This window comes from Zophobas morio, unplaced genomic scaffold, assembly GCF_036711695.1.
Source record: "Zophobas morio isolate AGI-343-1 ecotype UQ-CSIRO unplaced genomic scaffold, CSIRO_AGI_Zmor_V1 ptg000094l, whole genome shotgun sequence".
In the NCBI taxonomy this organism is placed as follows: domain Eukaryota; kingdom Metazoa; phylum Arthropoda; class Insecta; order Coleoptera; family Tenebrionidae; genus Zophobas; species Zophobas morio.
In genome coordinates, this window is record NW_026972199.1 from 120,722 (window position 1) to 186,820 (window position 66,099).

Genomic DNA, 66,099 nt, shown 5'->3' on the forward strand with positions numbered 1-66,099 from the left:
CATAAGGTTAATGACGATTAAGGGTGATAAAATGAATTGCAACTTGGTTTTTTTTAAAAATTTTAAGACAATTATTTAAAAAGGGACTAGGGATGTAGGGTTATCCTCTATGGTACTTATCACGTAAAAAAAATTTTTTTATTCACTTAACCACCAAACTTGTTCTTACCTGTTGATCCAGTATCAGGTTAATAAAGACATCATATCGGTGTCGAGAGTTGTCATCGTAGCTCACCAGTTAAGAGCATTGACGCTCATAATCAAGGTCATGGGCTCGATTCCCACCGACTAGACTCTCTTTTTCGGTCTTTGTTGTGTAATTAATTTAGCCCTCATAAATTCTAATAAACAATATCTTTATTTAAAGGAAAGAAATAAAAGGGGCTTCTGAAGGCCTTAAGAAGACGGTATCAACTATAAAAGAAAGAGATTGTAAATTTTAAGTTGTCTGCTAGTAGAGGGAACCCTACAATGTTAGGAACAAATAAGTTAGGCTGCCAACTGGTTGCTATATAATAATTTTTGTTTGAAGAAGACCCACGGAACTGTGAGCTGCACCGACAATAACTGAATCTGCGACATTTATCATGCTTTAGCTACGTTTACAAACACAGTTCCGGATGATGAGGGACGAGGACATTGCGTATAAATTTTCTGTTAGAGGGGCTCTGTGTTTGGACAGCCTTTGGACTTTAGGAGACGCTTAGTACAAGAATTAATAGCATTTCTGGGACATTTTTTTATCTCATTCAGCTAGTTGGTCAAACAATTATGAACTCCTAAGTTAAGCCCTACAGCACTAGCCCCCCCACCCCCCACCCCAACCGCTAGGTAGAGGTCACATATCTGGTTATGTGTCACGAATTAGGGTTGTGATAGGGGAATAATTTGTTTCAGAAATTATATTTGAGACTTCTGTTACCTACTTCATTTTTATATATCCTAGCTTCAGATTTATATAAGCCAGAAATACTTAAATATTTATGTTTAATAAAAAGTAGTTATTAATTACAATCGCTATAAGGGATTACAATAATAATTCGGCCATAGTTATCGCATTAAAGCGAATATTTTGATTAAATAAGTTTACTGAAACTTGAAATTTTTATTTGTCTGTGCAAAGAAGCCCACGTTTTAAGGGTTACATGCTTCTATTTAAATTTTAAGATCAAAGGTCTTGCAAAATGGAACTATTTTTCTACCCCCCTCATATCTTTAGTAAGGCTTTATTGGGAAGTTTAGCATACTAATAAGTTGCACAGGCCTCATACAATATCGTTAAAAATTTCGCCGAGTTCATATACCCCTATGTTTTTAGTCAGCAAGAGGAAGAACTTTTTCTGCCTCGTCTTCTAGTAATTTCATGGCTAATTTACTAAATTAAAATTAGTAAAATGAACGGAATAAAATAGCTGGGTGTAGTAATATATGTATATTAATTTTTTATTCTGATGCTCTCTTCAAGCTTTCTTTATTTATTTAGCGGGCATTTCCATTCATGCATGCCCAGTAACAGTTCTTAACTCGCTGAAATCTGTTAATTAAAAAAAACTCGTTTGAGCTCCTAATTATTATCAACTTGTTTAAGTGTAGCTCGTTCACTTCCTATTCTGCTCAGTAAGTTTTATATTAATTACCCGTTTTAATAACTCATATAACTGTTAACTAAAAAAAGCAACAATAACAAAATAAAATAATTTTATTATTAGGTCTACTTTAAACTTAAGAACAAGAGAAACCCTTGAACCATTTTTTTTTATTAAAAGTTACTGTAAACGACGAATTTTTATTGGGAAAATTATTAAAACTTTATAAGAACGCTCCTTGTGAGGTCCCAAACTTGCAAGGAAAAATAGGGTAACACTTCAGTGACTTTATAGTGTTGAAGCTAATATAAATATAGCCATTAGTAAATAAAAAATTTTTTATTTATGTTTATCCAGGTGTATTATCTATTTTTTTAATTTTGACTTTAGATACTTTCTTTTTATAGAATCATTTTATTACATTCAAATTCTTCCTACTTATTTTAGACAGTTTTCCATTATAGTTTTTATTTGTAACAAATCAATTCTAGTGGCTACCTGTAGCCGTTAAAGAAGTAACACCACGAATAGGAAATATTTTTCGTTTATCGTTTTTTTTTAACCACAACAGAAAGTCATAATATACCATGTTAAAGTGGAGGGAAGGGTAAAATGAAACACAAATTAGAAAAAGAAGAAAAAAGCCACAATCGTTGGCTCTCACTTATTTTCAGATATTTTACACATTTTAAAAAGAAGGATAAGTCAGAAAACGTTTTTTACCGAACAAATGAGGCTAAAACTTTAAGAATTCAAACGAAGTCAAGAAAAACTGAGCTGGAAGATTATGACTTTTGCACTATTGATGTTGATACTACGTTAAAACCTGCATGCTCATTTAGCTCTATAGTTTACGAGGAGAGTTCCAAAAAAAAAAGGTTATTAGATTCTTGGAAAAAAAACGACGACTCCCAGCTAATAAAAAATACATTATTAGAAATTATTCCTTCAAAAACTAAATGCATTGAAGCATCTAACACACTGAAAGACGTAAAAAACCCCCATAAAAGTGCTAGAAATAGTATATTTAGCACCATTAGCAGCCAAGAAAATTCTTACAATTTCTACAAGGAAATTAACAAAACGTTTAGATTAAAAAATACTTTAAATATTTCACAAACAGCTAAAGTTCAATTGGTTGTTCACAAAGAATCGCAAGAACTTTATGTCTTAAAACGTTTATTTTCAAGAAATTTTAATACGGAACTGGCTATATTCAAGGAAATTAAGTTCATGCAAGTATTAAAACATAAAAATGTTATAGAAATGCTTAAACTCGGGGTCTGCGATAATATTTTGCCCAGTAACCAGATTTTAAGGGAATATGTGATCCTTCAAGAGTACCTGGGTGGCGGTGACCTATACGAATCTATAAACCCAGAAAAAGGTTTAACCAATATGGTTAATGCAAAGAACTATATGTTGCAATTGTGCGACGGTTTAAGTTACTTGCACGATCTTAATATTGTTCATCGTGATATCAAACCTGAAAACATTGCTTTAACTAGCGATCTTTCATGTCTTAAAATCATTGACTTCGGTTTATCCGAATTTACAGTCCCCAAGAGATCACACAAAAGACAGGTGGGTACAGTGCCTTACATGGCCCCAGAGTTATGGTACGATCTCGAATCGGAGTTTACTGATACCGATTTAAAAGCAGTAGACGTATGGGCATTCGGTGTGGTTTTTTTTACAATATTGACTGGAAGATTCCCTTGGTCGCAGGCTAGTAGCGAAAGTGAGGAGTACGTAAGGTATACAAAAGGAAGTTTGCTTGACGATAAACCTTGGATTTGGCTATCTCCTCCCAAAAAATTTATATTACAAGCTATTTTTACAGAGATAGAAAAACGTCCAAATATTAAGGAAATAAAAAAAATAATTATTTTAAATTGGGTAGAGTAAATATTGAGAGGCATAAAAGCTCATTTTTAACGTAGCGATACCAAGCTATCTTTTAAGGCAACCTTTATTCTTCTTTATTTCTTGTCTTGAGAGGCGTTATAAGTTTGTTAATAATTTAATTTTGTAGTCTAAAGCTGCAATAAACTTTACCTTGCATATTATGTAAAAAATAAAATAAAAACAAAGTCAATATTTTTATTGTGCTTTATGATTAGCTGCAGTTTATATTAAACAAGGATAGTACTTCTTTGCTCCATTCACAAAGTGCTCTTTGCAAAGGTATATAAAAAAAGAAGACTAAATTATTTATTCTAGTCCGGAGCTGAGAGTTTTTCCGGTCTGAACCTTTTACCATGATCTAGATTACGCCTAAATATTTTAACTTAGCGACCAAATGCATTAGGAAGAAAGCTAATTTTTTTGTTTACCTGCTCTGCTTTCTGGGGGACCTGTTGAGTTCTAAAGGAGGGACTCCAAATTAGGGTGTATACTACTAATTTTTAAGAATTTATGTACACTTAATTCTCTCTTGGGTACACTATTTTCTTCTATTGTAAAGCCACATCTGTTGTAGTAACTTTAGGAGTAATCAATCCTGGAACAAACAGCTCCTCGTTAAATACATACTTGACACACTTTGGAAGTAACTCCGTAAATTAGAAAAAATAAATAAATAATTTTTTATTAATAAACCAAATTCCATTAAAAATACGTCTTTATTTTAAAAAGTATTTAAAAACAGTAGCGATTAATTCCATTTTTAACACCTGTGATGGAGTGTCTAAAGTAAAACCATCTTAAAAAATTAAAAAGTGCGTTTTATAATAGCTAATAGCAGATAATAAGTTAAGCATTTTTTAAGATTTCAAAGGTTTAAATATTTTTGCTGTGCTAGCTATATGCGTTTTAGCTAAATTGACACTGACGGTAAGCGCGTTTAATTAGAATTTAGAATTGAAAATTGCGAGTACATACCATGTGAAAACCAATAACATTATTTACAAACATTATATACGCGTTCGCGCAAGCACCGTATAAAACCATGTGAAATAACGTACTTGCTTGAGAGATTAAAATCTTTTGGATGTAGGGTAAGGTATTTTTGTAAAGAGTATTACTCCTACCTTCTTTTATTCTATATAATTAGGGCGCTATAGTTAAATCGTAAGAACTAATCGAAATGGAGTTTTAAAACATCGCTTGTATAACGCACCATTAACTCACTTTTGTTATTACGATATAGGCGGGTAAGGCAGTTCAATAAATCTGCTTAGGCTATACCTCTTTCCTTCCACATTAAATGGGCGCTATACTATATTTACTAATATTACCCGTTCTGAGGGCAAGAATTAACGTTTAAGAGATTTGGTAAATTAGTAAGTACAAAGCTGCTTAGTGATTATATATAAAATAAAATATATTTTATACTGCGTCTTTTATATTCCACGAAAGTTAAAAAAATTTATTTTTACAACTGCTTTAGAAGTTGAGTATATATTAAAATAAAAGCAACCCATTAAAAACAATTTTGATAGATAGAACAAAACTTGCTTATTGCAACAAACAGAGCTCACACTGGATGTTACCATACAAAAATTTTTGTCAAGTTTTTGTGTATACAAATGTCCTAAAACTATGCTCGCTTAAAATTCTGATTTCCTTTGTAATAATTAAACCTATAACTCCAAGTTTCCTCTACTTGTAAAGTTCTTTAGACCACTATTGTAGCTATTTCTTTGGTCATTGTCCCTAAGCTTTAACATTAACGCCATAAATATATATATATATATATTTTTTTTTTGAAATTATTTCATCCCTATTTCAAGTACTTTTAATCCCCACGTTTCGCCTAATTTGCAAATTGGTAAATTAATTTTCTAGGTTTACTCTATCAAGATAAGGTTTTTGTTTTCTGATGGTATATCATTTAACTTAAGACTAAAAAGGGCTATTGCAACGTGTTGATTGTGGCAAACAGGTTACACAAATTTTATGGTTAAAGAAACTGATGGAAATAACTTCTTGCAAAGTATTAAATACTTTGGAGTTTAAACCGTTATCTGTAAAATGTAGAAGTCAATAGAAATATTTTCTAACTAATAATTAGTTTTTCGTAAGTTTTGACATGAAAGTTTCTACAGCAAACAGAATATTTAATGCACTTAGTTATTTCCAATTGGCGCTAAATTAATGGAATTAGAGTTATGTCAAAAATTATTAGAAAGGCTCCAGCAAAAAGATAAATAGAAACAGAATAAAACTAGCGCTATAGAGATGTTTATTACTTTTATGCTTTTCGAAAGTTATAAAATCCCAAATTAATATTTTAGTGGGAATAATCCTGAACATTTTTAATTTTCCCGGATAATTCATTAATTTTAGATATAAAAGCGATGCAAACTTAAAACAAAGTCAACCAAGCAATATAGGTTGTATATAATTAAATCTATGGGGGAGAGGGATAAATGGGCTACCCATAATAGAATGAATATCGAAGTTGGGTTGGGTGGGGCTTAAACTTACATGAAGCTTAAGTTTGCGCATCTTCATTTACATACCTTTACAAAAGGTTAAACAGCATTCCCACTAATGTAGGTTGGTTTTGATTAAATTTAAAATTCTTTACATAAACATGTTTACTTCGTATCCGCTTAATAGGTATGTTAAGATCAATAATTATCTTATGTATATAATAATATTTAGTTGACATAGCTTCTAAAATATTAAAAATTGTGTTTTCTTTAAAAAATTAGTTACGACTTTTTTACGTGGTTTATCTTTAAATCATTATTTCTGTGTAGTTTCACTTTTGTTTAAGTGTATGTGTATTAGCGTTGGTGTAATTTTTTTTGCTAAATGGGCCGCGAATCCGTTGCCTATCCTGCTTGTTGAAGGCTCTTTCTCAAACTCCAAGAGTTGGAGCAGATTACTAAGATAGTTCATAAGGCACTCACACCGCTCCCACCGCTGCTAAAAACTTCCGCTTTACTAAACAATGCTTTAGCCGACCCGTCGTGCGGTGAAAGAAGCTCACCTTCCACGCAATACCTACAGATAATATTACATACCGTCTTATTCGCCCCTAGCGTTGCCACCTCCTCCGAGCGGTTATAGCCTTTCAACGAGTTACGCAACACGCTTACCTCAATGCATAAGGAATAAGATGCTGTTTCACCTAATTAATGATAGAACAAACTGAATGAAGTGTCTAAGGTTGGTGACAACTGTCGCGTCTCTTATAATAAGTCCGCTAGCCGAGTAAGAAATGAGAAGGATACACCACAATCACCACTACTCAACCACGGTATTGTTACCGAAAGCGATAAAGACTAAGTAAAATATTCTGTTGATCATCTTGCAGCCCAGTGTTCGCTGCCTACCTTGCTCTAAAGCTGTCTTTCACAGATGAGATGGTATCGATCGTCAAAGGGCTATCGAGACGAAAGGCTAACTTCTCTCACGGCGCCATAAACTGATGTTAAAACCAATGATAGGGGCGACTATGGACCATCTGTGCCTTTTAGACAACTAGGTGACGGTATTCCTTATTTTTTCTTCAGTCGGTAGTCGTGAGCTTATCAAGGACTCCACAAAATGGCATCTGAGCTTAATAAGTTCCCCCATAAGCTTTTTGTCAACAACGGGCAATATGGCTGAAGTATACATACCTATTTAATGGCGGTTGATAACGACAGTAAAAGTTTACCGAAATTTTTTCATTTTGGATAATAATAAGTATACTTAACGAACTAATAACATCTTCAAAAGTCGAGTGAAAACCCTACCCTTTAATTTCAGAAACCCTCCGGCGCTGTCTTTCTTGACGGTTTTGGGCTGAATTTTGCATGAAAGCCCGTTACGCAAGCTGCCCTCTCGTAACTTTCAGATCTGCACAAGTCCTCAGGGGTCTTCAGCGTGAGGTGGCGCTGCGCTGTCGTCGCCTCGTTCTCCTGCAGCGCGTGTTCTGCTACGCTTTCTTCTACCACCGACTGGTGTCGACATTAAAGTTGCACTGCTAACTCTGCAAAGAGCAAGACACTTTTTGTAACAGAGAAACGCGCTGCGCTGCCGAAGCTTTTGACCTTAAATATCATGATTAATTCGTAGTACTCTCGGGTGAAATGCTTGGTCCTTATATTATAAGCTTCCTGCCGCCCACACTTGATTTACGTGATGGCGGTCAAAAAAGAGACTCTCTAATGTGCGACATGAATAGACTCTTTTGTGGCGCAAAAATGCGAAGGTTGTAATTGTTGAACTTTCAACCTGCCTAGTACCAAGTTGGACTTCTAATAATCGCTCATTTCAGCGCATTTTTGCGCCATAATACACTACACTGTGAACTACAGATAGAACTTTTAAGACAGTTTAGAAGTGATCCTACCGCCCTTTACGAACGTATGACGGGACAGGCTAACCGTGCTAATCATCTTTAGGGAAAGAACTCACGAATTAGACAGTAGGGCACAATACCGCCCTCTGCGGGTAGCATCTTAGCTTAGTTGAATGAATTGTTTCAAATTTTTGACGTGAAAGACCCGTTTTCAGATATTAACTGGTACTCTAGGCAACTTAAAAGGAAAAGTTATTTTTTTCAAAAACCAAATAATTTTTTTATTTCCTGTTTGAGAGCTTGATTATTCGAAGTTGTTAACTTAGTAAATAAGCACCAACTTTTTAACATCCTCTATTCTCCTTCAGTTGCAAATATGATAATTTAATATTTAGCGTCAGCGCTTTTGATACTTTGACAAAGCAGTCTAGTGTAAGAAAATCTAAGAGTTTAGACCAGCATTCCTTATCAAGCTGCACTTCAGCATTTCGTACGCTTTTAACCCTATGGCCGGCAACTTTTGGACTTCTTCACACTGTAATCTTTGGCTGCTTGAACCAAGTGAACTAAGTTACTTGGAGAAGACAACCTTTCAAATCTTAACAAAGAAGGAACAGGAATTTTATAAAATTTTTATAGCCGACAGTTAAACAAATATTTTTATTAATACATTAGATTAGTTTTTAAATTTGCTCTTGTAGCGTTGTTTTTGCTTTTTCTCTTTCTCTCATAATTTTAAGTGACTTTTTCTCTTAATTAGTTGCTTTATTACTGGGAAAACGTCTAAATCTGCGCCAACAGATTATTGCTACTGCCACAGTTTACAGTAGGCGCTTTTACCTTAAGTATTTGAATTTCACAATTTTAGCATTAATTCTTAACGCCTTTTTATTATAATAGAAATAATCTTGATTCTTGCAGCCCTTTACTTTTAGTTCCCACAGCTTTATATTTAGCTTGCAAAATAGAGGAGTATGGAGTACTCTCTCTGCGAAATTTAGTTTCTGTTGTTCAAAATCTTGGTTTTCTTTAATATAACCAAATCATTAATTACAATACTATTAAAGAAAATTAAAGCCAGGACGGAATTTTCCTATCTATACTTAGACTATTGCATTCTTACCACTCAACACATTCTTGACTGTGAATTCTACCTTCTTGAAGAACTTAACTGTCATCTCATTGTTTACCATCCCTACCGACTACTCTGTTTCTATTGCGAAAGTCTTAAAGTGAAAGAAGTGATTGAGATTTCTTGGTTATTTCTTTCTATACCCAATTTTTTTATACTTTTATATTTTCACGTTTATTAATTAAGTTTAAGCTCTGTAGTTGTATGCTCTTTTTGAAAGAAACACCCACCACTTGTAATAGCTTTTAGGCATAAATTGTCAATTTTTTTGTTCACAAGTATAAGTTGTTACAAGAATTTAAAAAGCTGATCAGATTTTTAATAAACTTTAAAGGAAGTACTTAGTTTTTCCAGCTTTGTGTTTTCTAGTTTGTTTATAAAAGTTTGATTTAGGTTTCGATTACTCTGCGGTATAATATATTTATATCAATGTATTAAGACCTCTTTATTATTTTGCTACTCTTCTCTATTTTTAAATAGCCTTATCTCTTTACTAAATTTATACAGTACTTTATCCGTTTGTGAAGTATATCACTTTTTTCTATTAATTCTTTATTAAAACTTATATTATTTTAGTAATTATTTATTACTAGATTTCAATTTTTTTTAATTAATTTTTTTATAAGTTTTATAACTGAACTGCTCTTTTTTTACTTTTAAAATTAGTTAGTACGGGCGTGTAGCGTTAAACTATTTTATACTAACAATCTCAAATTTAAACTTATAACTTATTTAATTATAATAATTGTTTGTTATTTGAGGTACATAGTCAACGATACGTACCGTTCGGACATATTTTTAAATTACCCACCGCACATGATAGCCTTGACGGCAATTTACTTGTCTTGCATTCTTGTGGGCTCCATCGATAAAGAGGAAGTGAGAGAGAGATTTTCAGACCTGTCCATCGAGTTTGAAAAGGTTTTTTTACTAACTACTAACTTATTTTATTTAAACTATCTATTGTTTGGCTGCTGAGGTTTTAATAATTTCAAGGAAGTTACTTGAACTTTATGAGCTTTGGAATTCCTATGACAAAAAGAGAATTAAGGAAGTTATGTGTAAAGTTTTGAGACCGGTTGTAGAAGATATACAAGAAAAACAGTCTTGAAAGCCGTAAATGGCTATTTTGTACATTGTAAATAGAATTAAACTAGTTTATAGGAGCTTTACTGGTAAAAAGTTATAATAACCAGAAGAAGAATTATTGACCTTTTTTTTTTTTCTAAAACCCCTGTATTTAAAAAAATTAATTTTATGTTGATTTCATCGCTCGACTCTCATACTCGAGCTGATAATTATCTCCAAGGCTTGTAGTTTAATTTAAAATACTTTGCTTAAGTACAAAAGAGTGTTAGATAAAAGATGCGGTAAAATTTTACGTCTTTAGTAATATTAAAACTCCTGGATGCCTAGTAAAAAAAAATCAACTTATTTTAATCACACTGATAAAGCTTTAGTGCATACAAAATCTGTTAGCAAGTATTTATATCAAGCATATTATTATTATAATCCAATAGTTAACGACACTGTTTATATTTGCAAAAACTTGCATCCTCATATTGTAAGCTAATAAACAGACTGCTAAGCTTATAGAAAATTTAGTTATTCCCCTTTAAAATAGAAAGTCGCTACTGCAACAACTTTTCCCATTCACTAGCTTTTTCTTAATATAAAATTTGTTTAACAAAATTTGTAATAATATATACTTGCACAAATTATTTAAAAATTATCATAACTTATATGTGCTCTATATAAAAAAAAGCTCGTAGGGACAAGGTCTAAATTAACCAGCTAATTTAGCTGTAGTTATATTTTGTTTACACGTAGCGTGGTTCACTTTAAAAACTTTTACTATAAAGCTAAAACACTAATTTTTTTTTTAGTACTGGCATTATGACTGATCTTCTTAAGACCTTAAGCCGCTCAATCTGAATTCCACTCTTTTGCAGGGGTGGGACACTAGTGCCCACCAGAGTACGTCCTTTAGGAAGCTAAAATAACTGTCCCAAAAGACTGAAAAGCGGGAAATATCGGGCCCGAACTCCCGCCATTCGGCCTAGTGTGGTGGAAAACAGCCAAAAACCGCCACCGGCAAAGGTAGCCTTGGCACAAGATCCGAGGCCACTTGGAGACACCGACTAGTACCACTACCAACCAGGTCCCCCGACAATGAGCTCCTCACCCAGAAGGGAGGGACCCCCGTAAGTGCGTTCAATGTGAGTATAGTACATAACTAACGCATATGATTATTAAATTTTAAAGTTCTAAGTTTTAGAATTAAAACAAATTAAAGTAAGAGAACATAATCTAAGTTGACTCTTTTAAAAGGGAATCAAGCTTAATTAGCTCAACCTTACCCGCTCTTTTTATCGATTTTAGACGTTTCTTAACTCTACAGTAGTTGTACCTTTTATTTAGGCATTAGTAGCCCGCAGTAGGTCTCAGGTCCCTTGAGTTTTAATTTTTTACTTTTATATTAGATAAAAATATCGTAAAATTTTCAGCTCTTGTTGTTTATTGAGATATTAGGATACAGGTCACACTAAATTTTAACTTCTATCCAATTTGAAAATTTAGAAAACTAAAATATTTCCAGATCTGTGAAACCCCCCGCGACTACTGTAGGGTTAAATTGACAGATTTTTTCATATTGTGTTTACCCTCACTCGTAATCTCAATTAAATCTTAGTGGTCAATAGAAGATTTAAAACAAGAAGCTTTATTGAAGGTGGAACAGCGGTTTACACTTTCAGCTTGAGGACCAACCCCAAAAGACTATTTCTTATTAATTATTATTTTTATATTAATGATATTTCCTGGTGCTCGATAAGGTCGTTAAAGGCAAACACCGAATTTACGAGTTCTCAACAGGGTGATTGCTTATACCGTAGCTTTAAGTTTTTGTTAAAGCAATTTCTTATGTATAAACAGGATGTTTTTGACCCTTAAGAGGGGTTTATACACGTTTACAACAATCTTATCTACTTTCTTGTGAGTAACTGCCTTTAACTGGTTTTGGCAGTTTATAACTTGAGACCAATACCCACTCTAACTGCACACAGGAAAAACACCCCAGTCTGGGAAATCGTACTCCGCAACACTAGCATATGGTTAAGCTCTAGATGACCTTGGCCAGCGGTATTAATAATATTGTCGTTTACTATAAAAGGAATAAGAATAAAACCGGCCAATAAATATGTCCAGGGAACGGATTAATCTAAAGCAAACAAAAAAGAACGCGCTATTGAAGAGACGTTCCGTACTCTACATGTAAAGCATTTCTTTGGATAATTTCAGCCTATGGGATTGTCCGAATTTCAATTAAATTTTAGTAAAACGAGAAGTTGTGTGTTTATGCTTGGGTAGCTTTTCCAAATAAAAACACAATAGTTGGTTAAATGTTTGTTAGTCTTTAGAGGAAATATTGCTACTCTCCCTGGAACGAGCGCCCAATCGAGACTAACAAAAGTTGTATACATAAGTTATCCACAGAAGATGTGAGTCGTTCCTTAGCTCAGTGGTTAGAGCATTGGCGCGCGATCTCAAGGTCTCGGGTACGATTCCCGTCGGTGACAACTCACATTATTCTGATCTGCTAATTAAGTGTACAACTTCCCCATAAAAAAAAATTCTGATACATTATAAGCACGAAGCTCTAACCTCAACTGAGATTCTCAAGAACTCTAATATAACTAACTCCACCAAAAATGAAAAGTATGACTACATGGCAAGCACTACTGTTAAAGAAGACTCCTCAAATTAAACATGGTTATCCGACGTAAAACTAGTTCTCACGGAACAGGGAATTCACGACATTTTTTCAAAGATGTCCCCATTTGAGAGGATCCTATAACTAAGGGCAAGCTACTGAAAAAATCAGCTACCGGTATAAGGATAATAATGAATAGCCTCCATAAAAATATCAGATCAAGGATAAAAGCACTTGACATAACGAAAGAGGAATTGTTTATTCAGACGGTAAAGTTCGTGTTTGGAAAGAGATCTTAGCCACGCTTATGACCAAGACAAAAGAATTCTGCAACGCATCTAAAAATAAGAACGAAAGTATTCAAGTATACGCTAACAGACTATGGGTCACCTGGCTATAATGATGCAGGAACAGTGCGCTATCCAAGAGGCGATCCTTCACCTTCCATAATTTACGGATATACTAAAAATGATTGCCCCAATATATAGAACTGGTGAGGTTATACAAATATTACTCAATCTCCCTTGAACAATGTTATAACCGATAAGCAAGAAAAATAGACTAAGTATACGCGCTCAATTCACTATTACACGCTGAAAAATAGACACACTTTGCATGGCAAGCATCTAATCTCTGAACAAGAAAACCCTAGAAATGCATCAGCAAACAACAACGAGAAAAAGCACAGTTAACACTAACTCCTACGGGCGCAAGGGTGGTCATGATCCCCGACATTGCAAACACAAGGCATCACAATGCACATATTGCCTGAAATTAGGGCACATGGAAATAGCATGCAAAGGCTATAGATGCAATGAAGTTCACAATCACCAGTTATGCAAGTACCCAAATTCACAGTGCACCTATTATCGTAAACTGAAGAATCTTGGACGCCTGCAAAAACAAAAGATGGGAGAATAACTATAACCACACACGTGAAAGCATACTTCAAAACAAAAATAAAGAAAACCCTGGACACTGAAAACCTCCAATTCTCCATAGCAAATTAACATCAACATTCGAATTTACATGAGGTCAATCGTTCCCTCTACATGGTAGTCGACACCCCCGCCTACCCATATATCATTAAAGATAAAGAGTTATTAAGTGAAATTAAAAAATGAGTGTAATATAATAAATACAAATAAAAGAAATAATTTGCACAAGAAAGTCGGGAAGATTAATTACATTAGATAATGGAAAGGCGCTCTATGGCAAATCATTTAAACATAATCTCATCTCCTGCGCGAAACTAGACGAAAGCAGATATACGACCACTTTTAATAACCGAACGGTTACAATAATATTAACAAAAGGAGAAACTATTAGAGGACGATAAAAAATGACCTTTACATGATCGAAACACCAAACAATAATACTATCTACTCACTTAAGACAAAATTGAAACATGACGACGTAAAGAATAAGAGTGCGATTCCTCCTGAACACTACATATACGGTCATACAAATTACAGACAGCTGAAACACTTAATATCCAACATCAGACCATTTAATAATAAAGAACGAGAAATATGTGTTTCTACAAAGCTGGAAAAGAAGAAAGTAAACAAACTTAACGAGCCTCACAACCAAAGAGATCCGGATGAACTTCTATACATAGACGACATTACAAAGGGGCCCGACATCCAAATTAGAAGGGTTTGAAGAATCATAACAGATGTCAAATCTAAGAAAGTATTCATCGAATTTTACAAGAACCAAAGAGCAAATTAAGCATCAAATAATCATTTTACTCACTGCACACAACAGATAGATCTTGAACAGACATCTCAACAATAGGTAAAAGTCAGCACTTACTGAAAGAGTTCAGAGTCGATAACGGCATAGAGTTCATTAACAATGAACTACATTGATGCCTTAAACAATTTGGCGTCCTAATTTCCACCGCACCAAAAGACACTCCTCCATACAAGAAGCATCCTCAAACATGGAGGGCTGGGTCTTCAATACTGGGATGAAGCAATGACAAATGCAGTTTTCATAACAAACAGTCTTCCACACAACGGTGAAAATCTAACTCCTACCCAAATATTTGGAATCAAAGAGAGACATTAATTCCTCTAAACCCCTTCGATGCAAGATTTTGATCCATAACCCAGAATACAAAACCAAATCCCAAGACCGCTCCATTACAGGTGTTATGCCCTCCATACCTACCTATAGCACTGCAGGTGAATATGAATCCTAAACTAAAGACAGGAAAGATTATTTAATCAAGGAACATAGCATGCTTTGGACATATATATCCCCTAAAATACAGCAAAGACGATATTATGAAATAACAGGAAACAAAACTAGAAACGCACATAATGGCACTTGCGTTTATCATTTAAATCAGCCTACACCCTTAGTTAATGACCCTATTGTATAACCAGCAACGCAGCATATAAAACATTAAAAAGAAGGAGGCTATGAGACGGAAAACAATCTACGTCTTATTAAAAGCAAATCAGTCGCAGCAGATAACCTTCTTAACCCATGCACAAAAATCAACAGCAAACAACCACAATTGTTAATAGATACCTCATTACTTCATCGCATGCCATCTAAAAGGATAAGAGCGAAACAAGAACTAAATTCACAATCATCCAGAAAGTTTATAATAAAACTAAGGATATACAAATTAGAAGATTTTATAATAACAAGCCCGAAAACGGTTGATAAAGACACAAATCAAGTACACTTAACACATGACACTAAACAACTACAAAAGAAACAACACCAAATAGACTTGCAATATTAACTATGGCCAACAACATAACTACGAAGAGACAACAGTCCCTGAACAAGGAAACACCCAAAATACTGCCATTTATCACAGTTTACAAAACAATAAACGACCTAAGCAAAAGAGCAATTATTAGCCATCGGAGATATAAATCACAACAAAGACTTAGACATACTCTCAAAGAGGGCTAGCGAAGAATTACTCGCCACCGCACGTAACACATAAAATTAGAACATACAAGACCACAACGTGAACCTTCACAAACTTAAAATCAAACACTAGGTATCGAATATGCTAACCAAAATAGAGTTCACGGAGCAAGGAAACGAGTTAGAGTAGAAGAAGCTATCATAGTCGATGAACTCGAGATAATAGAAACTACTTCTCTGTTAACCTACAGTGAAGCCATGAAGGAGCCTGACTAAGAAGACTACAAACAGGCGGTCATTTCTAAACTTAACTCAATTACTAAACACGAAGGATTTAAAATTATCAGGCCGTGTGATCTAGCCGAAGGCGATAACGTACTATCTACTACATGAGAATTACACACAAAATATGACAAAAGATATAAAGGAAGACTTAATTCGAGGGGGTAATATATGCAAGAAAAGAGCGTGAACTATTACGAGACTTATTCTCCTGTTCTCGACAAGAGTACGCTCCAAACCTTAATAACCTTGACCCACCTAAAAAACTTAGGTACACACAGCTGATATTACCATTGCCTTCCTCCACGTCAAACTGGAGAAGCCCATACACATTCTAGTTCCCTAAGGCACGCTCCTAATAAGAGAAAACTGGGATCCGCAACAAAAAAGACTGCTCAACGAACATTATACAAAGAAAGAAAACTGCGTGGTAAGGGTAGATGTCGCAATTTATGGGCTTAAAGAATTAGCAAAACTATTTTACCACCATATTATCTCAAACTTAATAAAATATGGATATGAACAGTCTCCTCTAGACAAAAATGCCTTCTACTCTGAGACGGGAAAAAATTTTAGGAATTTATGTGGATGACTGTTATATCATTGGCAACGAAAGACACATCATGAATAAGCTAAGAAAAGACTATGAAGTAGTAACTACTTATTGCGTTGAAAAGATTTTAGGCGTTGGAACTGAACAGAAAAATGGGAGTATCTCCATCAATCAAAAAGATCTAACCTTAAAATTGTGCGAAACCTAGGGAGTCAATGCTGATAATAAAGATACCCCTGCACAATTCCATTAAACTGGAACCTCCTTCAACAAACTGCACAAATAAAGAATATGCTAGCCTAATTGGAAGCCTACGATACATAACAGATAACACACGTCCGGATATATCATTTTCAACTAGACGATTAGGCATGTTTCTATATATTAACGACGCATCAAATCTCAAATCAGCTCGACGTGCATTCGCCTACCTGTGCAACCCAAAGACAACCCTTAAGAAATAAGATACTATTCGAACTCTTCATGGGCTGATACCTACGATAAACGTACTACTATTATAACAGTTTCATGGAAATCTAATGCCCACAACTGCAAAACACACGTCGACGTGCGAATCTGAATACTTAGTCGTCACCTTAGTTCAGTGGTAAAGAGCATTGTCGCGCAATCTCAAGGCCTCGGGTCTGAATCCCGTCTGTGACAACTCACATTTTCCTGGTCTGGTGGTAAAAGTGTACAACTTCCCTACAAACAAAAATTCTTGATAGATACTGACAAAACAAAAGAAAAGGAAGAGAAGCCAGTAAGACTGACTATATTTTTCGGGAGTTTCTTACATATTTGCAGTTTTTTTTTAAATTTTTTTTTTCAAAATGAGGGTTGGAATATTCGAATTTTCCTTAATTTTTTGAGGGTTCAAAGCAGCAGCGCTGCTCTTTACTTAGAGTCTGAGCGGGCTGCGCTCGACTTACCAGGCATTCCGAAAAAATCAATGAATCAAAGTGAAAAAGACTGTTGCACGCCAAAATAAAATATGTCATTCTATCTTTTTCCCATTAGCCCTGTCATTGACCAGCATTAATATTAAGAAAGTTACAGTATATCTTGAGTTTATTATTTGAATTCTTGTAATCTTTTCCTAGATATATTTCGTCTTTCTTAGTAGTTGCAGGTCTAGTGTTGCTAACAGGCTTTTTATATTATATTGTTGAACTAGGGGAAAAAAATATATTTACACAGCAAAAATTACTACTTTTTTTAAAGGATGGGCGCCTCAATATTAAAATTCAAGGTTTGGATTTTATATATTACAAAATCTACGACCTAGTTAAATAAACTATATATTTAGGTAAATTAAATCAGTATAACTTTTTACTGTCGGAGGCTTCAATTTTGCTAATATGTGTATGTTTTGGTTCCAAAGAGGGTATAAAGCCTTTGGTAACAATTATTAAACTTTACCGGGTTAAGTTTTTTATATTGAAGTTTATATAGTATTTTTTGGAAATTTAGGTACATTACTTAAAGTTTAAAGAATTAACTCCAGGCTCCTTTCGTAATTAAATTATTAAATTTTGTGGCGAAAAAGGTAACTACTTTAAGAAAACTGTAGGCACTCTTTACTCTACTTTTCAAATATATTTTTAATTTTTATAATTTTTACACTGGCTCTTATTATTTAACATCTATTATTAGGGCACACAAGCGCCGTTATTCCTCCTGGCTATTTCTCATTATGAACTCAAGAGTTTAGATTCAGGCTATTTTTCTAATACCTTGCTATATCTTATATGTATGTAAGTATATTAATGGGCAATTATATTCATATAAAGGAGATGAATTAAAAAGGAATTGTTTACTTTAGGAAGCTTAAAAGTTTACTTGATCTTTACTTTAATATTTTTTTTGTAAAATCTTTCACAGATTTTTCTTGGAAGTTCTCGGGGAAACTCTTGGGTGCTGGTTAACCGCCTTAATCTAAGCACCAGTACTATTTTTGAACACTTTACTGAAGTTAACGTGGATGGTATAACCTTATAATAATTTTTTATTAAATAGCTTTTTCTTTAAAATAGAGTAAAATAATGACATAACTTAAGTATATGGCTTCTTTTTTTTATAGTAATAATACTCAACTTTTTAATTTTTGTAAAAATTTTAATTCATTTGGTCGCTTTTCTTATAAGTTTATTTAGAAAAACTTTGTCTATTAAATTTGCAGAAACAGCGAGCTTTACTATACCAAATCATTTTATATATGAGAAGAACGTTTTGAAAAATTTAAAACTGTACTCTAATGAAAAACTTTCCAGAGACGTTAGCTGGCTTCTTAATAAGCGCTGCAGGTAGATCTTCTGTCCAATGAGCACTGCTCACCGTTAAAAAGTACTTCTAAGCACGACTGTGCAGCCCAAACACTCGGTCAGCCCTTTCGATCACTTCAATCTGGTTGCCGTACCAGTGGCAGTTATCGCTGGCTCTCGCCCGGCTTATTTGCTGCGTTGCCTTTACCACCTAGTCCAGCTTCCATTAGACGTTCTGCTCTTCTCTTTGCGATTTAAGTTGTCTTTCACTTGATGTTTATAAAGAATATTATCCTTTCTAATGTTTTTGTTTTGGCGGACGGCTTCGATCATGAATCCTTACTCATATCGGTCATTTTTGGTAAGTCTAAAATTATTATTATTATTATTATTATTATTATTATTATTATTATTATTATTATTATTATTATTATTATTATTACTGTAAGGGGTTAAAGTTGTTTTTTTTTCCGAAAAGCTACTCTTCTTTTCGAGGGGAGCGCAACTTTATCGTAGCCGACAAAGTTGCTTATTACGAATTTTTACTGCTAGTTCCTTTCTTTTACATATCGCTTTCATTAAGATTGCAGTGCACTATCGACGTTCCTTTAATTATTTGTTCTCTAATAAAGCGGTCCACTCTTCAATAACACTGGAAGCGGTTTCAGTGGTTATCATGTAGATGCTCTATTCATAAATTTTTTTTTAATAAAAGGATTTAATAGTTGCTCTGACTTTTTGTCATATTTTTCACAACTTCTGCCTCTTCTTAAAGAAGTTTTACTATTTACAAGCTGATATACATAACTAGCTGATGGGTTTTGTTAGGATTCTCCTCTTTATTGCATATCTGCTTGGAACGATAACGCTTATGTACACACATCTTAAGACCCAGAAAAACTATACCGTACCAATTTTTTCCCCGGATTGGTATTACTGCGTTGATTAGAACGTCTTCTTCTCAACTCACATTTTACTGGTAGGGATGGCTGCTTACAAGGAGACTGTGGAACACTATAAAAAAAAGTTGGCCGCAGTGTTGCTGGGGCACGTCTTGGGATTTATGGCTTCGTTCCGTAATAAAGAAAGGCAACACCTATGCGGCCCCGCTTTTTGGTTTTAGTGTTAAAGTCTTTTGGTTGTACAAACCAGTAAAAAAAATTATTAAAAATGCAGGGGAAAATAGATTTCAAGATGACTAATATTTTTATGTTAATAGTTCTATATCATAATCACTTCTGTACAGACAAGGAGTGTATTATCCCCGACGTGCCACAGACTTTTCATTTCGGAAGGAAAGGTTTTCTTTACTTCTAAATAAGTTTGAGCGGGTTTTAAAGTAACATGCGGATAGGCTCTTCTTTTCCTCCTGTTTTCAAGTAAAAATCTGATAGTTTATCTCTTGTAGGGAAACATGTGCTTCAGGGGCAAATGTGGATAACGACTATTTCTACGCTATTTACTTCCGAACGCACGCGTTAAATACCCTTACCAACGTAAAATTAAGTAATATTCATCGTCCTGCTCGCTTTAAGTCCTTGTACCGATACCAATATTCACTGTTATGATTGATATTTGAAAAGGATCTGTACGAGCACGACTCCACGTTTCTCAAGAAGCGCCGTTCATATCAATCGAGCAGAATGCCCTTGCTTAATTGGCTATGACGAATATGTGCCGAACACGACACCTATTCCTTATTCTTCTTTCATAAACTTGACGTATTATCCTTCTTAAGGGCAAAAGTATGTAATATGGTACTCCCAAAGGTCAGATAAAGGAGCGATAGATACAGGATATTTGAAAGAACTACTGGAATGTTGGGGCATGTGGGACTTAGGTTATAATGATTTTAATCAATAGACTTCAAGTTTTTTAAAAAATTAGAGAAGTTCACATTGATTTTCATGAATTGCTATAGACAAAGAATTTATGAAAATGTAAAAGTAACAATTGTTTACAAAAAGTTTTTTCTAATGTCCGCGGCTTGCATCATGGGATCCTCACTTTTCACATTAAAGGCAACTTAATAATGGTCATCTTCCACTCATTTATATTATATAATATAGAGAGCAATGATAATGTACAGTAATGAAATTTTAAATATATGTCTTTATTTTTGTCCTAAAGGTCATTGGGGATCACACCTCCTATGCTAGAACGCACATGCCGTCCGGTGTCATTTCTGTTCGTCCTAAACCACGAGGACGGCCGTTTGATTCTAAGCTCTTAGAAAAGTTAAACGAGGACTCTTGTTAATAAAAAGATATCTATTTAATAAGGATGCAAGCGCTACATGCATTGATTACTTGAGAAAAAGTACAACAAACGGTCGCAAACAGTTCTCTTTAGTACCTTTCTAAGCTGAAATATTTGAAACGTATAATGAAGGTGTTAATAGTTTAGTCAATGCGATTTGGGTCACTTGCTTTTCGTCTCCAAGAAAATGTATTGTTTACGCGCCTCGCCCTACGCTCAAATCGTTCTACTTTGGTAGAACAAGCTAATAAGCGTTTCAAGTGTTTTTTAGTTTTGTTCTACTAAAGTAGAACTTTTACACGTTAATGAATAGAATTAATTTTCAGTGGATAAAACCATCTCCTTGGGGGCCCACGTGTGTATATAAACTGGTAAATAATACCATTCTTTAGAGTACTGATACAAAGACACTGTGTTTCAATGCCAACGTACTAGCACTCCTCAACACTCGCCTTGATTCTTCACTTTTCATGTTTCAAAGTTGGTAGACTAGAAAATTCTAGTAATAATTTAGAAAATAAATACTCACTTGTAGGCACAGAATTCTTCACTTAATTGTCCGGCACAACAACTAACACAGAATTGGTCTGACTCCCCCTCGAACGACAGCTTTAGTTTATATTTGTAATCCGTGCTGTTGCTTTATTCAATCAAATCTAGCAAAGTTAGGGTTACTTTATAGTTTGAATTTACATTCCTCAAAAAAAATTGGAGTTTTAAGTTACTGTCTATAGCTAATTTAAGAAGACTCACGAGAGCACTGTTTGAATTCTTTCACCTTTAAAAACGGAGATCTTTGATCTTAAAGAATGGCAGTTTTCAGAGCATTGCGAAACGTCTCTGAACAAGTTTAACCGTCACTTTGCCGAAATATTCGCAGACGTAGATCTCTCCTACTTTTTTTTCTTACAGTTTAAAGTCTCCCTGCGGCTGTTACTATTACGTTGAGGCATAACACACTAGTTTCCATGTGTAAAAAGTATTTTCTAAAACTACTCTTTACCAACCAATGTTGGCAGAAATTAAGTAGTAAATTATAACTAAAATCGAAAAGTAGTTGAACCTACGATAATAGGTGGTATTAATTAAAATAAAAGACGCTGCGTTTAACTAATACCAGTGAAATGAACATAATCCAATAATATATTGCAATAAACAATATATAAACAAAATATATTTTGTGAAAACAAAACATCTAAATTGGCTGGCTAACAAAGTCTAGCCCCTGCGGCCTGTTTCCCTTTCTCTGCGCCTTCTTTTTCGTTCTTGTTTTTAATAACCATACCACTCACTCTAATTTCATAGCATCCATAAAACAATAATTGTAAAAATCTTTAAATCTAATTTAGGTAATAATTTCGTTTTCATTACAAAACGTTGTTTAGCTCATTTGGTTTTTTCCTTACACTCTCTTCAGTTGGACTTGTCTCCTGGAGCCACGCAGGGACAAGACAGTCTTATACTGTTTAGCAGCTTGTATCGTTACTAATTTGATCCCGTAGGAGGATATTATGGGTACCTCCTTGGATACAAGCCTGATTACCACTTAGTCTAATACATTATGCTCTCCTACTAGAATCTAATTTTTTCTCTGAGAGTCGAAGGATGACTAGTCGATGCTTAAAATTATGGTTTAACCCACGGCTGTATATAAAATTGCTATTCATAACTTATAATTTCTAGCAGTCATACCATTTTTTCCCTGAAAGTCAGCTTTCTGTACATGCTCGGGTCATTAGTAAATATTAAATACTTAATTTTTTAGCTTAGAGTTTTCGAAATAGAGTCTAAAGTGAACAACGATGATATATATGCATTTATCTGAAAAAGTCAAACTGAAATTCATAAATCTCAAAACCTCAAAAAGCACAACCTTCTACGCAACCAAACACTTACTAAAGTGTTTATCCCTCTTTGGGGGCTGTTCGGTTAAGAGTTTGTTAGTTTCTTCTGTTTTCTATTTTCTCGCAGCTAAAACAATTGATGTTAATGAGATTTAGTAAGCCGTTAAAGTCGAGAATTGTAGTAAAAAAAAATTTACGTTGCTACACTGTTAGAGCAGATTCACAACCTCGCCCTATGATTATTTATACTAAAACAGGTTATCATTACTCGGCTTGCATTCTTTTAGCCGAAACTTACAACAGTATTTTATAAGATGAGGCCCCTTTGCTTGCCACTGCGTCATTTTTCCCAATTTTGAGCAGTTTTTGCAGAAAAGCCGAGATTATCGTATCATTAAGTAATATTTCTCTTGCGAACAGAATTCTTTCGTTATGGTCCCATCGTTTGAAGCCCGAGCAAAGAGTTGAAGTTGCTATTGTTATTTTTGATATTAAAGAATATCTCTAGCAACGATTATTTGTAAATTAGGATGATCTTGCTAAACTTGGTCAACTTGTTAGAACTCCATTTGCTAATATTATTAAGCTCCCAAACATAAGCGCTTCTATACCTCAACTTATTTCTTGTATCAAGGAATTACAAAAAAGGGGTTCTCTATTTTTTTATTTTAATAATAGTTGAACTTTGTATACATATTAAGATTGACCAACACTACCACCAGGATATTATATTCCTGATTATCCAAGCTCCCCTTCGGATGAAAAAGAAACTACCATTCAGAAAACATATTCTAGAGTTTTAGGAAGCGCCGTAAATCCAGTACTTCGTGAAGGTCAAATTATACTTATCTAATTCTGTTGAAATTTTAAATATCTTAAACTTTTACTCTGAATATATTTACATGTTTCTTTATTGGTTTGTGCCCATTTAAAGTTACTTTTTAACTCTATGTATCACTTTAATAATTTTGCTTGCAATGGAATATTTTTGCGCTAGTTTTTTTAAAATTTCGTGACTAACGTTTCTTTTTACTAAAGTAAAGTTCGCATAGTAATAGAAATTTTATTACTAAATATTTGCAATAATCTATTTCATTCTTTAAAGTAATTAACTGAAAACCTTTTAATTCGGCATTGACTATTATCTGAAAGTAAAAGATTGTTAAGTGTTTTATAAGATTTTTCAGTCAAAGTATTGAATATTTGAAGTCCAATTTATTTAAAAGATCCTAAGAAAACCTTTACTTTATGGTCTCGTGTTATTATTTACTTTTTATTTTGCTTTTGCTGTTTTACAAATCTTACAAGTTACAATATAACTTTTTTACTCTTTTTTACAAAATATATATATTTATGTTGTACGCTTCAAACTTTATATAAAATTCAAAGATAGCCTTAAAGTTATAAAAGTTCCGAAACGTTACATATTAATACAGGGAACTCTCTTCGCTGGGCAGCTGCTCCTGTTAAGCAGTATGCCATGAAGCATCCAACGCGTCTTGGCGATTGGTCGCCTGACTCCAAAACCCACGTAGCACATATGACAAGTGGCGATTTTTTCGAAAATGAGGTTTTTACAGTTTTTTATGATATGAAGACTTTAATCCTAAAATAATTTAAGGTTTCTTATAAAACTTTTGCTATTTAATATAATAAAAGCATTCAAGTTTTAATTAGTGGGGGCATTACTTAACAAGCTTTGAGATATTTGTTATTAATCTCTTGCGTAGTAAAAAGTAAACTATAGCACAAACAAAGAGCGAGGGCCAGTAAAACTATTGTTTTGCGTGAGGCAACATATTTTTTAAAACTTCTTTAAAGTACTTTCTGTATTTCAAATCGCATTTTTACTGGTACTTCTATAAGATTCTCGATTGTTTCTCCCACTTATTATTTTTCGCTCATTTTATATAATTTTTTAATTATGTGTATTTAGTAGTTGTCTTTTTTCTGTTGGGGGTGGGGGGGGGTGCCCATGAATAAGCTTAAAAATAGTAAAGAACTAAAAATTATGAATTATAATATATCAGGATCAATAAGAAGAGTTTTTTGTAGAAGACCAATCAGATTTTAATTTTTTAAACCGTTTACTTTATGCATTCTAACGACGGGTTAGTATTTTATTTGCGGTGCGGTTCTTTTGAGAGCCAATAGGGTCACTAAAAACACAATGAATGACCGCGCAAAAATAGCAGAAAACTTAACGAAGCGATATGAGAACGGATAATTTTTTTTTGTTACTAAATTAATTATATTAAAAGTTTTTTTTAAATAAATTATTCTATAAAATTAATTATATTACTTTTGTGCCAATTTTTATATTAGATTTTTAAATCAGAAGTATACTAGCACTTATCACGGCAATAATTTTCATAATAAATTTACTACTTTTAATGATTATCAATAGTGGATGTTTATTTCATTAAATATTTGAGTAGAACAATTGTAATGAAATTACCGAAAGACGATTCGCTTAACTATACAACCATATTTTTTTAATAAAAATAAATTTACATTTTATGCGTTTTTTTTGCTGCCTGGCGGTAACTATTGTTAATAAGTATAAAAAATATAATAATTTATATTATACACATTTTAGTATTTTAAAATTTATGAAGGGATTAGTACTAGTACTAAAAATTAAATTAATTTATTATTTACTAATCAGATTTCGCATATAATGCAATACGACGATTTTGCGCGAATTGAATTTCGAGAGGAGAATGGTAATAAAGTAAAAGTGATGAAGGACGGAATAAAACTTTTAAAAGGTAAAGAAAAAAAGTTTTTGAGTTAATATAAAAGCTTCTCAACAAAAAAATTATATAGAAGTAAAAAGTTATAACTAATATGCATTTTAAAGAGAAAGAAGTTTTATTCTAATAAGTATAAGTTAAGTTGAATATAATATAAAATAAATTTTTTTTCTAAAAATTACAATTATGATGACAATAGTAATTTGTTGAGTAAAACATTAAAGAAATAACTCTAGGAATAGAATTAGTTAAACGCAGTAGAGTTATTGAGCGGAATTAACTTAATAATATAAATCATAATAAAGATGCAATGTACGTTGTAAACATACTGAAAATAACGTAGAATGATCTATAATGCGTGAAGTGTACAAAAAGTAAATAAAACTTTATATACTTTTTAAAATTTTTAACTGTTTAAGAAAATGTAATATTACTTACAATGGCCCGCCAAATAACGGCAATTACAATAGTACTCTGCTTAAAACAAGTAAAAAAAATGAACAAATAGAAAAAAAAGAAAAAGTAAAGAAAAAAGAGAGCTTATATCTAATAGAGAAAAGTTTTATTCAATAAAATCATTACTATAAAACAAAAATGAAAGATTATGGCTTTATAGTTTCAATGATGTTGGGAGCCGTTTATTGTTAAGTTTTTTTTTAAAGTATTACATAATTGAAATTATGTAGTCGTTGAACTTTTTCACTTTTATTAATGGAAGACTCCTTGAAACTGTTGAAAAGTTTTTTAGCTTTGTAGTTTTCTCTGCTTTTTACTTTCCAGTATTCGTTTAGAGCAGACCAGTAGCTATAGAAAAAAAAAACTATTTTGTGCGTTTCTTTATTTTATATTTGTTACTTGTAGTATATTTACTTTATTACTTTTGTAATGCTTTTATAAAAAATCCTTGTGTATTTATATATCATTATTGTTGTTTTAGGGGAGGTTATTGATAGCACCTTTATGAGTCGAAGTAAACTTGAAAGTTTCTTGGACAAAACGCTGGAAGACGCAAGAAAAAATAATCTTCTTGTAGTCCACTTTTTTATATTTTTTATAACATTGAATAACGAGAAGTTTCTTTTTTTTTGTTCATTTTTTCTTATATATAATGCTCCTCTCTTTAAATTTTTATTGTGGAATAGGAGAGTTGTCCCCCTTTTATTCACTTTTTTATTTCGTTGAAACAGTTTTATTGGTTGGGAGTTAATGTTTTGTTTATAGTTTTTAATTGGTTGGTGTACTATACAAAAGGTTATTATTTATTATTATTTCTTTATTATTTCTCAATGTAAAATATACTTGCTGCTCTGAAAACTTTTAAGCGAATCGTACATTCTTATTAGCGCCCCCACTCTTCCTTTCGTAGTAACCCTCAAATTTAGGGCTGGTCCTTCTTAGTAAAAATAGAATTTTATAACCAATGAAAAGCGGGAGTCGGCAGTAGCAAGGAAGGCTCCCCGAGCCCGTCTGGCTACGACAATGCTTTTAACTTTTACTTTTTCTTGTATTGTGGCTGTATAAGTTTATAAGAGTTACAAGTATTACATTTCTGTGGCTACACTTTTTCCCTTATATTTAAGGTAATTGAAAGCACTTCTCAGTATACCTCAAGCACTTTTACGTATTTTTATTAATTGTTATAAAGTTTTCTGTGCATTTGAAAGCTACAATGATGAAAGTTTCCGACCCGAAAATTTTCGGCGCTGTCGTTCTTGCTTACTTTAAGCCGCTCTTTGCCAAGCACGCGGCTTTGTTTGACCAACTTGGCGTGGATATAACTAATGGGTTTGACGATGTCATTCAAAAGGCACCTGTTTGCTACGAAATTGGGCTATTTACTTTCTCATTACACGTTCCTCTCATATATAGATACAAGCATTGCCACTAGAGCAACGAGCAGAGATCGAACGAGACATCGAGGCGTGCTATGCCCGTGGCCCCCCCCTGGCTGTTGTACGAGAGAACAGGACTAACTTGCATGTGCCCAGCGATGTCATCGTGGACGCCTCCATGCCCGCTGTCATCCGTGATTCTGGAAAAATGTGGAATAGTAGCGGCCAATTACAGGACACCGTGTGCGTCATACCGGATCGTTGTTATGCACTCCAATACCAGAGTTGCATCGACTTCATGAAGAATAATGGCAGGATGGATGCTGGTATAGCCAATGCTACAGGCTATGGGACGCAATGCTGGCTTCCTTATGTGTATGGTTGCCAACAGGCACGATGGGCCACACGTCGAACATCGGCCTCATGGCTCAGAAGGCCGAGGAGTACGGGTCCCATGACAAGACCTTCGAGGCGCCTTCTAGTGGTGAATTTTGCGTGGTTGACTCAAAGGGCGCCGTTCTCCTCAGACACGCGGTTGAGCGGGGCGATTTATGGCGGATGTGCCAAACTAAAGGTAATTTTTTTAGTGTTTATACCTTTACGCATACTTCGATTGACCTTCCATCCACCTGGAAGAACTTCCCATTAGAGATTGGGTCCAACTAGCTGTCACTCAATCCAGAGCCACAAACACACCTGCCATTTTTTGGCTCGATGAGCATAGAGCACACGATCGCAACCTAATTGGACTAGTCAAGCAGTACTTAAAGGAACACAATATCAAGGGATTGGCCATATCTATCATGCCGCCCCACGCTGCTATGGTGGAGACCCTCAAACGCGTATTCCATAGCATTATGTTATTTTCATGGACATTATTATACTAACGGCAACCACTAGGCTAAAGCAGGAAAAGATACCATTACGGTCACTGGAAATGTTCTTCGCGATTACAATACGGATTTATTTCCTATACTCGAGCTGGGAACCAGCGCTAAAATGCTTTCTGTCGTTCCTTTGCTAGCGGGTTGCCTCAACTTTTCTTTCTTTCCTTGATAACATTATTTTTATTTTGTTTTCTGTTTGCAAGGTGGAAAACTCTATGAAACAGGCGCCGGTGGCTCTGCGCCAAAGCACGTGGAACAATTTCTAAAGGAGGGTCACCTTCGCTGGGATTCATTGGGAGAATACTTAGCGGTGGCGGCCTCTTTGCAAGACTTGGGCAAGAAGTTTGGTAGTAGCAAGGCAGCAGTTCTGGGGGGCGCACTAAACGAGGCCGTCTCACAACTGCTGGACAACCAAAAACTGCCCTCTCGGAAAGTCCATGAGCTCGACAATAGAGGGTCCACGTTTTACCTCACGTGGTACTGGGCCCGTTCTCTAGCTACGCGCAATGCTTCCTTCAACACGCTTGCAAGTCAGCTGGAGGCCAATGCAGAGCAGATTTTAAAAGAGCTGAATGACTGTCAAGGGCGGCCAGTGGACTTGGGAGGGTACTACTTCCCCCACCCTCGGAATGTTGCAGAGGCAATGAGGCCAAGCGAGTTGTTTAATAGCATTATTGATCAATAAAGAGGCACACCAAAGCTTTACAAAAATCTAGTAGTTCTGACACCATTTAAACTTTTTAGACCCCATACACGCAAGGAAAAAGGGTTTTGTTGTTTTAAAATAAGTTTAATGGCCGAAGGGATTAAGTATTAAATTGGACTGACTTCTTTTTCGTCATCCAGGCGTATTTAAGTGCATAATTCTTCTTAAATTTTTAATATACACCATAATCATTAGAGTGAAGCTAACTTTCTATTAGGTGCTCATTAAATTATACTTCCTACTGCTGTCTAAAAGATTCCTTAAAATTTATTGACGCTGTTTTTAATCCATGTTGCACGTTTTAGATTTTTTTTTAAATCTTAAGCGTGAGCATACGCGTAATTAAAATTTTTTATATAATTTTTTTCTAAATACTTTAGTGGCCTCTCATGCTTCTTAACTTCACATTAAATACAAGTGTAACAATATATACCAATTAGAGAAAAGAGTTTATGATAAAGTCATCTTGATAGGTATAAAAATCACCGGATATAGTTAATGATGCCAATAGTTATATTTAAACCAAAGATATTTGTACATGATGATAGAATGGGGTATGAAAAGTCTATGATGGCTAATATTTTGGTAATATTTCTTAATAATGTACGCAGCAATTCCACGTAGCAAGTACGACACTATTTTCGGTAAGAGGGTGGTTGCTTCGCACGCCAGAGCCATCTTTTGCACTATACAGAGGGCCGTGGGAATAACCAAACATTGCTGCTCGACTAGCTTGGCAGCACTCAAGTAATGGTATTTTCATCCCGTTGCTTGCTGTCTTCTTTTGGGTTATTGATATGAACTACTTAATAGTGGGATCATAGGCTTATCATGGAAAATAACTATGTAAATAAAAGTTATACTTATAAGGAGTAACGTTTGTTATTCGATTGAAACGTACTTTTAAGAATAATATGCACTTCAGCTTACAGTCCGAGTTCAACTTGCAAAACCAAAACTTAAAAAAAAGAAATAACGTTGTATAAGTGCAAGTACAATTTCAATATATAATAAGTAACTGAGAAAAAGAAATTAACCTAAACAGAAAAATAATAAGTACAATAACTACCCGACTTAATCTTTAAGTAGAAAAAGGTTCAAAGATTTCTAAAAATGAATTCTCACGGAGGCAGGTTAATTTTAAAAATTTTCAGGTCATTTTTAAGTATTATATAAGTAATATGAAATCTTTAAAGAAACCTTAATTTCTTTAAGTTAATTATAAATATACTCTCTTCTGATTTTATATATAGAAACACCATCCAAACTTTAATAAAACATCATATTACCTGTCTGCATAAACTAAAATTTTTTAAAACTACATTGTTTTTAAATAAATCTTGATATCATATGTTTTTTCAATCTAAAATATAAAGTAGGCAAGGCAACCTTATCCCCTTTTTTTTTTTAATATTACTTTTATATTTTAATAAAATAGTCAAAAAATTATAAAAGATATAACTCTAGCCATGAATCAGGCAAATTTGAAAGAGAGCAGATAATAAGCAGCAAATATTATTTTGCAACGCGTTCATAAAGGCGTGCTCTCAATAGACTAAATTTTTGTGTCCTGTATGCAATTTTATTTTTTTTGTGCGCAACATTTATTCATTTTGGCAGTATAATTATTTAATAATTTTTTTTTAGGTTAATTTCTATAAAAATAATAAGATTTTTTGTTTAATTACAAAAATTATTTTATTTTTATTTTATCTTGTTAACTTTTGTGGTTTGAACAAAATAGTAACTTTACATTATTGAAAACTTAAAAGTTTTTGTTTTGTTTTTTACTTGAATTATGTGCTTGAAAACTTTAGAAGCTTTAGAATATAGCGGCTTACAAGAGAGGCATCCCACTGTTATACTTTCCCTAGAGAAAAGTCTTCCGGTTCCACTAACCGGAGCTTTTGTTGCTACTATCTGTAATCATAAACAAACGTCTAAAATTATTAGGTTAGTTTTCTATATATATTATTAAAAAAATATTGTAAAGTGATTATAGGATCCTTTCTGAAAAGTTTCCACTCAAAACTCTGTCTCACCTTCGAAGAATTAAAAAGGATGTTACGGAGGATGGGTAATTTTAGTTATTGCAAGGAAAATTAAACATTTATAAAACCTTATAATATTTCATATATTGGAAAACTGTTAAAAGTTTAGTACATCTTTAAATTTACGTAAGACGTGAAAGTTCTTACATTGTGCTTCATTATTACAAATTGAACTGTTTATAACTTTATAATTTAAAATTACAGATTTCTTATTTTTTATTATTTAGGTGGTCTGTTAAATATTTTATTACTCTTATTTTTAAATCGTTATTTTATTTAATATTAAACTTGTAACTTTACAAAATTTATCATTTAATGATTATACATATATACAACTAGTCGACCTGAACTTACTGTTCTTATAAGTGGATCTGATAATGGAACAGAAGTGGAAGAAAAAATTCGCTTGCTTTTGAAGGAAGATAATATGGATACCTCAATTTCAAATTTTAGAAAGTTTTACTCTGTTAATTTCAAAATTTATTTCATTGTATATTAAATAATGTCTACGTACAAAGTTTTTTGTAATAACTCTAGTTAAAGTTATCAAGAATATATAATATCATGCATATTTTTTATTTTTTTACTGTTAATCTAACTTATGACTTGTTTTAATATAATTTATATATTATAACTTCTTTTTACTATTGTATTATTAAATATCCTAGTATTACTTTCTTATTTAATTTCTTATTTATTTTTTTGAACAATCGTAAGTATTATGCTTTAAAAAAAAGTTGCTTATGCAATTTTTAATAACTAGTTAGTGTAAAGAATTTTTTAATTTTAACGTTAAATTATCTTTTTAGTACTGAAAAAAAACTAAACATGGCAAACATGTGATAAATAGAAGTAACAATATAATTAAAAATATACTTGAAATTTATTTATTATTGAAAAGCTTTGAATAAAGAAATCTATAAGTTATGTTTTTAAATTTAATTTAGTTACAATATAATATTTTATGCGAATTTAGTAAACAACTTTTATGAGTCTTTAAAACTGTAAATAAACTTTTTTGTATATTTATAGTCGACGCTGTTTATTTTCTGCTCAAGTATTGTATTATTTGTTTTGGGCGTCGATGAAAAAGTTTTTAAAGTTATAATTAAAAGTATATTTTAATATATTTTTAGCATTTTTATAGAATTTCTAAATTTACTACAAAACTGATTTTTAATGATTAAAACATTCTAGTATTTTTTCATACTTATTGGTATTTACCTTTTAGTAATCTTTTAAAATGTATTAAAATAAAAAAGTGTTTTATAGTTTTTTTTATAACAAGTTTATTTGTGCAATTACCGTACCTTTATAATTTTTTTTTAAGAATTTCATTTATTATAAACTTATTTAGAACAATTTTTTGTCAATCTATTAATATTTTTTTTTAATAACCATAAATAAATTTTATATTTTTATTATATTAGCTGCTAAATCACTTTAAAAAATGTATAATTTTACTTAATTTTGAAGCTTTTTATTGTTATTTATGAACGTTATAGTCGTTTTTCCCTTATATTTTCAAATTAAATCTTATTTCCAACGAGATTTTTTTTTTTAGATAAAAAGAAGTAACACTTATACTTTTTTGTTTAGTTATTTTTTTTAGAAGTTTATAATTTTTATATAAGTTTTTCTACTTTTTCTTTGGTTTACATTAATAAAACATTTTAATTAGCTATTATTTCCAAAGTGTGGGTTAGTTTTTTTCTTCTACTAAGGTAGAACTATATTAGCAAATTGCATAACCTTCGTTACAGTAAAGTCAGTGGTTCACTTCCACCCATAAGCGTGACTGCTTAGGGGCACGGGTATTGCCCTTATGGTTCAGAAACCATTACTTGTGTCTCCAGTGCAGTACTGTGGCGTCCACGCTCTGTCCGTCTACTGCCACGTATACCCGTAGACATGTGCCATCCTTCTAGCTAAGAGCACTAGTCCGGCGCTGCGCTGGGTTGGTGTAGACTATGCTAGAGTATCCTTCTCTTCATTGAGCAGAAAATTTAGTTTTTATTATTATTTATTATTTTTATTTACTTTTTTAGAGTTTTAGTCTCGGCTACTCCGCCGCTCACTAGAATTCAGTTTGAGCTGATCAAAGACGTCTGGCCCACTCATTTCCTTGAAGACATAAAGTTATTATCGTTATTGAGTTTTCTGATAGCTTTATATTGTATATCAATATAGTGTTTGAACTTTTTACTTTTGTTAGTTTTTTTTATATTTATTTTTGTATATATAAGTAAATATTTTTTTATGCTTTATAATAAGTAGTTTGTAACGGAGCTTTCGTTTAAGAGTTTTATTAAAAAGATTTATATTAATTAAATTTTAAGATGTGATTGAATGGCTTAATAGAAGCTGTAATATTATTGGATACAGACACCTTTTTAATATTAGAAAGCGTTATCACGTGTATCATAACACTTTTTCCTGTTATTATTAGCACCAAGCCATCCATTAGCGTCCGTGCGCCGGTCGTATACTACAGGACTTATGTTAGTCAATAATAGTGCACTGTTATATCGTTTTAGGACGTAGTAACGACCAATCCTTTGGCAGCAAACAACTTTCCTTGGACGGGATTGGTCCTTAATCATTTCTAGCAAACATTTTGACCACTCCGGGTCTTGAAGTGGATTCTTTATTAATATATAATATTTTAGTAGTTTCTAATATTTTACAGTTTTTACTTCAGTGCTTTTCATTATATGACTTAAAAAAACTTAGTCAATTTCTTCTTTTCTAGAGAAACGAGAGAACTTGCGAAATTCTATTTTTCGGGTGAAGACATAGTAATGCTGGAAGGCCACATGCGCTCAGCCCTTGCCTTTGCTCGGGACGCACATTCCTCCAATCATTGGCCTACTGGGTGCGTAATAATTGATCCTATCTCCAATCAAATTGTTTCGAAGGGTTGTGATTCGCCCGCGCATCCTCTAAAACATGCTGTTATGGGAGCTCTTGATTCGCTGGCGGAGTCCCACTGCACCAATAGTGCAGAAGCATATATTGCCACGGGTCTGGATGTTTATGTTACGCGCGAGCCCTGTGTCATGTATATGAAATATTTTTATTGCTTTTTTGTTCAGTATTTTGTACTATTCATTACGCTTAATAGTATAAGTAGTGATGAATAACTTTTTTCTGCTACCTTTATTATTCTATAGAGCAGAAAAAAAATATATTTCATTAAATGATCATTTGTTATATTAAGGAATCTACTTTAAAGCATATCACCTTACACCTTCCGTACTATACAAAACCAGCTTCTTGTTTAGTAATGTCTCGTATAAATAGTGGCTTCTAGAAGAGTTTTCGGAGGTTTTTAGTTATTCGCATGTTTTTTAAATGGTAATAGACAAGTAATAATGGAAAGCGATACAGCTTTTCTTAGTGCATCACTACTCAATCGATTAGCTAAGCGATAGTAGTATTTTCCGATGAAATTAAACGGAATTCATCTCGAGGCGTGTTCATATACATATGAGACAACTAAAAGTGTTTATTATATGCAGTGCCACCTCAGAGTTGTAGTGCGGCGATATCCAGCTTAGGTTCCTCTCGCATAGCTTTGTTAAAAGGGTTTTTTTTCCTTATTGCTGTAGAAGTTAAAAATACTTATATCTAATGCAAATTATATAATAATAATGTAATAAACAATAAGTACTTGTAGCAATAGTTATTAACAGTAATATTTTACTACCAGGTGCGCAATGGCGTTACTTCATTCGCGGGTCCGGCGAGTTTTCTTTGGCCTCCGAACTGCAAATGGCGGATTTTCTTCCCGTTTGCGATTACACCAACAACCTAAGCTGAATCATCGTTTTTCGGTGTACGAAAAATTGTTATATAATGACTGCTTCCGATATCATGAAGGCAGTAAATGATTTACAAAGAGATGGTAATAGTGGAATTTTTTATCTGTAGTACGAGCGAAATAAAACTGTACTTTTTAAAGTACTTGAAAAAGAATTGATTAGGCAGTTTTTGGTGAAGAGATACTTCATTTAAGTAAATTTTTACTGAGCTTTAATGTGTTTAAAATATACAGCTGGCCACTGGTTGCCTTATCTATCAGGTGACCTACTTTATTTACTAGTGCTGGTGCCCTAGGGGTGATTTTTCATAATAAAACCTCAATGAAAACGCTTTTTATTAGTACTTAATTATTTTCTGGTGTTCCCTATACTCTAACCTATTGACGATCTCTATATTCACAGGTTTCAGCTCTGCAAATTTGAACTAACTCATTCAAGTCTTTTTCTTGAGGCTGCCTTTTTAAATAAAGCAACAACAGCACATAACGTATTACCACCCCTATAACAATTTGTGGACCAGTTATATTACGTTTATTAAAACGTCATTAAGCTGTCTTAAGTAATATTAACACATGTCGTTATGTACATTTTAATAAAATTGGCTTTAGCGGTTACACTGCGGATAAATGCGCGTCTAGTTAAAAGTTAGATTTGAAGATTGCTTGTACATATCATGTGAAAGCAAATGACATTATTTTAAACATGTTTACAGGCGCGTGCGTGCAAGCACTGTATAAAATCTTAAATAATGTACTTGCTTAAAAGATTAAAAAATTTTGGGTATAGCTGCGAAGTAATTTAACATAGAGTTCTACTCCTACCCTTTTTCTATCACATAATTAAGGCGCTATAGTTAAATATTAAGAGTTACGCGAAGTGAGGGGCTTAGAGTCACACAAAGGAAAAATTTAAGTTGATACCACAATAATTTTTACTTTGTACTATCACCCGTAATATCTCAAAACCATGGTTATTAATTTATTAAAAAATGGTATTTACTGGCGCCCAATCGACTCAATAAGTTCGAATTTTCATGTCCTTCACAAGGTGATAACGTGCAAATTAGGATTAAGTTTGTATTAAAGTAATTATATTTATATTTAATTCTAGCCCTAACCCCTACTATAAAAAGAACAGGTATTTAAAGTGCAATACACCATGGCCTGGATGTAAGGTATCGTTTCTTACAAATTACGTCATCCCGTCATGTTTGACCAGATACTACAACAAATACAAGCGTAGCTTGTACAATAGAAATATTTGCTTTTAGCACAAACTAAAGGGTATAGACGTTGAGCTGCCGCTTTGATCTTTGCCACATAGTTTACGTGTGGTCGCCATTGTCAGTTAATTGTCGATGGTGGCCCCCAATTATATCGTCCGGCAAGACTCTGAGGAATGTCCTCGAGATATAGTTTGCGACGCCCACCTCAAGCAGGGTGGGGGATAGTTGAACTTAAGTTTGAAAGAACTCAACTGCCGTGGCAAAGATAAGTTTTGAAATCGGCGATATCTAGCACGTTCAATGTGCCTGTCTTCTCCATATGCGTTGGCTACTGAAGCCCTACCTCGCGCAGGAGCAATACACTCTCATTGAAGCAAGTTTTCGAGGATTCGACCGTTTATGTTTTCGACCGGCTGTTCCCAGCGGGATACTTGCAATAAGGGTTTACGTAAAGCTGACGAGGGGTTTATAAAGAGGCGTCAAGATCTGAGGTTTTTAGTGGCTTGCTGGGAAATATTTATTAGCTATAATTACCCATACGGGCTCCTGATAAGCCGAGCAGAGAAAATCCTAACTGTAAAAAATGCATTACAGAGAGCTGGCAGATATATTGCATTGTGCTAATTGTTACCTCTGCCCAAAATAGCTTTGAAGCGGCCTCTATGGTACGTTAAGAAGTTGCAAAGTTAACAAAACTCTGGTATAAAATACGTCTCGCTATAACTTACAAGTCTATTCTTTCGCGCTGCATTAACTTCTGCAACTTATGTTTCCTGCGTAGGAGGTCATATGAAAAGCCAATGATGGTGGTGCGTGGTGGTCTATAAAATATTGCAATGTATTCCAGATCATTGACTGTCTCAAGTACTTTCGACAAGTTTGTTGTTAATATAGCAAGCTGTTGCCGTAGTGTTCATTGCTGCCGCTGTTATTATGGTTAGTTTTCAGAGAAGTCGCCTTTGTGGCGAATGTGCGGTGTACCAGATGGTCGGAGTTATGTAAGAAGAGGACAGAATGTAGTAGACCTTCGCGTATATTTGCAGACACAATAGTTGTCGTGTGCTTCACTGCAGTTTACACTTGTGGAAGGTTTGCTTCGTGCTTTTGTTCACTACCTAATAAAGTGGCCCTTGCTACGTTGAAAGCATCGGTGGACAGCTCAGTAAAACTTGCACTGTATATAGAAACATGGCAGTGATTGGCATTGTTTAGTAAGGGCGCTCTTTTGTAGCTTACTCCTCTCTAACCTGAAAATTGTATTAAGTCAGACAGTTTTTGTCAATCACCCCTTGGTAAAGGTTGCTTTGTGCGTGCATAATCGACAATGTTTTACGTGTGCATCCATCCCGAAATGCGTGTACAATTTTCCGATACCGCAATAATTCCGCGAAGGACAAAATTGTAACGCTGCATCACGTATTAGCGATGTGAAGAAGCGGTTTCTAATCTGCTGTTTTCATAATTACCTTAATTACGAACAAGTACTTTTGAACTTCAGAATTTCGACGTCGTTGACTTAAAGAAGTTTTACATAATGGAGCCACTTTTGTTATATAGAGAGTAGAGATGGGATTTATTATATCATGCTCTTATAGAAGATGCAGGGGTAAAAAGGTTTTTTAAATCTTTTTTTAATTGGCTGCGCAATTTTTGTTATCCTATCATTGGTGCCTTTCTACTTAGAGCGAACTTAGACAACCAAATTATAACAAAAGTTACAAAGCTCTCTTATATTTTTATTAATGTTCCTGTGAAGTTACCTGTCTCGATGCCAGTTTGAGTAAGTATATCATATGCTCTGTCAGTTCTGCAAGTCTCTATATAAAATCAATATATTAATAATTATATGAGGAGTAAAAAAGGTTTAAAGGTTATTATATAAAAAATAAATACTTGATAGTCTTCCAATAACAAAGGAATATCAGTCATCTGCAAATCTTCAATAGTAAATTCCTATTATGAAAACATTAACAAAATATTATAGCTATTATAGCATATTAATAATGAAATACTCGAAATTTTTGTATTGGTTTCTCGTAGTTGTCAAGAAGCGCACGTAGATGTTGTGTAAAAGATATTTCTTTTTTATTGTGGTTATTATTAATAGCAAGCGAATCAAACCCTTCGGTTAAATTAAGACCAATAAACGAATCTGCAGTCGTACTCGAGGCTGCTGACGCACTTCGGTAATATTATCTAGTAAAAAACACAAAAAACGGCTAGTCACGCTAGTCTACCTGGGCGGGTCCTGTTGTGAAGAAGCTCTATTTTTTAGAAGTTTTTGGTTTTCATTAATATTTCTTTTTTATGTAAAAAAGTAAAAAAACTTTTTAGTAATATAATTATGAAGGAAAATAAAAAAAAGCAGTGAAACCGTTCAAATTCTTCTTTGCTAATACTTAAATTTGTGTAACTCAACTTTTCAATGAAAGTTACGGCAGACAACTATTATTATTATTATTATTATTATTTTATTATTATTATTATTATTATTATTATTATTATTATTATTATTATTATTATTATTATTATTATTATTATATCTATATATATATACATACGGCCGAAGTAAAGTAATATAAATGCTCAGAATAAAACTTCCTTGAATTTCTAAATCGTTGAATATAACTTTAGTGCAAAAAAAATCAGCGCTTAGCAATAAATATAATAATAAATATTACAAAAGATTCGATTTTAATAGTTTCGGTTTTGTTTTTATTATAAAAAGTACAAGAAGAGGAAAAAAATCATCAGCAGAAACATTTTTGCGATGCTGCGTTAATACGTCTAAAGAATAATAAAAATAATAGAAAAATAATGGTAAAAACTTAAAGTTTATAAAAAATATATAAAAGTTTTAGTATCGAGATAAAAAATATAAATAATAATTCAGAATTATTTTTGTAGTAATTAAAAAGTATGAAAAACTATTTTAAAAATGTCTTACATGAATAACTATTTACATATATAAATTTTACTATTAAAAATCCTTTTTTTCTTATTTTTATTAAGTTTTTACTTGTATATACATATTATATTTTAAGCAATATTTATTTATTTTTCCTAACTATATAAGTAATATAAACATATAATAAATATATTAAAAAAAAAGTAAATGTTTATTCGATGTAACAAATATTCTAAAAAATATCACAAAAAAAATAAACAATAATTTTAAATAAATAATAAAATTTTATTTATTAATATAATTAAAATTTTTAAGAAATAGATAATAAACGCATTTATGCGTATTTTTAATATAAGCAATTGCTTATTTACTTGTTTTATTATAAAAAAATGTACAATTTTCTATTAAATAAAAAAATAGTATATAATAAACTCTTAAAAAAAAATTATAAATGCTTCTCGTTCTTGTATACTTTTTTATATATATAAAAAATATATTTACTTTTTATTTTTCATAAATTATTTTACTAACAATTTTTTTTATTATACTATTTATAAATATTTAATTACAAAACATATTCAGACTTTAAAAAAATTTAAAACTACTTTTTACATTTAATTGTATATTAAAATATATATTTTTAATATGAAGTAAATTTTTATTAGACTTTTTATATTTATAAGTTACAAGTTAATATTTTGCAGCAGTTTACGAGACAAATTAGCTTATCTTTTGGCGCCTTGAAGGAATCCATCGCCTCAAGTTCTGCTGGAAAAACTTTAATGATAATAATAGTAATAACAATAACATAACAAATAAAATATTATAATAAAAAATATTCATAAAAAATAAAAATATCCAACCAGAACGAGCGAACGGAATAAACGAGTTTTCAAGTACATTCGCCTCAATGTCCAAATGCTTCGCTTTGATAAAATTTAACTCCTGGAAGTATTAATAAGTGACATTATTAAAAATAATAATAAGAAGTAAACTTCTAGCCTCCGCTGGAAAGTAAAGTCTTCTGAAGCAGAAGCGCCCGAAAGTAATGTATAGGCCTGAAAAATAATGAAATTGAATGAAGTTGCTGATACTAGTAAAATAGGTTGCAGCAAAGTTACAGCAACAACCGGGTTGGTGGGTTATAATACATAATAGTGTAAACCAAAGGCTTTGTTGGGAGTAACTATAGCCAATGACAATAAAACAACTATTTAGGTATCACTAATAACATTGACAAGAATCAAGTAAATTTTTTATTAATAACTTTTTGAAAGTTATTATATAATTATACTTTTATTGTACTTGTTATAAACAATTTTTACGTTCCAGAAATTTTTTTAAAACACTTTTATATTAATAATAAATATTTTTAATAGAATATTAAATTATTTGATATAAAGTAGAGCTATTATTATTTTTATACTTTTGAAGTTAAATATTTTTCTAAAAAATCCAAATTTTCAATAAGTTCTTCTTCCGAACAACTCGCCCAAGAAGGATGTGCCCGAATATTATTTTCCAAATCCTGTATATATAAAAATTAATTATTTTATTTGTTAAAAAAATTGTTAAAGAAAAAGATTTCTTAAGTTTATTGATCAAAAAATGGCAGTTGCAAGAAAGTTTTATGTAACTATTAAATGTTAGTTTTCTTTTAAAAAAACTTAATAACTAAAAATGCAAACACTTACATTATAGCAAAAATAATAAGTAAAATTCTTCCTATTAGTTCCTTTAATGGTTATTGATTAAATTTTGTTAAATTTTTAAAAAAATAATGTAATTTTTATTATAATAAAATTTTAAAAAAATAAAATTTGATAAAAATATAATCAAATTAAAGAAAAATTAACTCAACAAAAAAGTAAAAAATAGAAAGAAAAGTTATAAATTATACAAAAATTGATAAAAAAATTCTTTTTAAATTAATATATTTTCTATTATCATTAAAAATATTGTAGTTCGCAGTCAAAAACAGAGACTTGGAATTTTTTTTAAACATCATAATTTTTAGCACCAAATAGGAAGCTAAAATCCAAATAATACTGGTTATCCTTTTTTCTGGAGATAAAGGTACTATCGCAAAAAATAAACCCACTAAGATATAAGAAATCGGGAATATTCTGACACCTTCCTTGCGCTTAAATATAACGCCAAGAGGTAACTGTATTGCCTGCAAGAATGTAATGAATAAACACAAAAAAGCTTGTAGGAATGCACTTTTTTCAAACTCAAGCACATGTTATTAAAAAGTCGAGAAAATTTTAATGGCATTCTTGTATTTTCAATTATAGTTATAAAAAAATAAATTACTTTCAAAAATTCCTGAAACAAAACGCTTTTTTGTATTGGTGGTATTTTTTCGTCCAGTAAAGTTCTTTTAAAACTGTTGCATAAGCAAATTAAAAAAAATTATTAGTAAAAATAAATTTTGTAATAAGTTTAATTGTAATAAAAATAAACACCCCTTTTATAAATATGATTAAATAATATAATATATATATAAACTTTATTTTAGATATTAATATTTTACAATATTATTTACTTTTTGTGTTTTTTTGTAAACATACAATAAAAACTTGGCAAATTTAGTATTAGATAATTTATCAATTTTTAGTATAACAAGTGATATATGCAGATAAATGACGCCTACAAAGCCATACTCAATTCTATTATTTTGTTTATTAAATGTTAAAATAATTTGTATTAATCTTTAGATTTTTTAGAAAATGATATAAATATAATACTATTACTATTAAAAATATAAGAAAATTTATATGTAGTTTAAAATAAAGAATATGATTAGACAGTACTAAGGGACTGTGATTAATCCATCTGTTTCGCTTTTTTTTTTTATTCTTTACTCTGCACGGTTTTAAACTTTTTTTATTAAATTTGCTACGCATGTAAACTCTCCTTTTTAATGGGAAAATTTCTAATGGCATTCTATTAAATCACACGTAAACATATACTTTCTATAATAAATAGCTTATTATTTTCAGTGCTAATAATACGTTCTACTGCTCACTACTCGATGCTGTTCGTCCGCTTACTAAAATTTTAATTAAAGAATTTAAAGGCGAAAAAAGGCAGTAGACATAATTATGTAGCTTTTCGTTATTATTTATTCTTCCTTTTCCTTGCTGGTTAATATAATATACGCTAATTAACGAGTTAAAAAATGTGTAGCTTTTCGTTATTAATTTATATTCTTCTTTTTCTTGCTGAATATTATAATATTCGGTAACTAACGAGTTTGAAAATATATATATGTAACTTTTGTTAACATCGCTTTTTTTTTCATAACTTCTTCTCGTGGGATATTATAAACCACTCGCTAAAAGATATGAAAAGCGAAAAAGCAGACAGAAAATTAGTGGTTTTTCTTTTTAATTTTTTTTCTTGCGAAATATGTAGTGCCTGCTAATAAACGAGTTAAAAGGAGAAAAGCTGACATGTATTTATCAAAATTTTTTATATGTTTTTTTCTTATGAATATTATAAAAATCGCTATTTGACCTCAACTATTAATTTTCATAATAGTTAAAAAGTGACCCGTCTTCGAAAGCACGCCTTAATAGTGTTAATATAAAATTGCAGGCTATGAATTATATTTTTTTTTATTTTTTACAAATTTATCAGCAAAACTAGTAATCATATATTTTGGAGGTTATAAATATATATATATACATATATATATATATATACTAAAATAATATTTGATTTTAATATAATTATATAACTCGGTGGCTGAAAATTTTAATGGCCTATAAAAAAATTTCAATATTCCATATCGCTAACTAGAATGTAGTTTATTAATGTTACTTGAAGGTAGCTATAATAAAATTACTTTTAAAATCTGTTAAGATTTTTCTTCATAAAATTATTATGTATTCTATTAAAGAAAGTATAGAATATCACGTACTTTGATAAAAAAAATTAACTATACTTGCCTGCGGGCTTAGACTTATAATAAAATCTAGAAAGTTTTTTAATATTAAAGCTATATAGAGTTTTACTAATTTATTAGTTTGAAAATTTATACAACTGTCATAAGGTGTGGGCAGCCTGGCCAATAGGCGATAGCAACCCAGCTCGAGTTAATTTTGTTTGGCTTAGAAGACTTGAAATCTTTCAATATATTTTTTGCTATAAAATTTTTAATTCAATCTTTTGCTTTACAGTTTTTGGTTAAGAAAAATTATACTTTTTCTATATTTATTACTCTAATCAATGCTCATTACGAATAGCATTGAACTTAAATTGAAATTAAAAATAAGAATGAGGATTACCTTTTAACCTTTTAAAAATATATATTATAAATCGCATTGCTGGCGAATAATTAAAGTCGTGTAAATAGGAGTAGCTTGCGGTAAATGATTGGTTATTACATTCAGTTTTTATAAGCTAGTAACCACATGCTATTTAGGTAGGAACAAAGTCTTTGAGCTCGTAATTTAAATTTTCTTTTTTATGGGTGAGAAGTATACGTAAAGAAAATTTCTACAGTTTTTAAATTATTTATTTATAGCCTAAATACTAATAACAGTTATATTAAGTCTACGTAAAATTTTTTAAAACAAAAATTTGACCGTTTTAAATCTTGATGATTTAATAATTTCTCAAGCCTTGTCACAAAAAAATACTGAAAGTGCTAATAATATTATTAAAATAATTATTTGTACAAAATTTTAAGTAATTTTTTTTTTTTTTATTTTTTTTAGTATTATAGTTTATTTTCTTCTCAAAATCTGACATACTCAAGTTTTTTTAAATGCAAAATCTACTTATAAATAAATTTTTAAACAACCTGGAAAGCTAACGCGAGCCATAAAAAGTTTTGTAATGAAAATAAATTAAAATTTGAAAAAAGTTTGAAAAATCAATGAACTAAAGAAAGACCTTCGATAAACGATTTAACAAAGTTAATAAAATATTTAATATTTAGCATTATAATGTTTTTTTAAAAAAAAAGACATAACTTATGATAAATTAAAAATATATATATATTATGAGTAAAAAGTAAAATCCCAATGTCAATTCTATTATAAGAACTATTTTTGGTGTATAAAAAACTGAAGAAAGATAATAGAAATAACAAGTTACATTTCTATAAATAATTAAAATAACTATCATACATAAATTAAGTTTCTGCTTTCATATAAAAAATGATACACAAATAATAAACTTACTTCTGTATAAAATTTACCAGCGCTGAGCAAGATTCGTCGGATAATTTCTGTTTTAACAAACTTTTGGAAGAGGAAGAGAAAGTTTCGTCATTTTTTTTCAAACCTTTTGGATTTATTAAAACAATAAAACAATACAGTTTTTAGCAAAGGTACTTATTAGTACCTTACCGATATCTTCTAAGTTTGTTGCAGATATATAGCTGGAATCTTCCTCTTCCATAACACTAATCTCCTTACAAGTTATTTACGATGTAAAAGTGGAGAAGTTGTATAACTAAAAAAAAAATTCAAGAAAAAACCCGTTTTTTAAGATAGTAATTTAAAGTTATCTTCTTGTAATCCTCGAGGGCAAATTGTGTATCACGGAATAGCTCGCACACAACGCGCTTTTAAGCAAAACAGAAAAAGGAGAGGGGATTGACTGCTATTTTATTACTAAAACTTTGCTATAAATATTAAATTTTAGTTATACTCAGTAAATTTAATTTATTAGTTAATCTTTTAATTTGATTGCGAAGGTGGTCAGCTAGCGTTTTTTGCTTATTTACTAGCTATAAGAGATAATTTCAGAAAGCTTTCACGAATGTATGACTACTAAAAAAGGAAATAACCTGTTGGTGTTACGGTAAGTACATCTACATACGTAAACCCTTCGGTCTCTAAACAAACCCTGGGTTACTGAAGAAATTTTACATAGATATGATGAGCTCCTGGAAAGTTTTGCAATAATAATATAAACCTCATTAGAAACAATAGTCGCGAAACAACAGACTGTACAAGTAATAGCAATAACGACTATATGGACAAGAAAGTCGGCAAAGACTATTAATGTTAATGTTAGTGTAAATCACGATATTTAATATTATGATGATGTGATTAAACTAAGTGATGATAATAAAGCTTTGAAAGTGCCCCTATTAATAATTTAATTAAAAGACATGAAAGGAGTTTATTAAAAAACTTAATCATATTAAAAATATTTTACATGTTGTCAACGTTCACACGGTGTTCAGTTATATTTAAGGAGTTCAGATGATTACTGTCGCCAACAAAAAAACTATCTGACATTAAAAATTGCAAATAATAATCTGCATACTCATGGGGAATAAATGTTTCAAAACCGTCAAAAGGGTTGGGTAGTGTAATTTTAAAGGACTTGAAAGAACAATGCTTTAACCATATAGAGATGCTTCGATCGAGAAAAAGGTCTCTTCGCCTTAATTTGCCTCTTAAAGTCAAATAAGAAAATTTACGATATCTCATTCTTTTTTGTAAAATTAAAGTCAGTTGAGTCACCGCTTAAAAAATTTTTTGTAGGCCAGTGCTAACGATGTCATCTCTACGGCGAAACTCTTAAAAACTATGAATTAATTTGGTACTTTTATAAAGATAATCTATGCTTTTCTTATAGGACCAATTATAAAATACCTTCTAAACTTTAGCCCATTAGGCAAAGCCTAATTGCAAAAGAACAATTATTAATTCAAAAAAACGCTGTCTATGCTAATTCACTCAAATTATCCGGTCAACTATGAAAATACCATTAATTCCAATGATTGTCAAAATGCTATAATAAAATAGTTCTTCATAGTATACGAACTCTTAAAAAATCATGCCCGAATGATAAAAATAGAATAGACCATAATATAAACTCAGTAATAGTACTTTTACTAAATTAATGTCGAATAAAATTATATGACCTTTGAAATTATTTCACTAAAAAAAAAAATGAGTCCATTACGTCTAATGTCCATGACTTTAAAAACGAGTTTCGGTAAATTATAACAAGAGAAGATATTGACTTAAACAAAGAGCTATTATAGAATCCTGATCGGTAATTATAGTACATACCGCAACGGCAGAAGGAATTACAAGGCCAGTGAAAGCGCGTCTTGATTAAAAATGGTATCCCTCAATGAACAATATACTATGATATGAAAGGCTGTAACCTTAAAGCTATTAGAGTTATTCTAATTACTTCTTGTGAGAAATTTAATTTATTTCGGTGTATAAACTATCAAATACTATTTAATACTGCTTTTTTTTATTTGCAAAAGGTGACACTGGAGCTAAACATCCTTTATGGAATAAAGAGACTGACTATGAGGTCAGCTTTTCTTTATAAGAATATGCTTTAAAGAACCCTATGACTGTAGTTGGGCCCTACGAACCAACACTAGAGGGTTATTGATATAGCTAAACTCAAAAATAGCCCTATTGCTATACTATTATTAATTCACTATGTGCTCCATTTAGACCATTGCTCCACTAGAACATATGACAGTTCAATTGTTGTTTTTAGAAACTACTTAAATTGACACGATTTTTTTTAATAGTATAAGCATCAAGTTGTGTTGGAAACAGAATATCAAGCAGCTAAGAGTTAGAAAGAAGTATATGGAAAACTGGAAAGAACCATTAATGAAGCTTGGATCTCTCAAAGAGGATAATGATTATTAACTCTCAAGCTTTTATAATTATTCCCCTGAGCTGCGTGCACTACTCGCAAAGAAGCGCTATAAAAGAATTATTATAAAACTCTTAATCCCTAGGAAAGAGTTGCACTAATCAATTTAATAAAAGGGACAATAAAGGATTAAAAGGGTTTTACATTTCATATGGGAGGATAAAATTGGTTTAATAAAAATAATTTGAAATATTTGTGGTCAATATAATATTCAAAAAATAAAAATAACATAACACCAGCAATTACTTGTGGAGATAAAATGATTTACGATAATTTAAGAAGAGCAAATACGTTTGCTAAGTGTTAAGCGAGTTTGAGGACGAGCTAGAGATTTATGTAAATGAAGATTTATATAAATATAAAGCTTTAGGTTATAGTAGCCGGCGTCTATTGCTGAAATCAAAGTCATAATGCCTAACCCTAATAGTAGAGAGACTGTGAGTATAGATTAAGAACCAACTGGAGCGCTACAGCTGCTAAAACGACCTTACCACTAAGCATTGCTGAGGTCGGTAATGGTTTACTGAAAACTAGGGGTTTCTCATAAGTGCTGAAAAGTAGCTTACTATGTTCTCAAAAGTTCCCCCCCCCCCCCCCACCCCTTATCAATATATGGGCGTCTATCGTCTTATTACTTTATTACTTTTTTCTCTCAGAACAGTACGGGAAACGATAATTTTTAAAAAGCCAATTGAGGAGGTTTTTAAATGCAACCTACTCCAATTAAAACTATGGTTTTCGGAAAGGTCACTTTCATCATCAAAATTTCTACGAGTAGTTGAATACGTTACTAGATAATTTTATCGAATGAAGGCAGAGGGATATTGTCTTACTCGAAAAGGTATCCGACAAAGTTTGAAATGGGACTCTAATTTAAGTTGTGCTTATGAATTCCTCTTTTCTATAGCTAAATTAACTCAACAAATATAAGAAACAGGAAATGTTAAATGCGGTGACCCCTCATTCGATATTAACTCCTCTATTAAAGGAGTTTTTAAGACTCTGTGCTACCAATTTTTGTTTCTTAACTTATAATTATGATACGAAATAGCAGTATTTTCAAATGATGTTGTACTATTTTTCTCTTTTAAAGTTCCTACTTTTATACATTCACATCTTAGTTCCATTCTCAAAAAAACCAGAAGTGGAAGTTAAAAATTAATGTAAATAAGACAAAAAAAAAGGTTTTCTTTGTATTTTAAAAGAATATGCCCTACAAACGCCTGAAACGTAAAGGATATGGCATACCATGATTTTCTTATACTTAATAACTAGGAGTTAACACACTCCAGACCTGTCTAATCTGAAAAGTAAATTTTCACTAATAAGTTAATGATATACATAACGATAACAATTTTTACATATGCTTCTTCTGTCTGGGAAACTGCTCCTCTCAGCTTTTAGAATCTTTAGCGTCATGTGAATAAGCTTTTAAGAATGTTTACAAACGCTCATTAGTTTCTTAGGAATGCTCAACGGAACCCAAATTTTAAAGATCCCACTATTAAAATTCTATAGAGCATTTAGCGAAAAAAAATTGAAAAAAATGGAACTAAATGAAAAACCACCTGTTAGGGCGTCAGTTTCCTACGATTTTTTAATTTTATTATATATCCAAGGCTAACTCTGTTATAGCATAGCATTTTAATTAGGACATGTTGAATATCAATTTCCCTGTGACTGTACACATTCGATGTAAGGACACTTTAGTGTTAACTGCGTTTAATGTTATTTAGTTAAAAATAACGACGTAACTTTTTTGCACAGATTTTGAGGCTGCGTACTGTTTAGTATTGTGCTCTTCCAAGAAGTCTTCAGCTTATCAAATAAATTGTTACCGTGTGTTAGAACCTTTAATAACTATATATTATTATATTATTTATTTATGTAACTATTCGTTGGTCATACCACGTGTTAATCGGTCCCACTTTATTACTTCCCTAAGGATAGGAATACCCTTCCCCTACGGAAAATAAGTTGATTGCTCCTCTTTTTCTCTTTCTTTGTTTGTAATGAATTAGTTTAAGAACTTAAAAAAAAAAAAAGCAATGCTTTAAATATTACTTGGGTAAAAAAATTGACTTTCGTTGTATATTTTGTAAAATGAGGGCTACAATACATTGAGTAATTTTTTAGCAAAAAAAATAATAAAGTTTTCTTACAACTTTAAAAAATCATTTACTTAAAGAAAAACTTGAATTTAATTACTTATATACTGCAGTAATGCCTCTATTGATTTAAACAAGACAAAAAAAGTTCTTATGATGGCTAGTCGTTTTCACCTTAGTGAAAGTCAAAAACACTACAACCCACCAATTCCGAATCCACCTATTTTTATAATAAAAAAAAAGACCATAAACTTTTACTGATCCTATTTTGCCACTTTATTATTGTCCTTTATGTAACTCCACTAATATGGTACTTAAATCAATTTAAGGGCGGGAAGGAGATGGTTTGAGAGACTTTTTAAAACAGATTATCTTTTGTTTCATAAAATTATAACCATGTTATGCAAAAAGTGGCACTATCATAAGTGATAACTGCAAAAAAACCTATCTATATTATATATGAAGATAGCTATGTAAGTATATTAACTCATTTAGTAATATAAACAATATACACATATGATATACACAATAATTTAGGTTGCACACTTACACTGCAACAGGCTTCATTGAGCATGAAAAAGGAACACCCCAGTTTTAACTGGGATACAATTGAACAGTTTGTCTGTTAATATGGATAAGCTCGATCGAAGATAAAATAGGCACGGATAATAACAATAAATTAGAACTACTATAAATAAAGTAAACTTACGATAGAGTAGGGTTTAGAACATCAAAATAAAAAATTTTATAATAAATTCTTATAAGGGTTCCTTTAATTGGGCTAGTGTTAAGTTAAACTTTAATTTTTTAACAAAAAAAGGAGTCAAAGGCTTTTAAAAAATTACTACTATTTTATAATGAAAAGCTTAGCCACCCTCAAAATCCTCGATGTTATATTATCCCGAATAGTTTTCTAAAAAATAAAAAACCATTTTACTAGCACCAAGTTTCAACTGTTATCACCAATTTTTTTTTCTCTTTCAATATTATTTTACTTACTAAAAAATTAAGGTCTCCTTATCGCGTCATTATCCTTGTACATTAATTAAGAGAACTGCGCTGATAAATTAACACACTTGTGAAACGTATGTATTTGAAAGTTATACAACTTTCCTTTGAAAAACTATCTTTAAACTCGTTTATAAACCATATGTTGCTACTAGCAAGACCTTAAAGTTATATAAAAAAATATCAAGTAATATTACTTCAAAAATGATAGTATTTAAACTACTTAAAGATGCAAAAGAATATTTTAGAGTATACAAACCCTCGAATACTAGAGCTTTTGCAAATAATATTTTCTTTAACTATATATAACCAAATAAATGTAAGAAAAGTAAGATTTTATCACTAAAACAGAGACGAATAAAGTACACTATCAAGCATAAATTTTAATTTTTTTAAGCACAACTGGAGCAGCGGTTCGTGGTCTTGAAATAGATCGGGAACAGGAGAGTGGTGGGCTTATTTATTATATTATTGAGTACTAAGGAAAAGTTACATTAAAAATATACTAATTTTTAGTTGTTTACGAAGCTAATAGCAATTTATAATTTATTAATATACTCTTTAAAAAGGAAGGTTAACGTAACTTCCAATAATCATTCATACATTCTATTTATAAAATATGTACAAGCCTCTAATTTATCCTCAGATATGTACTGTACATAGAGCTTCATGCTTTTCGTGTAAAAAAGATATACATTATTCTTTATCTATTAATTTATTGGTCCCCAGTTAACCACAAAATTTTTTTCAAAGTGAAGGGCACAATATTTGGTTTATTTATAATTGTTATTTAATCTTCACTAATTCATGATATTTTTCATTTATTAATTATGTATTAAGTAAATAAGTAAGTCTGTTTAGAACGGTATACTAATGACAATAACTTCTTCTTTTTGACAGATTTAATTTTTTTATACTTTGTAATATATATTTATACTCGCAGGTTACTTCGAAACCGTGATAACCTAGCTGAGCCATATGTCAGGTTAACGATTATTATTAATTATCTTAAGCTTTATTTTGTCAAGTTTAGTCATTTACTTTTAGAAAAATTTATTTTTAGGTTTATACGACTTAAATTCCTTTGCATACTTGTACACTTATAATTATTGTAGTCAGTTGTTCTGTGGGTAATAAAGAAGAGGTGGTTCTCTTTCAAAAGCTAGTGGTGTAAAAAAACATTTGCAGCTATTTAAGTGTCTGTAGTTATTAATTTCGTTAAATATATTTTCCTGTCATTAAGTATAGTTTCTATCCTCTATACATTATATTTTTTAAGCTCTTCACTTCTTTTCTTTAAATATAACTTTCATAATTTTTAGTGTCTAACTCTAATTAAGTTTTAACAATAATTGTTACCATTCTTTTACTTGGTTCCTACCAAAGACTTTTCTTAATTAAAAAACTTATTAGTTTAATTTTTGTCAGATCAGCAATTATCTTTGCTTTTTAAAGAAGTAAATTACTACTTTCGTATAGTTTAAGATAATTCAAATTAATAATCTTTTTATTAGAAGATTTGTAAAAGTTAAAGTTAGCATATTAATTTAATTTTTGTTATAGAACATAAAATTAATAATAAAGAAGTTTAAATAGTTTTTGAAATTAATGTTTTTTTTGAACGTAGTGCACTTTCAGATCAGAAAATAATTTATAATTCAAATTAATACGTAATAATAGTTGACTTTGCTTAAGTATTGAGCAGAAGTTAATAGAAATGGTACCCCATTTAAAGATTGAGAGCACCGAATTTTCTTTCACGTTTCATTCGTCATGTTTCTTACTATATAATTGTTTTTTCTCCCTCTACATAAAATACTGGAGTGCGATAGTTACTGTTTTTTAACCACTTTCTTTGAGTTTTATTATAAAATTTATAAAAATTACTCTCCTTATAAAAATTTTAGCGAGTGAGGTAAAGAAATTAATCTGTAGAATTAACAATTTTTCATTACGGGAAATTTTGAAATTTTATGTTTTTCCAGTAATATTGTCGACTGGCGCAGTTATTAAGCATTTTTTAATTAATTTTAAGATAGTTACCAGAAAGTTGACATAACTATTACTACTTTGTGGCTACTTTTCTAATGTCGTAAATAAAGGAAACCTTCATCACTCGTAAAGTAAAAATAAAAATAAGTGAACTTACTTTATTTCTTATGACCGTATATTATTATATCCGAAAATGTTAAAGTTTAGAAGCTTGCTATACATTTTAGTGTTAATTTTAAAAACTATGATGCCTTTTGTAATGAGATATTATAATTTTTTTTCCCACCAGTTTTACAGAGGTTTCTTTATAGCAACTTAATTTGTCTAACCTAAATTTGATTATTAATTAGGAATTAAAAAACTTTATTGTTCTTGTTTAAAAAGGAGTACTTTTTGAGTTATTTTAAAAGCCTATGAGATTCTACTAAAAGTTTTTAGCAAGTTATTTTTTAACCGAGGAAAAATCGAGGTCAAAAATTATCTTAACGATGCTAAGATATTCTACTTAATAGTATTATTTATAGATAAATCAGAAAATTTTGAAGTCTAATTATTTCTGGATACGGATATACAAGATTTGGAGATTTTATAATTCAGTTGATTGAATTGTTATTATTCTCATCTTATGAAACGTCTTTAACCGCTACAAAAAAAAAATAATTATATGCGCTATTTTCTCTTGTTAAATTCATATATTTTATTTACTCTTATGCTATACAGTTAAATAACATTTAAGTAAATGTTTTTTTATTTTAGGAATTAAATTCCTCATATTCCTTGCTATTGATAACTAAGCTAAGCCCTACACTTATTTGCTCATAACTTTAGAGAATCTTTAAGAAAAGTTACAAATAATTAGATGTCCTACGAAATCAAAGACTGAGAAAATATAATACAAATTACTTAATAACATAAACAAGTTTCCATTCTATACTGATCAAAGCGGAATTTGGCCTATAAAAGCAAATCTCTATTTATTTAAGAAAATGAACAAAGACAGTTAAAAGCATATACTAACGGAAAACTACATTAGAAAACGCGGAGGACGTGCACGTGATTACTTAATTTGATTGCAAGACACTTGTAATGTAATTGTTATTTTGTCAGTGGTCTTGCAAAGCTCATAACCCTTTAAACGCAAGCTTCCTGAGCATCACTGCTTTTTTAAGCCGATAAACTTTCTTTGTTGCTCCCCAATATTACTTCTCGTCGTTAACCCTAAATCAATAAAACTTTTAATTCCGGCTTTTTCCTAATAGATACACGTTCTTGACCATTTTATAAATCCGAAAACGTCTTTAAATGGTGCCTTACTTTCTAAGACTTTTTTTTGGTCTACTAAGTTTATTAACATGAAGCCTGACCCCTTCATAAGTCCATGGATGTTACAGATCATCATTATCATATTGATTTACTAAAGTTTTTTCTTTAAACTTTCTACTATAACAGCTTTTAAGGTCGCTAAGTTCTTTAGGGGCACCTAAAAAGTTAATTATTTAAAATTTAATAATGTAGTCACTTTAGCTTTTACACATGATAATTATCCTGGCTCAACAATTGAAGTACCAAATTTTATTTTTTAATGAAAGGTAAATCACATTAATAGTAAGCTTATAATAGAAATTCCTATTAGAACTTTTAAGATTGGTAATGTAAAAAGTAAATTTTTAAGATTAAATTTATAATGCATTACTTACTAGTTATATTTTATATTATAAAAGTAATTTTTTTTTACCGCGTATTTTTCAGTAATAACTAGATAGACACATCTGCGGATACAGTGGACTTCCTAAAAATTCAAGTAATATGAATAATTTTCTGAATATAAAATATATTAAACTAATTAAAGATTTATTTATACAATGTTAATAAAACCTTTTTTTTATTTTTTTCTTACCACCAGTTAATAGTCCTTGCCCAAGACCAAAGTGGGTCTTCAAGCCTATAATGCAGTTTAGTGCTCTCCGTAAAGGTCTATAATTTTAAGCTGCATTGTTTTAATATATGATTTGGGTATTAAGACAGAGAGATTTGCTATAAAATTGGTATTTTTGGCTGAAACTATATTCAACTTACTTCAATAATTAATTATTAATAGATGCTATCAGTACATTTCAGCAAACTTTTTGATTTTTTCAAATTATAAATATTAAAAAATTGTTCACTGCGTATAAAACTCGTAATTTCTTTTTGCATTATATTTTTTCCGATGATGATACTAGATTAAATATTCTCAGAAAATGTCTTATAAGTTTTTTTGTATTATTTTTAACTTTATACATTCTTCACGTATTAAAAACTTGCAATACATTTAAACTTCTAAAACTTTATCTGTACTTAAAAATTTATTAGAATAATATTAATAAAGAAAAAGATAAACAAATTGTAAAAATGGTATACAAAGAGGATTATTGGCTTTTAAAGGTGAGTACCTAAGTTCTGGAATTCTAACTTAAAAATTATAAAAATACCATTTGGGTCCTCAAGACAAAGAAAAGTTTAATTAGAACATTTAAATAAACTAAAGAGCTTTTTTTCTAATCAAAAAGAAAAATATGACTAAGCTAAACGCTTAAAATATAGACTGGGGTTAATAAGCTAATTTTTTTTTTATACTGAATTAATCATAATTATTTAAGAAACATTGAACACAAGATAAGCTAAAACAACTTAAAAAATCCTTAACACGAATTTTTTTATACTACACAATTACATTGACCTGTATAGGACCTCTTCTCCCACTCTTCAGATTAACTTGTAACGCTTATTTGTAAAAAAATTATATAAAAGTTTTGTTTCTGATAACAATTATTTAAGGGTACTAAAAATAATTTTATAATTTAAATTTCTGTTATTATATGTAATAATTTTTATTCTTTTAAAAGTTCGATTTTCTTCTTAATGTCTTATCGTTAGCTCCTTATAATGACCTTACCCTTTAAAAAATATCTATCTATAATTGAGTTAAATGTAAGGGTATAACTAAATACAACTATTCAAAAGATTATCAAGGATAATTCCTTAGTTAAGTAGGGTCAAAAGAACATTAGCTTTATTAATAGCAGTAATAAAAAGATCCAGAAGAGTTCTGTTGTAAAAATTCTTAGTTTATTATGTATAAAAATATAGATTCATAAACTAAGTGACACAATTATAAAGACAGTATTGCAAAAGTAAATTAAAGGTGAAAGTTAGACAAAGAGCTTATAATATTACTTTTATAACTTAAAAAAAAAGTTGCCTAGTTATTATAACAGTTAACTCTTTTTTACAAGAAAAAAAAATTCACAAAATGTCTTAACGGTTTAGATGGACCTGTTTTATTTAAACAAAAAAAAGCTGTTTTTTTAAGCCGCTGCTTAGAAATAAGTTGTCTTCATCACACCTTCAGATTTAGAATGAAAAGAGATACTATAAAATTAATTAAAATATTTTATATTATGTAATATAAGAAAAGTAAGAAGTATCTCCGAAAGTTTGATCATGGCAATCTTTGTAGGAGAACAAGCTTTAAATTAAAAAAAAAGCGATCTGGACTGTTTAGACATTCAACAAGAGACAAGGCAAATGTTAACATCAGTTGAACCTGTTATCAAAATTCATCATAGCTTTACTTAACTAATCCGGTATTCGAATAGGGGCCTACGACAAAAACAGAGAAGCGACTGTTTAAGGTTTTATAAAAATTATATTAACTTACTATTCAAAAAATTTACAATGTTCTTATAATGTGCACTTTCCTTATACCTAACAAATCTCTTTGAATAAGTAGTACAAAAATGTTCTTATTTAATTATGAGTTCATGAAAAAGTAACTCTTTTAATGCAATACCATAACACAGGCTTAAATCTATATAGACTTCGATAGTTAATAACATTGGCAACTGTAAACAGTAGATATTATACGTACTAACTAACGCATAAAAACAAAAGGAATTGGTAATTAACATATTCAAAATATTTTAACTTTCTAATGAAAGGAATTAAAAGTGCATAAATTCAATTTATATTTGATTTGGGGAAAAGTACTTATTATATATAATTATTTCATCTTTCTCTTTAATAAGTTTTAGCGTATAAAATACATTTAAAGTACCTGGTGTTCTAGGCAGCACAGCTAACTGCATACTACAACTATTTTTTCTGCAACTTCTGTGGGTTTTAGCATATTAACAATATTCATGTAAACGGTTATATACATTTAGCAAATAATAATTTAAAAATTATTTTAAAACTACCAGAACTTTATGACATTTTTCGTTAATTGTGTTACACATTAGCAGAATATTAAAAATGAAACTTTGAGGTGGAGCTCGTATTCCTGGCTTTAACTTTTATTCCTTAATGCACGTTTAGATTGCACGCAGTTTTGTAACTCTTAATTTAACTTTAAAGTATTTAGTAATAATGTTATCTTAAAAAAACACTACCTTGGATGGTGCTATGTGAAGAGTGAAATATATTTATATTGTTTTTAAATAGCTACCCCACAGTACATTCTTTAGGGATGGATAAAAGTAAAAATTATAGCCTTAATAAAAATTTTAATTTCGTAAAAGGTAATTTTTAATCACTTTTAACAAGTAATAAACCTAAAAACTCATCTAAGTATTTATCAAAACTTGGGTAAAAAGTTTGAAGTCACGTCTTTTAGGAAAAATTACGTTTACTAAGAGACATCCAAAATTTTCACTAAACTATTTATTAAAATAACTCCAGAATACCTTATGGTATAATTGAAAACCACAAGCTTTGTCACTTGCGGTTATGGTTTTACAATTATTAAATATTTGTACCTATTGCACAACGTCTTAACAAATGCAATGGTAAAAGTTTATATAACCTTTTACAGCTTATTAAAATATACTGTAAATAAACAAAAAGAAAAGGTATACTACGGCATTCCCGTATTGGGAAACCAATAATATTTTTTTTAAAAAATTCATTAATAAAATAAATATTAGGTTTTAAAAGATTTAACGCGTCTCCAAGCTTGATATAAGCAGAGCGAAAAGGTAAAGAATAAACAATTTATAACTACTATAAAACCCGAACAATTTATAGCTATTATAAAACCATGTAACTAATTTTTACAAATATTTTTAAATTTTAGCTTCAGATATACTAAGCAATTTTAGATAATCAATATATTATTTAAGAATATTTGCGTTTATTAGTAAACTATACGTCTTTAAAAAGTTTAGTAGTTATAAATTTTTATGATTAATATAGTTTTTAACAATGTTTGGTTAATTTAAGTGATACTGTGCGGTGCAGCTTTTTAAAGGAAAATATTTTGTTTAATAACAGCTCTTTATAACTCTAAAAGAAGCTAAAAAGCCCTAAGAAAAAAAGGAGAAAAAGTAGGCCGCAGAAACTATTTTTTTTTAAACGTACATGACCGGAGGTGACAATATAGATATTTATATAAAATAACAGTAATTATTTTAATCGGTAAACTTACTTTTTCATACTCTAAATAGTGTAATCAAACTTATATTATTAAGCTTTTAGGTTGTCAAATCTTTTTTACTTTATCTTTTTTAATATATAAAAGGCAAAAACTATAACTGTTATTAAAAATATAGTCTTCTAACGATGACTTAACTCAGCTCATTTAAATTAAAATCGAATTTATATAATCTCAATTTTCTTATAATTCTGAACGTTATTACTAAAAACTTGTTTTACTCTGATCTTTTTAAGTTTTTTAATTTTTTTACCATATTACTCTTAAGACTTTAGACTCCAAGAGCTTCGATAGCAATCCAATTTATATGGAAGTTTTGAGGACAAACAAAAATTGGGCATAATTTAAACTTAATCAAAGGCTTCAATTGGTATATAATGTTTTTCTTTTTTAAAAATCAAAATTGGTTGGCTCTAATTATACCCAATTTTTAAGAGCGTGGTGCAAGCGGATCAGTTAAGTGAACGTTAACGCTTTCATTTCAAATAATCTTCTTTCCTACAAGTCTAGATTCTAAATAAGTAAATAGATTAAAATTTAAATATAAGTTATGGTTTTTTAGTTATCGTAAATTATAAAGCTTCTTAAGCTTAACACCGTTAAACTCTTAAAAAATTTTTTATAAGAAATCCTGGATGAAATAATATATCTAATAATTTAATTTGATTGTTTTAATTTAGTTGAGGAGTTTGGAAAGATTCAAAGTAATTTAAAGTGTTAACATTCTCTAACTAAAGTCTTAATATATAAAACTTGCAGCAACTTCTATACTACGAGGACATTAGTGCATAAGTAGTTGTTATCTCTTTTATTTAACAATTAAGTTTAAGTTACGGCTGTAGAGTTGTAATAATAAATTAATTCTAGTTTTTGATGAACTTCTGTTGTTTTCAATATATTAAGCCGATTTTTAGTTAACTTCTAGCATATTGGATTTTTAAAGTAACTAAACATTATTTTTTTAAACATAACTCATAATAGTATGTAATTATATTTGTTTTATACTGTTTCTTTGATAATGAAAAATAGTAAACTAATGTGCTATTTTCGGGTTTATGGAATTTATATAACAATTTATAAATTGTGTACGAATTATTAAGGAAAGCTCTTTCTATTGTTTAGTCCATTAAATTTAACAAAAAAATTATATTGTTGATTTTAAGAAACAATTTTAATAACTTTTGAAAAGAACAGTTGGTAACCCTTATAATAAAGTTGATCAGTACATTATTTGCCAGCAACTCTTTCACATAAAAAAAAAGGTTTTAATGCGTGTTTCTATTGGCTAATTTTTTTGTTGTAGTACAAGTTTTCAAAGTTAACTATTTGTGTATTATTTATCTACACTTAATAACTTTTCATACTCTAATTTTTTTTTAAATTTAACATATTTTGAAATAATTTTTTTTGAAAAAAAAAAAAACATATTACTACAGTACATTGCTTGGAATGAATAAAGCGTGAAACATCTGGTGAATGAATTTTTTTTAAAAAATCGACCAGTAATATCCTTTTTTTTTACTTATTTCGACCATACTGAAAATAGAAATCTTTTTATTTGAAATTGTTGAGAGCACATGACTATTTTTGATGTAAAAGCTAGTATATAATAACTTCTGGCGGGTGTGCTATCTTGGTATTTTCATACTCTACCTAAAGGGGGCAAGGGTTTCAAGTTTTTTAAGGGTAGAGGCCACAACAATGGACGACGGCAGTAATTTTGGACCTTTAAATAAGATTATTACTGATATTAATAATGAAAATAATAACTCGGAACGCCTCGTTAAAAAAGATAAATGCGATAAGCAAAAGAACAATACTGAAAACAGTTTTAATAATGAATTTTTTCAGTTTGAAAATGTTGATTTTAGTAACCTAATTCTCCCTATTAACGAGTTACTTCCTTTAGGAAACGATAAAAATTCTTTATTAACTTTTCTACCCAATTCGAACTTTAATGTAAACTACACCGGCGTTACAGGAACTTCAAATTTAAATGTTGTGGAGAACAGAATTTATAATATAAATTCCAACACAAAAAATCTAGAGACCTATGTTGGCACTACAACCGAGAGTACAAACGAAAAACCCCATTTAAATAAAACCAAGAACTTAAAAAATATAAAAAATTATGATAATTATAAGAACTACTATTCTACTGAGATTAACACAAGTAAACCACCTAATTATAACCAAAATAATAATCTTACTTATGGTGGCCAGACTGCTGTAGTTACTAACCAAAATCAACTCACCTACTTACCACCGAATGTTTACCAGGAAAAAAACGGGACTTTTGGCTATGCTTATCTTGGAAAAGAAGATAGGCAGCCTACCATGCCCATCAAAGAAAAATTACTCTATAACGAAATTTATAGACTACCAGAAAGTACTATGTATAAATCTGCTTCTCAAATAAAACAGCAAAACTCGTATTATAACACGGCTACAATTTCAAAACCATTTTTATCAACCCATTATAATTTTTCTAACGGAAAGCCATTTTTGCAAGAGGTAAACCGAAATATGGCGTTTTTACCTTCCCCTATTTTGAGCTATAAAACATTAATAGATTTACCTTCAGCATTTTTAGATAATGAAGTAAATAAAAAAACTTTTACTGAGAACGGTGCCTTTTATAAAGGGAAATGCAATGATAGAGCGACTAAAAAAAAAACTAAGGTTAGTAATGAAAAGAATAAGAAGGCCAAAATTAACAAAAAAGTTATCAAGAAATCTCATAAAGGTATTACAAAAATTTCGGAGTTCCACAGTTCGGAAGAGTTAACAATAGAGGAATTGCGCAAACTTACCTGGAGCAATATACCGAAGTATCGCAAGTACTTTCAAAAGTTTTCTGAAGAGGAGAACGCCAACTATAGAAGGTATTATAACCCTAAGTATTGCCATAATGCATCTTCTTCTGAGACATTCGATAAACAGTTGTTTAACTCTAATGTTAACTTTAAAAAAAAGCAAAATATTTTAAATAAATGGCTAATAACTCATGCTGATAACCCCTATCCTTGTGCAAAAGAGAAGATAATTTTAGCACAGCTAACAAGTTCGACTGTAAACCAGATTACACATTGGTTTGTTAATTCTCGAAGACGCAAACGGGATCTTTTGGAAGCTATTAGAAAAAAGAAATAAAAAAATTCTACATTAAAAAAAACTTTATGAACCATACATTTTGAAATTTAATTAACAATATAATATGATTCTAATATTTTTTTAATATTAAGTAGGATGAAGTAACCGTAATTTGAGTTATACCTTATAACCCAGCATTTTAAATTACTTTTCGAACGAAGAAAAAAATATACAATTTAATTTTAGAACAGCTTTTAATAAAACAACTTACTTTCCCTAGGGTATAAAGTTCTTATTTTCTTATTATTTTCTCTTTACGAAATATATCTACTTTATAGGTTTATGAATTACCTTAATATTAATATATAATTTTAGACAACAGTAGTTATTTTTTTGTAATTATAACTAACCATATTTTTCAATCAACTTAATAAAAAATTTCATGTTTTAACTGTAAACAAACTAGTTCGCAACTTCAGCATGTATACTAATATGAAAGTATCTGATAATTATGAAGGATGGTTTTTAACTGATCATCTTAAAAAAAGGCTTGTTCTTCAAAATTATACGTTTCTAGCAAGCGCCTATTTAAAAATCATGAATCGAAAGGCATTTTTAGAGAACTTATTTCGACAGAAAGTGTCTTCAACACGGTGTTGAATAGCAATAGTTATCTTAATGAGATTTTCCAGGCATTTCAAAGTGGAAAATTGGTTTACATGAGAAATGCTTTACGCCTTTACTATTTAGAAGATCAAGTATATAATAAAGTTGTTGATAGCTTAATTTTATTCTTGATGATTAAAATACCAGAGGACCGTAAATTTCGAGCTATCATAATGCGGAAGATTTCTACTTGTAAATCATTGGATGCACGACTTACGTTATTAGCCATTTATATAAAAAAGAAACTGATAAATTTTTAATCGCGTGCTAATATCTACTAAAACATTATTTAAGTCAAAGAAATGCTAAAAGTTATTGAAGCCTACTTTAAATGCAACTACTAATAACAAAGGTAAGTTTATGTACAACTCGAGTTTAGTAGTACATGATGACTACAACAGCAGTAAAATCTTTCTCTCCCCTGATATTTAGTAATTTTACATACTTTAGCAAAGAGTAATCGGCCTCCTCGCTTCACTAGTGCAACAGTATTACAAAAGTTTTATAATAAACTTCTAATTTAAATATGCGGTACAATAATTTATGTAACGTATTTTAATTGACATAAAGCTAAGTTAATTCGAGATATGTATAATTGTTAGAAGTCAAACTTACAAGGGGTATTTTTTTGCCTTCAGAAGGCTAAATGAAGTAATGATATTTATTAAGTATTTACCTTTTATTCGATATTTGGAAAATTTAATCGAAAGTATAATACTTAAAATATACTAATGAGAGTGTTTTTTTTATCTGCTAGATTGTTTCTAGTCCACCTTAAACATTTCTGTGCCTCCTTACCCCCCCTCTTAAATCTGTAGTGTACTTTAATAAAAATAGTATAATAGAAAATAAAAACTTTTTACAAGACAATTAAGTGGAAAGGCTTGAAAATAATAAATTATGTCTGAACTTAGGGTCCCAAGGGAAATAACTCGGCAACTTGTAAACACAGAAGAATTTAATATTTAACAAAAAGTTGAGCGATAGTAAATTATTTAATAAATCATGTAGTAATGTAGCTGCTGTACAGCAACAATTTTAAAGAAAGCTTCCTGACTGTAAGTTATTTGTAATATTGCAAGCAATTAATTAGGACATTTTTAAAAAATTAATAAAAGATGTAAACGAGCATTGAGATTTCTATAAAATTATAATTTCATTATTTTTTATTATTTATAACTATTTTTTCAAAATTCCGCGGTTATACCCTTGTAAATCAGTGAATTAAAAAAAAAAAAATCTAAAGATTGTTTTATTATAAAGGTTATCAGATGCTATTCTCAAAACCGTAACCGGGAACAAGTAAACAGCTATAGCATTTATATAGGAGACAGGACGACGATAATTTCAAAAAAATTGTTTTTCGAACTTACATTGCCGACTAACTAAAGCTTCCAAAAGGTTTGTAGGCAGGCCCGTAGCATAAGAGTAAAAAGATTCGGGCATTCACAAAGCTATAAAAATACATATAAACCTACTTTTCAAGCTTTAAGTATAACGTATACTACAATAATAATCTCTTTTTTTCTTTTTAAACTTAATTTTTAGCCTTACATCACATTCATTTTTATTATTTTAAGGTTTAATAAAATCTATTTGATTATATTAAAGCATTTTAACAATAAAGAAAAATTAAAAATTATAATTTCAGGAAATCTGGAAACTATTTTAACTTTTTTGGTGAGGCAGTTCATAATAATAATAATAATGCTAAAACTAGTTATATTTAGTATTATTTAAACTAGTTTGACGCATTTTTCACTAACTTTCTTTTAAAAGTTATTAAAATAATTTCACTATTATAGTAATAAAATATATTTTTTGAGATTTATTATAGCAATTTTGGATTTTTTTTTATTTTTTTTTTAATTGCACTTTCACAATAATATACTTTTTTAAGGTTTAATAAAATCTATTTGGTTTGATAAAAACAATTTAACAATAAAGCAAAGTTAAATTTTATTTTTAACAGAAAACTGAAAACTATCAAAACTTTTGAGGCAACGCAAGAATAATAGTAAACTTTAATTTTTTCAATTTATCTAGCAATAATGTATAGTGTATATAAGAATTATTAAAAAGATTGTCTTATTATTAAAGGATTTCAAAATAACAATATAATATATTAATTATAGCTTTATTAAAACTATTTTGGCCTTTTTAACGAAGTAATCGCTATAATAAACTTTTTCTTCAAGAATTCTAAAAACTTATTTTTGAGGCAAATAATAATCAAATATATTTTTTAAAAATTATTAAAACTATTTTTTTTTCAAATCTTTAGAACTTTTATTGATGGGGCAATTCAATAATAATAATTGTAAAATTTATTTTTTTAAGATTTACTTTTTGACTTTTTTGAATCTTGATTTATTCGATGGAAAATAAAAAAAAGACAACTTGCAATTTTCATTCCCAAAAAAATCACCAAAAAAGAAAAAATTGAAGTTATTACTAAAAATAACATTTCCGGCGTCTGAAATTTCAAATAATAATCGCGGAGGTTTCGAGTATTTTTATGAATTAGAAGTTTCGAGTCTTTAGAAATGCCTGAAAAAAGATAGCCAAAGTAAATAGTATAAAATATATAAAAAATTTTAATAAACGCGTAGAAATAATATATTAATAATAAATTAGTTGCAAAATAAATTTTCAACACTTAAAATTTTATTTTTATTTTTATAAGTCAAATTAAAAAGACGAATTTCTTTTTCTCTAAATTTTTATTTTTATTTTTTTCCTTCCAAAAAAAATTCTAACAAAATTTACTTTATAATAGTCATTATTATTATTATTATTATTATTACTTTTAGAATTATTTGTAATAAAATTAATTAAAAAAAAAAAGTTTTGTTTTTTTTAAAGGAGAATTTTTTCATTACTTTTTAAAAATTTTTATTTTTTATTTATTATATTTCTTTCAAAAATTATAGATCTTTCACAATTTATAAGTTATATTAAAAATATAAATAAATAATATTAATATTAATAAGAAAGTATTATAAACTTTTCACTTTTGAATTAAATAATTATAAAAAAAATTTTCATTAGTTTTTTATTTTTCTGAAAGAGTAAATTTATGATAACAAAATATAAACTTTAATCAGTATTATAATAGATTCGATACTTTCTTATCAATTTATAATAATGAAATAAATAATAATTATAATAAATTTATGTAACATTTTACTTATTAATAAATAAATATAAAAAAAATTATTTATTATTTTCTTTATTTTTTTTAAATAGTAAATTTTATAGTAGTAAAATATAAACTGTAATAAGAATAACAAATAAATCTGTTATTTTATTTATCAATTTATAATAATGAAATAAATAATAATTTTTTTTTAATATTAAGTAATATATTTATATATTTTTATTATATAATGAATTATATATTAAAAAAAATACTGTAAACAAGAGTTATAAATAAATTCGATATTTTTATTATAAATTTATAATAATAAAACGATAATTATATTTCTTACTGTTGTAAGAATAATTAAAAAAAATCTATTTATTATTATTCTTAAATAATAAAATATTAACTTAATAATAATAAATTAATTAAATATTTTGTTTATAAATTTATAATACTTTTGAAAATTATTTTTTATTTTTATAAAACAAATAAAATATATAATAATTAACATTTTATTTGTAATAAAACGTAATTTTTAATATTGAATGTTTTCAAAAATTTATAATTTATTTTTAAATATTTAAAAAAAGTGATATTCTGTAATTTATTTAGTAATTATATATAATATTTTTATTATTAATAATAAAAAATATTAAGATAATACTTTTTTTACAGCTTTTTTAAAAAAATTTATAAATATTTTATAAAGATAATAAGTTTAAAATAACCTTTAATAGTTTTTATAATAGATTTATAATTCTTGATAAAAAATTATTAGAAAGTATAATTTTGTAGGAACCAAATATTAATAATAAGTATTCATAAAGATTCATGCTAAAAAAAATTATATAATAACTCTAATAATATTTTATAAAAATTTAAAAAAAATTATTAAAAAGTAAAATTATATAAAAACAATATTTATAATTTATTTATTAATAATAATTCAAATTTGTTTTAAAATCAGTTATATGATAGCTTTATATGTTTTAAAATATTTTATAATAAAAATTTAAAAATATTTTTATATTAATAAAAAGGTTTTATGTTAACTTAAATATTTCCTCAATAATATATAATTCTTAATAAAAAATATGGTCAAAAAGTAAAATTATATAGAATCTATATGTTGATTATAATTTATTCATTAATAAAATCTAAATTTTTATATTAGATAAAAAATTATATAATAAATTTATGAATTATTTCTTATAAATTAATAATATTTACTAAAAAATATTTTTAAAAACATTTTATACTGAAAAATATCAATAATAACTTCAAAATTTTTTTAATAAAATTATTATATTATTAAAATTTTATTTATTAACTGATAATGATTAATATTTTTATATTATTATTCAATATTTATTAATTATTTCTTATAACTAAAAAATTATTACTAAATAAATTTATGAGTAGAAATAATAAAACTTTTATTATTAACAAAAAAAAATTAATATTTTCAACAAATTTATAATTTTTATTAATTTTTTTTATGATTATTTATTATTAATAAATTTTTTTTAAATAATTTATTTATTAATAATATTTAATATTTTATTACAAGTATTAAACTTTTTTTATAACTTAAATATAAAAAATTGATATCTAAAATAATTTTTTTTTCTTACTAAAAAAAAAAATTTATAATAAATTTGTTTTATAATATTTATTATTTATTCTACAGAAATATGTATTTTTTATTATTCTTTTACTATTTATATTATATTATTTTTTTAACAAATTTATCAATAAAAGCATTAAAACAATTATTTTTTTAAATGGTAAAAAATCTATCAAAGTAATTTCTTAACAACAAAAATAATTAAGAAAATTTTAATTTTAAAAATAATTTTTTATATAAATAACAAATTTTTAATAGTAAAATAAATGTTAAAAATTATTTTTATTGTGTAATAAAATTTTACAAAAAAATTTTTTTCTATAAATGAAAAGTAAAAGAAAAAAATTTATATATAAATATTTTTAAAA

General features: G+C 29.7%; 5 protein-coding genes and 2 long non-coding RNA genes across 15 annotated transcripts; all 7 read left to right on the forward strand.

The window, feature by feature from the left end:
* Positions 1 to 2,852: 2,852 nt before the first annotated feature.
* Positions 2,853 to 6,827, forward strand: LOC135144347 (serine/threonine-protein kinase SBK1-like). The gene is made up of 3 exons (XM_064076391.1): positions 2,853 to 3,343; positions 6,389 to 6,601; positions 6,749 to 6,827. Exons 1-3 carry the CDS (start codon positions 2,853 to 2,855, stop codon positions 6,825 to 6,827), a joined length of 783 nt encoding a protein of 260 aa, XP_063932461.1.
* Positions 6,828 to 8,032: 1,205 nt separating this feature from the next.
* LOC135144345 (cyclin-C-like) lies at positions 8,033 to 10,093 on the forward strand. Of its 3 annotated transcripts, none has more exons than XR_010283098.1 (6): positions 8,033 to 8,472; positions 8,588 to 8,672; positions 8,728 to 8,849; positions 8,905 to 9,085; positions 9,729 to 9,880; positions 9,939 to 10,093. XR_010283098.1 is itself a non-coding variant. In XM_064076388.1 (6 exons), exons 1-6 carry the CDS (start codon positions 8,334 to 8,336, stop codon positions 10,068 to 10,070), a joined length of 819 nt encoding a protein of 272 aa, XP_063932458.1. In that variant the 5' UTR covers positions 8,033 to 8,333; the 3' UTR covers positions 10,071 to 10,093. The 3 variants fall into 3 exon arrangements, 2 of the variants coding, with proteins under 2 accessions (XP_063932458.1, XP_063932459.1); XM_064076388.1 differs by having other exon boundaries at positions 9,721 to 9,880; XM_064076389.1 differs by having other exon boundaries at positions 9,721 to 9,880; positions 9,956 to 10,093.
* A 7,491-nt stretch (positions 10,094 to 17,584) lies between these two features.
* Positions 17,585 to 18,151, forward strand: LOC135144336 (uncharacterized). The gene is made up of 4 exons (XR_010283094.1): positions 17,585 to 17,656; positions 17,714 to 17,805; positions 17,860 to 17,953; positions 18,061 to 18,151. It is a non-coding gene; the product is annotated as an uncharacterized LOC135144336 (long non-coding RNA).
* A 74-nt stretch (positions 18,152 to 18,225) lies between these two features.
* Positions 18,226 to 20,880, forward strand: LOC135144335 (uncharacterized). Of its 4 annotated transcripts, XR_010283091.1 has the most exons (14): positions 18,226 to 18,391; positions 18,587 to 18,710; positions 18,762 to 18,900; positions 18,954 to 19,029; positions 19,118 to 19,192; positions 19,252 to 19,338; positions 19,394 to 19,445; positions 19,497 to 19,598; positions 19,652 to 19,784; positions 19,845 to 19,968; positions 20,077 to 20,174; positions 20,252 to 20,508; positions 20,590 to 20,703; positions 20,799 to 20,880. It is a non-coding gene; the product is annotated as an uncharacterized LOC135144335 (long non-coding RNA). The 4 variants fall into 4 exon arrangements; XR_010283090.1 differs by having other exon boundaries at positions 19,652 to 19,968; XR_010283092.1 differs by having other exon boundaries at positions 19,652 to 19,968; positions 20,077 to 20,164.
* A 2,027-nt stretch (positions 20,881 to 22,907) lies between these two features.
* Positions 22,908 to 28,933, forward strand: LOC135144337 (isocitrate dehydrogenase [NADP]-like). Its single transcript, XM_064076370.1, has 13 exons — positions 22,908 to 23,028; positions 23,086 to 23,240; positions 23,301 to 23,421; positions 23,494 to 23,604; positions 24,208 to 24,341; positions 25,440 to 25,542; positions 26,465 to 26,556; positions 27,173 to 27,338; positions 27,401 to 27,685; positions 27,751 to 27,933; positions 27,996 to 28,201; positions 28,260 to 28,386; positions 28,450 to 28,933. Exons 1-13 carry the CDS (start codon positions 22,911 to 22,913, stop codon positions 28,929 to 28,931), a joined length of 2,283 nt encoding a protein of 760 aa, XP_063932440.1. The 5' UTR covers positions 22,908 to 22,910; the 3' UTR covers positions 28,932 to 28,933.
* A 1,672-nt stretch (positions 28,934 to 30,605) lies between these two features.
* Positions 30,606 to 35,382, forward strand: LOC135144340 (probable inactive tRNA-specific adenosine deaminase-like protein 3). 4 transcript variants are annotated; one of them, XM_064076373.1, is made up of 11 exons: positions 30,606 to 30,905; positions 30,955 to 31,029; positions 31,343 to 31,459; positions 33,052 to 33,141; positions 33,453 to 33,504; positions 33,569 to 33,633; positions 33,756 to 34,064; positions 34,716 to 34,910; positions 34,968 to 35,020; positions 35,088 to 35,167; positions 35,230 to 35,382. In XM_064076373.1, exons 1-8 carry the CDS (start codon positions 30,751 to 30,753, stop codon positions 34,894 to 34,896), a joined length of 1,044 nt encoding a protein of 347 aa, XP_063932443.1. In that variant the 5' UTR covers positions 30,606 to 30,750; the 3' UTR covers positions 34,897 to 34,910; positions 34,968 to 35,020; positions 35,088 to 35,167; positions 35,230 to 35,382. The 4 variants fall into 4 exon arrangements, with proteins under 4 accessions (XP_063932443.1, XP_063932442.1, XP_063932441.1 ...); XM_064076372.1 differs by having other exon boundaries at positions 30,607 to 30,905; positions 34,716 to 35,020; XM_064076371.1 differs by having other exon boundaries at positions 30,607 to 30,905; positions 34,716 to 35,167.
* A 23,519-nt stretch (positions 35,383 to 58,901) lies between these two features.
* On the forward strand, positions 58,902 to 60,353 carry LOC135144349 (homeobox protein 9-like). The gene has a single exon (XM_064076392.1). The coding sequence runs from the start codon at positions 58,902 to 58,904 to the stop codon at positions 60,351 to 60,353; it is 1,452 nt and encodes a 483-aa protein (XP_063932462.1).
* Positions 60,354 to 66,099: the final 5,746 nt, after the last annotated feature.

Coding starts and splice junctions, on each gene's coding strand:
- LOC135144337 (XM_064076370.1), top strand. CDS start 22,911: ATGTTAATGAGATTTAGTAAGCCGTTAAAGTCGAGAATTGTAGTAAAA. Junction 26,557..27,172: donor CAAGAAAAAATAATCTTCTT/GTAGTCCACTTT, acceptor ATTGTTATAAAG/TTTTCTGTGCATTTGAAAGC. Junction 28,202..28,259: donor TGGTGGAGACCCTCAAACGC/GTATTCCATAGC, acceptor GGCAACCACTAG/GCTAAAGCAGGAAAAGATAC.
- LOC135144347 (XM_064076391.1), top strand. CDS start 2,853: ATGCTTAAACTCGGGGTCTGCGATAATATTTTGCCCAGTAACCAGATT. Junction 3,344..6,388: donor GAAAGTGAGGAGTACGTAAG/GTATACAAAAGG, acceptor TGCTTGTTGAAG/GCTCTTTCTCAAACTCCAAG. Junction 6,602..6,748: donor GTTGCCACCTCCTCCGAGCG/GTTATAGCCTTT, acceptor TAAGTCCGCTAG/CCGAGTAAGAAATGAGAAGG.
- LOC135144340 (XM_064076373.1), top strand. CDS start 30,751: ATGTGCTTGAAAACTTTAGAAGCTTTAGAATATAGCGGCTTACAAGAG. Junction 30,906..30,954: donor CAAACGTCTAAAATTATTAG/GTTAGTTTTCTA, acceptor AAGTGATTATAG/GATCCTTTCTGAAAAGTTTC. Junction 33,634..33,755: donor AAACATTTTGACCACTCCGG/GTCTTGAAGTGG, acceptor CTTCTTTTCTAG/AGAAACGAGAGAACTTGCGA.
- LOC135144345 (XM_064076388.1), top strand. CDS start 8,334: ATGGCCGGCAACTTTTGGACTTCTTCACACTGTAATCTTTGGCTGCTT. Junction 8,850..8,904: donor TTCTGTTGTTCAAAATCTTG/GTTTTCTTTAAT, acceptor AGAAAATTAAAG/CCAGGACGGAATTTTCCTAT. Junction 9,086..9,720: donor GAAGTGATTGAGATTTCTTG/GTTATTTCTTTC, acceptor TTGTTATTTGAG/GTACATAGTCAACGATACGT.
- LOC135144349 (XM_064076392.1), top strand. CDS start 58,902: ATGGACGACGGCAGTAATTTTGGACCTTTAAATAAGATTATTACTGAT.